Source organism: Ascaphus truei, chromosome 7 (genome assembly GCF_040206685.1).
Source record: "Ascaphus truei isolate aAscTru1 chromosome 7, aAscTru1.hap1, whole genome shotgun sequence".
Classification (NCBI taxonomy): Eukaryota; Metazoa; Chordata; class Amphibia; order Anura; family Ascaphidae; genus Ascaphus; species Ascaphus truei.
The window spans coordinates 98097005-98159504 of record NC_134489.1 but is presented as its reverse complement, the minus strand read 5'-3'; the positions used below and the strand labels follow the sequence as shown (position 1 = coordinate 98159504).

The 62500-nt window shown below is 47.6% G+C and overlaps 4 protein-coding genes across 11 annotated transcripts in view; 2 read left to right on the top strand and 2 right to left on the bottom strand.

Annotated features, from left to right (window-relative positions):
* LOC142499751 (tubulin alpha chain) overlaps nucleotides 1–5334 on the top strand; it is a 6842-nt gene extending 1508 nt beyond the window's left edge. The window contains exons 2-4 of the mRNA XM_075609590.1: nucleotides 2410–2632; nucleotides 3509–3657; nucleotides 4243–5334. Of these exons, the coding sequence (XP_075465705.1) occupies nucleotides 2410–2632; nucleotides 3509–3657; nucleotides 4243–5214 (1344 nt within the window). The 3' untranslated portion in view covers nucleotides 5215–5334. The remainder of the gene's footprint in view (nucleotides 1–2409; nucleotides 2633–3508; nucleotides 3658–4242) is intronic.
* A 13413-nt stretch (nucleotides 5335–18747) lies between these two features.
* Nucleotides 18748–30809, bottom strand: STK16 (serine/threonine kinase 16). Of its 3 annotated transcripts, none has more exons than XM_075609587.1 (8): nucleotides 30687–30809; nucleotides 25610–25719; nucleotides 24065–24284; nucleotides 23585–23718; nucleotides 21354–21474; nucleotides 19843–19938; nucleotides 19518–19639; nucleotides 18748–19406 (listed from the first exon to the last, which is right to left on the bottom strand). In XM_075609587.1, the coding sequence occupies exons 2-8, from the start codon at nucleotides 25693–25695 to the stop codon at nucleotides 19268–19270; spliced, it is 918 nt and encodes a 305-aa protein (XP_075465702.1). In that variant the 5' UTR covers nucleotides 25696–25719; nucleotides 30687–30809; the 3' UTR covers nucleotides 18748–19267. The 3 variants fall into 3 exon arrangements, with proteins under 3 accessions (XP_075465702.1, XP_075465704.1, XP_075465703.1); XM_075609589.1 differs by having other exon boundaries at nucleotides 21387–21474; XM_075609588.1 differs by lacking the exon at nucleotides 30687–30809 and adding an exon at nucleotides 29094–29112.
* Nucleotides 30810–34412: 3603 nt separating this feature from the next.
* GLB1L (galactosidase beta 1 like) lies at nucleotides 34413–55315 on the top strand. Of its 5 annotated transcripts, none has more exons than XM_075609584.1 (17): nucleotides 34413–34536; nucleotides 36760–36973; nucleotides 39064–39236; nucleotides 40004–40154; nucleotides 40486–40546; nucleotides 41272–41366; nucleotides 41757–41937; nucleotides 42889–42947; nucleotides 43238–43359; nucleotides 44367–44407; nucleotides 45607–45725; nucleotides 49693–49767; nucleotides 49859–49948; nucleotides 50034–50147; nucleotides 53001–53132; nucleotides 53492–53710; nucleotides 54336–55315. In XM_075609584.1, exons 2-17 carry the CDS (start codon nucleotides 36917–36919, stop codon nucleotides 54528–54530), a joined length of 1884 nt encoding a protein of 627 aa, XP_075465699.1. In that variant the 5' UTR covers nucleotides 34413–34536; nucleotides 36760–36916; the 3' UTR covers nucleotides 54531–55315. The 5 variants fall into 5 exon arrangements, with proteins under 5 accessions (XP_075465699.1, XP_075465698.1, XP_075465701.1 ...); XM_075609583.1 differs by lacking the exon at nucleotides 34413–34536 and adding an exon at nucleotides 36386–36521; XM_075609586.1 differs by lacking the exon at nucleotides 34413–34536 and having other exon boundaries at nucleotides 36581–36973; nucleotides 39064–39328.
* Nucleotides 55316–60806: 5491 nt separating this feature from the next.
* The window catches only part of ANKZF1 (ankyrin repeat and zinc finger peptidyl tRNA hydrolase 1), an 11970-nt gene continuing 10276 nt past the window's right edge, over nucleotides 60807–62500 (bottom strand). Inside the window, exon 15 of one of the 2 annotated variants that reach the window (XM_075609581.1) lies at nucleotides 60807–62420. In XM_075609581.1, coding sequence (XP_075465696.1) covers nucleotides 62247–62420 — 174 coding nt within the window. In that variant the 3' untranslated portion in view covers nucleotides 60807–62246. The remainder of the gene's footprint in view (nucleotides 62421–62500) is intronic. The other variant, XM_075609580.1, reaches the window with a different exon arrangement.

The following is a 62500-nucleotide window of genomic DNA, read 5'->3' as shown; positions in this document are numbered from 1 at the left end:
GGAAGATTCTTCATTCAGCCTGTTTATATTTGGCCTGTCAGGGGGAGATCTGCCAGCATCTGCCTGACACATGCACTATATTTGCACAGACACATCAGGGGGGGGGCATTCGCATGGTGAAATTAGAGGGAGTAACACGTACAGCTCTGCAACACTATGACTGTGCAGCAGTTTCAAATGACGGCAGAAGCTTTATGGTTAGCCGTATGTTCCCCTAATCTAGCCATACGTGTTTAAAACATACACCCACAATGTAAGAGGTTTGTTTGCAGGTGTGTTGGGCGCACAGCGAGATTATTATTGCAGTCATCTCCCTCTGTCACTGGCTATTAATAGCCTGTCAGATCAGCACCCCTCCCTACAGTGTTACATGTCATCCCTATAAACTACCGCTCCCTCTCTGCTGTGCTGTCCATATTTCTTACCCATTACCTTTCATGTAACACACTGGTGCAAGGGTTACTACATCCAGGGAAATGAGCCTTGAACACAGGACACATTTATGCTGCTTCTCTTCATTTCAGCCCCTAAAAGTAATTGGGGAAATTAGGCACGTACAGTAGGATTGCCTGTATCCTGCCAACCTGTCCCTGTAACGCCCTGCTAAGTAAAGCAATTCATCGCATGTTCCCCCTGGCAGTGACCGTATTGGACAATATAATTCTGCGCTCGCAAGTGACGTTCTAATGTTCAAAGTCTGGTTTTCTACAGACGTGGGACAAATTAAAAGTACCTTTTATTCCTGTCCTTGCTATGCCGTTAAGACCAATGGCGCTAGAAAGGCTTGATCTATTTTGACCTTCCTATGCAACAAAAAAATACTGTTGTATGACTTTTCTGGGGTTGCGCACACTTCTTTAAATGTATTTAAATTTTTTTAATTTTTTTTTAAATTGACTACACAATAGAATATAGTCTTTATAGAACACTTCATTTGGATCTAGTGATGACACTTCCTTGTTTGTCATGCGCACACTGCAATGGCCACTTTTGGACCCTGCCCTGCAGAGCTTACAATCTAACTTCCGTGTTGGATATGTAGAAATACACAGGTGTCGGGCTCTCAAACTTAAGTTTCCTTCTAAGAGTTTTAGGAGCACTCATTAATTTCTCCCCTATTATTGCAGTTTGTTTATATCCAGCAATAGGCGATATAAATCTGCACCCTTCTCTGCAGGGCCGGCCCCCCTGTCTGTCTGTCTGTATGACTGCATGTTGTTCTGGCCTTTTTGGGTGAGGCAGCGAGTGGCGGGTACAATTATCTCCTGCCCTGAGGGGAGGGTAGGCGTGGTGTGGGTGTGGGTGTGATCGCTCCGTGTCTGTTTGCACAAGACTTGCAGGAGAGAGGTGGGGGCTGTCTTGTGTCAATACCTGGGCGAAAGAAATCAGCAGACTGTGTAGATCACAAAATAGCCGGAATTCCTCCTCCTCAGTCTTATTGCACTTGTGTTGGGCCTGTAACTTTCCATTGACATTAAACATGGCTGTTGCCCATTATCGGGCCCAGTAATGCATCGTATGCCTCTATAAACTCAAACACTGACTTTGAAGGGTTCTTATTCGCCTACATTTTATAGTCTCACTGTAATGATACCCAACGTTCACAGCATTAGGCCGCACTTATAGTAGCGGCGACGGGCACAGCGCTGTCACAATTACTTGAAGTCCATCGCGGGGGCCCATAGTGGGTGCGGAAGCGCTGCGCAGCAACATGTCAAGTCAGTTGTTTGTGTGCGGCTGCCGCGTGACGTCAGCGTCGCGTGAAGCGGTTCAGCCAATAATGTGGAACCGCTCGCGTGATGTCACTGGCCACGCCCCCTGTCGCCCTCCCGTGGTCTCCTGCACCTCAGTGCAACAATCGCTATAGCAACGGTGACGTCAGCGGTCGCGAGCACGTCGCCGCTACTATAAGCGCGGTTTTAATGATCGTGTAATATTTCCCAGCTTTGTTCAACTGGGTGGTCCATGGATACCGTCTGTCTGGCTGTAGCTAGTGGGGTCTCTTCAGTCACTGTTGGACTTTGTTGGGACAGAGGTTCTCTGGATTACAGATTTCTGCCATTTTTACAGTCTGCCTCGTACAGTTCGATAGGCCCCCTCTGGGGAATCTGTAAAAACATTGCATCTTTCCTTGGCCTTTTTATAACCTTAAACATTAGTTTTTCTCTCCCCCTCCCCCCCACGCCCCCCCCTTTTTTTTTTTTTTGCAACTGAAGTGCTTGGGAGTCCCAGTGGGAGAAAAGGGGGTATATAAATGGTTATGTTTGTCATTGTATTACCTAGCTTAGGGATGGATTTCCCACAAGGACCATGAATCCCCTCTGCCTTTGCGTCATTGTGTTTATACAGTACACACGTGCATCTGTCTGACATTGCATCTGACCTGTCGGGGTTTTTTTTTTCTTGCAGAGGGAATGCATCTCCGTTCACGTGGGGCAGGCAGGAGTGCAGATGGGCAATGCATGCTGGGAGCTGTACTGCCTGGAGCATGGGATCCAGCCGGATGGGCAGATGCCCAGTGACAAAGTCATCGGTGGAGGGGACGATTCCTTCACAACATTTTTCAGTGAGACTGGGGCTGGGAAACACGTTCCCCGCGCTGTGTTTGTGGACCTGGAGCCCACTGTGATTGGTGAGTACTGTATGAGACCGTGGTAATGGAGTTGGCTCAGTGACTGAGGACAGGGACTGTCTGTACTATTCCTGCGCTGAATCCCATTGGTAGTAAAGCGCTATATGAAATAAAGTTATTAATTTCTATCACTCAACATATTTAATGTCAGAAGGGTCCGCAGGCATCTGAGCAGTTACGCTGCCACGTAAACAGGTGTTATTTAATGAACGGAGGACTCGTCTTTGTGATTTTACAGATGTCAAGTCTATAAATGTTCATAAAATTGACATGTTCAATTCAACATGGGAGCAAACTGAAGAAATATCGGGGATGTCGCAACTATTGGTTAATGTCTTCAGAAAATCAGAAAATGGGTTTTTAATAATACATTTTTGGGAGTTAATCCTGATGACAATTGTAAACATTGCCTGAAGTCGGGGGGGTGTGTTTTACTGCCCGTGTCTCTGCCTTATTAATGACCTTTTACGCGTCAAATGATCTTTTCAGTAGGGTGAACTGTGACGCAGAAAAGATTGTTTCCTCTACCAGTAATAGGATTGAAGTAACAACTAGCACGTTGTACTCTACATGGGTCAGACCATTAGACTTCTGTATCTTGCCAGAATCACGTCTGGTTTCTCTTGGTGTTTTTAAAAAAAAAAAAATAATTCCACAATTTAATAAGGGATAGTCTACACCACAACTTGTATGTTGACACTTCCCTCCCCCCCCCCCCCCCCCCACCTGCTATATGAACAAAGAAAATGTTATGGTTTATGGTATGTGTTTTCCAAGTATATATGATGATGATCCTTCAGTGAAGTTCTTTGAATTTTAGAGGGATTATTGCTCCAGATACTAATCTCGTCCCCTCTGTGCTGTAATATCTTGTAGACGAGGTGCGGTCAGGTATATACCGGCAGCTCTTCCACCCCGAGCAACTTATCAGTGGTAAAGAAGATGCCGCCAATAACTACGCCCGTGGGCATTACACCATTGGCAAAGAGATCATTGACCCGGTTATGGACAGGATGCGAAAGCTGGTATGTAGTCCCTTGCCGAGTCTGAAATCTTCTTTGTGAATCGCTGACATGAACCTAAATCATTGCCTAATCTGCCATCAGCTTCTTCACCGACGCCCAATCCTTTGTCGAGTGTCGCTCTCCCCTCATTCGTAGACTCCACTAGAAGTTGGCATTGCTCATACCGAAGTGCTGATACATATTTATCTTCCACTGCACTGTTTGAAATTGGCCTACAGTCTGGAAAGGGAATTTCTGTGCCTATACTGCAGCGCTGACTGACCACCTGCCAGTCACCACTACGACTGGGAACAGGATGGTTTGCACTGTTGCCGGTCGTGGTGGTGACTGCTAGCACTGTGCCACTTGGTATGGTGGTTTTTGGATGGGGGGGGGGGGAAGCAATGTGGAGAGCTCTGGGACTCTGCCCACCCCTGCTCTCAATTCTTGATGGGGATGTGCCTTGAAATCAATGTCTGATAAACTTGCTTATTCTAACTGCTGTGGACACTCCACTATGGAGTTATTTGCTGAACTGACCTTTACATCTGCAGTAATCTATTTGCATGGTGTAAAATAAGTCTAATTCTGTTATTTTCTGTTCAGGCTGATCAATGCACAGGACTACAGGGATTTTTGGTTTTTCACAGTTTTGGAGGTGGCACTGGCTCAGGCTTCACCTCCCTGCTAATGGAACGTCTCTCTGTTGACTACGGCAAGAAGTCCAAGCTGGAATTCGCCATCTACCCAGCTCCTCAGGTTTCCACGGCTGTGGTTGAACCATACAACTCCATCCTCACCACCCATACAACACTGGAGCACTCAGATTGCGCCTTTATGGTGGACAATGAAGCCATTTATGATATCTGCCGCAGGAACCTGGACATTGAGCGTCCAAGCTACACGAACCTCAATCGCTTGATAAGCCAGATTGTATCCTCCATCACAGCCTCCCTCAGATTCGATGGTGCTTTGAATGTGGACCTAACAGAGTTCCAGACCAACTTGGTGCCCTACCCCCGTATCCACTTCCCTCTGGCCACCTACGCCCCGGTTATCTCTGCAGAGAAAGCTTACCATGAGCAGCTCTCTGTGTCTGAAATAACCAACGCTTGCTTTGAGCCGGCTAACCAGATGGTGAAATGTGACCCCCGTCACGGTAAATACATGGCTTGCTGCCTGCTGTACCGTGGTGATGTGGTGCCCAAAGATGTCAATGCTGCAATTGCTGCCATCAAGACCAAGCGCACCATCCAGTTTGTTGACTGGTGCCCAACAGGTTTCAAGGTTGGCATCAACTACCAGCCACCAACAGCAGTTCCAGGTGGGGACCTGGCCAAGGTGCAGCGTGCTGTGTGCATGCTGAGCAACACCACCGCCATCGCAGAGGCCTGGGCTCGCCTGGACCACAAGTTTGACCTGATGTACGCCAAGCGCGCCTTTGTGCATTGGTACGTGGGAGAGGGGATGGAGGAAGGAGAATTCTCTGAGGCCCGTGAAGACATGGCTGCCCTGGAGAAGGACTATGAAGAAGTCGGCATAGACTCATATGAAGATGAAGATGAAGGAGAAGAATAATAAAATAAAAAAATCTCATGCCATTTTTTTTTTTTTTTTATTCCAGATGTTTGAGGATAGTACTCTGGTGTTTTTTTTAACACTAGCCTTTTCAACAATAAAAATCAAGTTGAAAATTTAGTTCCTGTGAGTTTTCACTTGCCTTGCATTTGCACATTAATTTCAGAAGGCTGCTTGTCACGGTTAACAATAAAAGTTAAGCATTTGAGTGCACACTATTTTTCTAAATGTAGGTTGAGGTGGGTGAGAAGGTTTCTGTATACTGGGGGGTTCTGATTCTGCAAACTTAACTTTTACTGTCTGACCTAATATTGTTTGGGAAGAACATTTTCATTTTCTTCTAATAAATGATTTTGACTTTAAGACACGTTTTAAGGCCATGTGTCTCACCCTTTTTCCTACAATGAGACGGTGTATATATGTGGGGCACTGACCCTCCAAATATTCTGTTACTTCAATATGGGAATAAAAAAGGCTGTGGAGCTCCTGACAGGCAAGAGGCCCTGAGCAGGGTTTTCTCCTAGGGAACTCCCTTGAGACATCTTCCCATTGGTATTTGTGTCCGGTGCCACACAGGTTTGCCCAACTCACATTGGTGGCAACAGAAGCTGCCATCTTCCTTTGCCCTTCAGGTTCCCTGTTCAACCATCTGCACAGGAATGCGGCACATACATTACAACTGGTTGAACTACTTTCAGAAACGTGACGTTTTAACCCACATCGGGCTCGGTTACTTGGAAAGTATTGCGTAGTCTTTTGAAAGTTGTCATTACCAGACATTAAAGTTATGGTGGGTTAAAAAAAAAAAGGACAAGCCCTACAATGTACAGTAAATACAAATATCACATGTGCTGCATTTGCATGTCTCAGACAGGTCTGCAAACCCGTCTTTCCCCATTATCTCTTGGCAAACAGTGCTTCCACTGCAGACAGGGATTCTGGGTAATGACATGCAAATGAGCACTGAAATTTATCAGAAGATTACGGTCTTGTACAAAATGTCACAAAACGTGGGACTCTGTTTAGTGGTGTGCACGTAAAGGCTCCGCAGTTGAGGGGTGAGTAGCAGTAAAGACCTGTCAATGTGTGGAGTAGAATAAGGTCTCGCACACTTCCGTGGGTCCGCTCTGTAATGGATCACCAATTCCATACGCCTAATACAAGGGTATGCCATTCACAAGGCAGACTGTGCATGTGTGAGCAAGGAACAGGCGAAGATTAGGGGATGTGGCGGGGGGGAGGAGGCGTTCCTGGTTACTACAATAACAGGATGTAGTGCAAGTTAGAACGTAGGTGCTGTGCGAAGCTCTGCTGAGGTCGCAGCGAGCTCTGATCCTCGTTGCAGAACTTGCAGCCCCTGTTATCTGAGACGTGTGATGTCTTTTTAGTTGTTTATATTTAGCTGTAGAACAGCTGCGCGCGTCTCTGGGAAGTGAAATTTACTGACACGAGGGAGGCGTTTGCTTTCTATTTCTAGTTGCAAGCGGTTTAAACCTCATTCTTGCTATGGAGAGGGTAGCAAAGTCTTACTGACACCTATGGGCAGAGATTAAAAAGCAGCAAGGAAACACAGAAACCCCAATTAGAGGTGTAATATTTAATCTGTACGTTCCCTCTATACCTGAAGTGTGAAATTAGTAAATATATTTTGACAGTATCACAAAATGCCATTTTAGAAATCTTATTTCTTATGCTGTAGCTGACTGTACATATTACTGCGCTCCTGCCTTTAGATGTTTGCTGCTGGTAAAAGGATTGTCTTTACATATAGGGAAAACAAAAAGAACAATTCCTGCGCTCCTACTAATTTGGGCTAAAATATGCCAGTGATCTCATGAGTAAGGGTCATTTAGTTAAACCCTTTGGCTCACCTGGTTTCTGCTTTGCAGAGCAGTTCCTTGGAGGTGTGTGGCGCCTCCCTTCAGGACAGAGCCCCTACCAATTCTCCAATTAACATAAAGGTATAATACACCTCATTGTCAGTCTGCACACACCCTGTACTGAAGAGCAGGTGAGTGTTTAATGCTGACAGAAAGATGTGTAGGTTTTAATAGGTCACACTAGGACATTTGTGCACCCACCTCTATAATAAGGGAACTATGATACTGCCTTTGGCCAGCTTTTAATTGCACTAAATCAGAAAAGCATATGCTTTATTTATTTAACCCCTGCATGGCCTTTTAACATTTCACTAGTCCATAGGACAATAAGAAATTGTGTAGGTACCTGCAAATTGGTGCTGCGGTGCCTGCAGGCTTCTAACGCTTTGGCCAAAGGGTTTAACTAAATGACCCTTACTCGTGAGAATACTAGTATATTTTAGCCCAAATTGGTAGAAGCGCAGGCATTTTTTTGTTTTACACTGTAGCTGCCTAAATAGTTTGCGGTCGATGTCTCCTTGAATAGATTTGTAAATATCTTGTGAGAATCTCACTGAAGTGTCACATACACAAATCAAAACCATTTTGCCTATATTTAACGTAAACTTTTTTTTAATTAATAATAGCATGTTCTTGTATAGCGCTGCTAGTTTTATGCAGCGCTTTACAGAGACATTTTGCAGGCACAGGTCCCTGCCCCGTGGAGCTTACAATCTATGTTTTGGTGGCACAGGGAGACAGAGTGACTGTGACAAGGAGCCGACACCGGGAATTGAACCAGGTTCCCCTGCTTCAAACTCTGCCAGTCAGTCTATGCCAGTCAGTGTCTTTACTCAGAGCCACTTCCTCTCCCTTTTATTCAAAGGCTGTTTCTTAAGGCTCTGACGTAATCAGTCTGTCACATATCCATGGCGTAGGCAGGTCTCAGAAATAATCATTGCTTTGGTGGAAAAGCTTGGCCATGCTATTATACCCACATAATTTAACTGAAGCCATCGGTACCCCTCTAAGGCCTCGGTCCCGCTGCGCTCGTTGGCGCGGGCGGCCATGTCGCGAGTTCCCCACCAGCAGGGGAATCCTCGCGAGCCGGTCCCCCCTGGCAGCACAGCTGATTACACGCTGTGGCGCGTCAGCCGCTAGGAGACACAAGAGAATGGTGTTTCCTAGCGTTGACGCGTCACGTGGTGTGGCTGTGAGCCAATGGGGAGGGGAGGCTTCGGGGAGCGGGGAGGAGTGTGGAGTGAAAGCAGGTGCGTGCCTGTCTGTGTGTGCCCGAGTGCGTGAGTGCCTGCCTCTGTCTGTGTGTGTGTGTGTGTGTGTGTGTATGAGTGCGTGAGTGCCTGCCTGCCTGTGTGTGCGCGTGTGTGTGTGTATGAGTGCGTGAGTGCCTGCCTGCCTGCGTGCGTGCGTGTGTTTAAAGTTACCCTCAGCAGCTCCAGCCCGAGTCCGTGGAGGGAGGGGGGGGGGGGGGGGAGAGTAGCGGGTCCCTCCGCTCAAGCCACGCCCCCCCTCCCTGTCAAGCCTCCCACTCCCGCCCACCTCCCGCTCCGGCTCCCGCTCCCTACAGACCGCATATCGCGGTCTGTGTATCTCAGCGCACCGCCTGTCTGCAGCGCGGGAGCGCTGACTCTGGGAGCGGGGCCTTACCCGCAGCTTTCTTTGTAGACCTTGATGATGCCTTGTATTTTGCAATCAAACGTTGGGCGAAAACCTCCATTAACCTTAGGCTGAGATCATACTGTGTGCTTGTGCGCGCGCCTGATGCTCAAGCGATCTCCGATTTATAGTGTTTCAGGCAATGGGCGTGGCTGACATCACAGAGCTGGCTCGCTGTGATTGGCTGAACCGCTCACATGACACGGCCGTAGCTTGAAAAAACTTTTTTTTTTTGTCTTTTTAAAACGCTTTCACTCTCGTGCGCGCACTTGGGGCGGCCTCTAAGGGATCCTGCAATTTGTGCTTTGTGCGTGCGCCATCGCACGCAGTATAAGCTCAGCCTTAAGCTAAGGACCGGCGGCGCGCGCGGCCGCGGTCCACCAGCCCCTTTCCTCCAGCCTGGAGGTCCCCGCTGGCTCCTTCCGACGTGGCTGACTGCGTGCTGTGATGCGTCAGCCGGCTGATGCTGCAAGCTTCTGGTGATCAGAAGCGCTGACACGTCACGTGGTGCAGCAGTCAGCCAATGAGATGGGGAGGAAGGAGCTACAGGAGGGAGGTGGCTTGGGAGGGAAGTCTGTGAGGCAGCCGTACATACCTAACAGTTGCAGTGCGCAGTTGGTGTCTCTCTCAGACACACACTCTCTCTCTGACACTCACACACTCACTCATTCTCTCACACTCTCACGCTCTCACAGACACACGCTCTCACAGACACACGCTCTCACAGACACGCTCTCACAGACACACGCTCTCACAGACACACGCTCTCACAGACACGCTCTCACAGGCACACGCTCTCAAAGGCACACGCTCTCACAGGCACACGCTCTCACAGGCACACGCTCTCACAGGCACACGCTCTCACAGGCACACGCTCTCACAGGCACACGCTCTCACAGGCACACGCTCTCACAGACACGCTCTCACAGACACACGCTCTCACAGACACGCTCTCACAGACACACGCTCTCACAGACACACGCTCTCACAGACACACGCTCTCACAGACACACGCTCTCACAGACACACGCTCTCACAGACACACGCTCTCACAGACACACGCTCTCACAGACACACGCTCTCACAGACACACGCTCTCACGACACACGCTCACTCTCACACACTCTCACTCTCACACACTCTCACTCTCTCACTCTCACACTCTCACTCTCACACACTCTCACACTCTCACACTCTCTCACTCTCTCACTCTCTCACTCTCACACTCTCTCACACTCTCTCACACTCTCTCACACTCTCTCACTCTCTCACACTCTCACACTCTCACTCTCTCACTCTCACTCTCACTCTCTCATTCACTCACTCACTCTCTCATTCACTCACTCTCACTCTCTCACAGACACTCTCTCTCACACAGACACAAAAATTACCCCCACACCCCCAATACATTTAAAAATGACCCTCTTTGGAGATGATGGTCAGGCCGATGGCTTGCGGGGGACGGCGGCATGCCGGTGATGCGGGGGGGGGGGCAGACAGCCCAATGCTGCATGGGACGGCGGCAGCGTGGGGTGGCTGAACGGCCCGGTCCCTGCACGAGGGGAGGGAGGGGGTCAGTGCTGCGGGGGCCTGTGCCACGTTGGGGGAGGGCCGGTGTGCTGCGGGGGGAGGGTGATGGTGCACCGGGGGGTGGCGGTTTTGGCCGGGGGGGTGGGGTGTTAGTGCTGCTGGGAGACATGTCTCCCGGTGTTGCTTCTCCAGCGCACGCAGGGAGAGCCGGCGCCGGGTTCAGCGTTTTTTTTTTTTTACTGCTTGTTTCCCGCTGCTGGCGGCCCTGATCGCGGCGCCCTCTAGCCAAGCCACGGCGCACCAGGGTGCTGCGGCGCACAGTTTGGGAACCACTGATGTAGAACATCTGTTGCAAGTTCAAATATATGTAGTACACGGTATAAACATGTATATAAAGGTTTGCAAACAACAAGGGGACCTGCTGGACCCTCAGTATGTATGTGTGTAATGTAACTCACACTGGAGGTCTTATTCCTAATACAGCATGTAATTCCCATCACATGCACTGAATAACAATAGGATTACACAGAAACAATGCGCGTTGGTTATGCGATGAGACTGGCCAAAAAAAGGCCCAATTCTCACAACTGCTGTAGTCTCAGCTCTCCTGTGCTCCAATTTTTAGTGTGCAAGGTGTGTAGATCCAACTCCATACCCCATGCCCACCCAGGTCCCTGATTGGACTATAGCAGTCGTGAGAATTGGGACATTTTTGGCCAGTCCCATCGTATAACCAACACGAATAGTTTGTGTAATCCGATTTTTTTTTTTTTAATATTCTGTACAGTACATGTGATGGGAATTAGGTGCTGTATTAGGAATTAGACCTTCAGCGTGATAGTTACATGTACACACAGTGGCAGATTTATCATTTTACCGCCTTTAGGCCAGTACGTTTTTTGTCTCGCACACACTCTACCCCTCTCACTGACACTCACACACAGACTGACACACCCTCACAGATACTGACACTCACAGACACACACTCAATGACACACACACTCACTGACTGATACACTGAAACACACTTACACTGACACACACAGATACTCACTGATACAGACGCTCACTCTCACTGACAGACCCTCTCACAGACACTCGCTGACAATGACACTCACACTATCACAGACACTGACACTCACAGACACTTTAAAATATATATTTTTATTAGAGTACTTACACTCTTGTACACGTTATACATTTCCATTTTTACATAGTGATGCATGCTTATTGACCATGCATTTTATTTTGTTACAATAGTTTCACATTTTGTAAGTTCCCTTTTGATTATTTTTATTAACAAAACAACACTTTTTTTGTAAAGCGGAAAAAAAAAAGAACTTTATTGTGTATTGTCAACCAATATGTAACTCAAACTTAAATATTCTGTTTCTGGTAAATCAGACAAACTCTCACTCACTCACTCACTCACTCTCACTGACAGACACTCTGAGGCCGCGTCCATGGTGGGGGAGACGGTGCGGAGGCGTGTGCGCAGCGCGATCACAATGCCTTAAGGGAATGATCGCAGCCATAGACCATGCACGAGGGGCGCGAGGAATCAGTTACATTTGATTCCACGGTGTGACGGCCAGGTCACGGCCAAACACCCCCATCGTGTCTACCCTGGCCTCAAATCGCTGGCGCTAAAAAGCAGGTGATGTCACGCGCATGGTCACCATGGCCGCAGCCTCACTGACACTCGCACACACCTCTCTCACTTTAAGTGAGCTGCCGGCGTGCGCTCTTGCCTGATTCTTCCTCTACCCCCTGTCAGCCGAACGTTGATACGATTTCCGGAGCCGACAGGGAGAGGAAGGATAGCAGATAGCTCTGTGGGGCGGCTGCGGAACCCCTGAGGGGGGCTCGTGGAACCCCGGTTGAAACTCACAGCAATATCTCATATACTTTGTAGTACTACACATTAGCGCCCCGTTTTTCTTCTTTTTTCAATACACATACTGTAATACCGCTCTCCCACCAATACACATCCCTCCCACCAATACACATCCCCCCCACCAATACACATCCCTCCCCCCTATTAATGACGAGGCCATTTGAGGCTGCGCTTCCTTCTACGCTGACTTGAGAAATCTGGGTAAGTAAAAAGTACCTTTTTGGTACTGCAACACACACACACCTTCCCCAGTACACATACCCCCTCTCCTCAACACACCAAATGCCCCTCCAACACAACCCTCGAGCAAACACACAAAATGGCACCCTCCCACACGCACACACTGACACCCACCAAACGAACCCCCCCCAAATGGAATCCCCCCCCTTCCCACAAAACAGAATCTCTCCCCCCCCAAAATGGAATCCCCCCCCAAACAGAATCTCTCTCCCCCACCCCCACAAAACAGAATCCCCCCAACAGAATCTCTCCCCCCCCAAACAGAATCTCCTGATATAGAAATCAAAGGATGCTTTAAAACTCATTCAAAATTTAATTGAGTTGATTTTTTTTTTTTAATACAGTATTTAAGTAATAATCCCTGAAGAACAGGGCATTATTGGCCAATATTGCCCTATTCTGAGGGGATTGTTACTATTATACACTAGGCTAAATGTAGGCTTTTAGAATTTTTTAAAACATTTTTCAGAAAGATACACTTTTGTAGTCTCATTGATTTTTATCAGCATGATTGTCTACATTAGTGGTTTTCAACCGGTGTTGCGCCTAGCACCCCTCAGGGGTTCTGCGGTCGCCGGGGGGGGGGAGAGCGGGACAAATCTCCCAGCTGTCCCAGGATTGGCGGTGCGGCGGCACCACCACGCAGGAGTGACCCGGCGGCTCCCGAGCTAAACAGCAGCAGCCGGCAGCTCACTGCTATCCTTCTCTCTGCTTTCACCGATCAGCGCGCGCTCCCGCAGGGAGGGAGGAACGTATAGGAGGTTGGGACACACACATTCCGTGTGTGTGTGGCGATTGGGGGGAGCAACGGGCTGGAGGGTTGGGATTCCCCAGAATTCTACGTACAAGAGAAATTAAGATTTAATTGACTATTGGGGTATGTTTCATTGAGCTGAATAGGCAGACCCCCTCCCTTAATTGTTATTCAATTGCATGTGAATAGAGTATTTAAGACAGACTTTCTTGGCTTTGAGTCCCATCTGAAGTGTCCCAGTTAAAGTGTGTGGCAGAGTGGAGGAAGATCGGGACTCTGCACAACACCTTTGCAACTGTGAGAACTTAACATTCGAAAAGTTGTGATTCTTTGTACTCTTTCTATCCTCCAATAACTTGGAATCTCTCCTCCTGCATCTCACTATGCCCTCTCTACTGCTTTTTCTGTTTACTGTTTCCTCACTCCTTGGTGAATGTCTCTGTTCTCACCAACTTCCCCACGCCCCACTGCACCATTATTTATTCACCTCTCTCCCAACAACTTCTTTACCCCCTCAATAAAAAACACCCCCGCAAATCCTCTATTCACACACACTATCTACTACTCCCTGCTGCTGGGGATCTCCCCTAAGCCTGAAGCCAGACATACACACCTGATTTCACCCATGCCTCCCTGCCATCTCTTCCCCTGTAAAGTGTGTTAACCCTTAAGTTATTTGACTAACCTTAAAACTTGCCCCGCAAATCAAGCATCCCACTAGTCTGCACTCATGGTTACTGTCCCACACTCAGTCACCCCTACCACCCATTGTGACCAAGCACTGCTATCTACAGCACTTATTCCCTCACCTGCTGTCTCTGTAAGTTCCCCATCAAACCTCTTAGATTGTAAGCTCTTTGTTGCAGGGATTTCCTTTCCTATTGTCTGATTTTGCTGCACTTTTTGTATTATTATAACTCCCTGTACTGTATTCTTTGTGAAGCGCTGAGTACACTTTTGGCGCTATATAAATAAAGACATACAATAGAAATCAAATTCTGGGGTTCCCCAACCAAAAAAAAGCCACAGGTCTACATTCTTATGCTTTTACTGCAAGTTTATTAAATGGAAATTGTACAAACACACACACAAACACACACACACACACACACACACTGCAGCCCTCCCCTCTATACACAGAAATACAGACTGCAGCCCTGTAAACCCACAAAACTGCACACACACACCACACACACCACACACACACACACACACACACACACACACACACACACACACACACACACTCTGCAGCCTCCTCTACCATCTACACCCACTGAGACACACAGCAGCCCCCCTCGACACCCACAAAACACACTGCAGACACACACACACCAATAAAACACTCTGCTGGCCCCTTTACACACACAAAACACACACAGACACACAAACCTTTCCCCTCACTCTCCTGTGCGGAGCTCTCTGCAGGCAGGGAGGGGGAGGAGTCAGTGCCTAGCTGCAGGGAGGGAGGGGGAGGAATCAGTGCCTGGCTGCAGGGAAGGAGGGGGAGGAATCAGTGCCTGGCTGCAGGGAAGGAGGGGGAGGAGTCAGTGCCTGGCTGCAGGGTGGGGGAAGAGTCAGTGCCTGGCTGCAGGCAGGGAGGGGGAGGAGTCCGTGCCTGGCTGCAGGGAGGGGGGAGTCAGTGCCTGGCTGCAGGGTGGGGGAGGAGTAAGTGCCTGGCTGCAGGGAGGGGGAGGAGTCAGTGCCTGGCTGCAGGGAGGGGGGAGTCAGTGCCTGGCTGCAGGGAGGTGGGAGTCAGTGCCTGGCTGCAGGGTGGGGGAGGAGTAAGTGCCTGGCTGCAGGGAGGGGGAGGAGTCCGTGCCTGGCTGCAGGGAGGGGGGAGTCAGTGCCTGGCTGCAGGGTGGGGGAAGAGTCAGTGCCTGGCTGCAGGGTGGGGGAGGAGTAAGTGCCTGGCTGCAGGGAGGGGGAGGAGTCAGTGCCTGGCTGCAGGCAGGGCTTGCAAAGTCAGATTGTTACAAGGTTAAATGGCTATAATTACATGTTGAAGAAGCGTCCTTAGTGACTTGAAACGTACGTCGGTCTAGTATGTGACGCCACCTGGTCACATGGAAGACAGAAGGAAATCTTGGCGTCTCCATTGGGGATTCTATTTTGTAAAATAGATTATTTATAAATAACATACCTCCCAACTGACTTTTCTCGAGCTGTTCGCGCATTTCACCAGCTTCGCCTCGGGCCTTCAACTCTTCCAGCCAGAGCATTATTGGCTAGTAATGCCCTGTTCTTCAGGAATTATTCCTTAAATATTACAGAACTGATTATTTTTTTTAAAACATACGATTTCACATGTTTTGCTGCTTTAATTCTCCTGCTAAGTGTATTTCATTGGAGTTAATAAAGCCCCCGGTGTTAAATGCTTCTAGAAATGTAGTATTGCAGTCTCAGTGGGCTTTCAATTCATCTCATTATGACATTTTTTTGTAATAGTAGCAGATTGTTACAAGGTTAAAATGTTGCAATTTCCACCTCGAGGTTTAAACAGTGCTCAAAAGAACTACAGTAGTGCTGGATTCTTGTAACACTGTTTCATTGTGTCCACTTCAGTTCTCAATGGTGCTGAGGCCGGATAAACCCTAGTCCAGGGGCGGCCAACCTGACTGGGAGTTGGAGCCAGCTTTTATCAGTGCTATTGTCAAGGGGCCACAATAAGAAAATTCTAATTAATACCTATGTACACGGACAGAGCATAACCTGAGCGTATCGGTGTGTAGTGCATCAGGTTATGCTGTGTCGGTGTATAGTGCGGAGAATAATCTGACGACACTATAAACTGACACAGTATGTAGCCTGCAGCATTATACACTGGCCCAGGGTATAACCTGACACAGAGTACAAGTTGGGGGGTGGGGGGGGGGGAGAGGCGGGTGACGAGGAAAGAGGGGGTGACATGGTGGGGGGGGGGAAGGGAGAAAGAGGGGGTGACACCAGGGAAGGGGGGGAAGAGCGGGTAACATGGCAGAGGGGGGAAGAAGAGGGGAGTAGTGGGAGAGGCGGGGGAGCAAGGGGATGACGAGGGGCAGAGGTGGAAAAAAGGGTGATAGTGGCAGTTAGGGGGACAATAGGGTGACAGGAGGGATAGGGAAGGCAGTGGGGGAAAAGTGGTGTGATTGCCCCAACCTTGCTCTCATGTCTCCAGCTAGGGTTGCCAGGTGGCTTCTCCAAAAATACTGGACACTGGTGAAATGCGCGAACAGCTCGAGAAAAGTCAGTTGGGAGGTATGTTATTTATAAATGATCAGACCGTTACGTAATTGTTTCTAAATTTCACTCCAAGTGTACACCAATTTGCACCATTTCATATTCTATTTTGAAAAATAAATCTGGGGATGGAGCACCCCCACCCCCCCTTTTTTTTACAAAATAGAATCCCCAACGGAGACGCCAAGATTTCCTTCTGGCTGCCATGTGACCAGGTGGCGTCAGAAACTAGACCGACGTACGTTTCAAGTCACTAAGGACGCTTCTTCAACGTGTAATTATAACCATTTAACCTTGTAACAATCTGACTGCAATACTACATTTCTAGAGGCATTTAACACTGGGGCCTTCATTGTATTGTATGTCTTTATTTATATAGCGCCATAAATGTACATAGCGCTTCACAGTAGTAATACAGATCATATAAATAACAAATATAAATAACAGATAATGGGAATAAGTGCTTCAGACATAAAAGTAACATTAAGGAAGAGGAGTCCCTGCTCCGAGGAGCTTACAATCTAATTGGTAGGTAGGGAGAACATAGAGACAGTAGGAGGGAATTCTAGTAAGTGCGTCTGCAGGGGGCCAAGCTTTATGTATCATGTGTCCATGATTATCCAGTGCTATTCATACGCTTCTTTAAGCAGATGTGTCTTAAGGTAAGTCTTAAAGGTGGATAGAGAGGGTGCTAGTCGGGTATTGAGGGGGAAGGGCATTCCAGAGGTGTGGGGCAGTCAGTGAGAAAGGTTTAAGGCGAGAAAGAGCTTTAGATACAAAGGGGGTAGAAAGAAGACATCCTTGAGAAGAACGCAAGAGTCGGGATGGTGCATAACGAGACATTAGGGCTGAGATGTAAAGCTTTAAAAGTGAGCAGGAGAATTGAGTGTGAGATACGGGATTTGATCGGAAGCCAGGAGAGGCTCTTTAACTCAAATTAAATACACTTACTGTAGAATTAATTTCAATGATATGGTTCCCTTGTTATTTATATGTACACAAGCTCTGTTATTAGAACCAATATATTAACATTGTTTCGATTTGGTGGCATTATCATTGAGTGACTATTAAGGTACCTTCTTCGCCCCCTGTTGACTCACTGTACACTGCCTATCGCAAGTACCAGGCTTTTAATTATTTCTTATTATTTGCACACTTATGGTTTTAATTAGAATTGTTAAAAATGTAGTTTTCATTTTGTGATTATTAAAGATTAATGTGACATCTGTTTATATCCACTGTGGGGCTTTGAGTGCAGATATAGCAGTGAGATTAGATAGATGTCTATCTATCCAGATATCTATCTACATACTTTTTATTTCTTTTTTTCTTATATAGAGATAGAGACATATCTTTATATACACACACACACACACACACACACACACACACACACACACACACACACACACACACACACACACACACACACACACACCAGTATATAAGAAAAAAAATTAATAGAAAGTGCCCACTCCTAGTGTAAAACCAATGGGGTGGTTTTATTTCCTGAACAAATAACAATGGCACACTCACAAACATCCGTTTAAAGCAGGCAGTTTATGAGTGAAACTCATGCTCCAAGGACGTGGCTCCGCCGTGTCTGATGTCCTGTGCAGCTCCTGGGGAACTCCGCTGGCTCTGCCTCCCTCCAAACCGAGTCCTCCGGCAATTCAAGCAGCTGAAAATTGGTTCCACCTCCAGGATACTCGTCCGGATCAGCTAACAGCCTCCTTGTCCAATGTGGTGAGCGGGTACAATGATTGTAAGCTAAAAGCAGCAACCCTACACGTTTCTTCAGCTGAACGCTGATTTCATCAGAGTTCCCCCGATTTCATATGCTCCCCCGATGAAATCAGTGTTCAGCTGAAGAAACTGGTTGGTTGTATCTGTGGATTAAGCAGCCAAGTCTCCAGAGGACAACCTGGGGTGGAATCATATGCTGATCAATTTTGGCAATTATGCTAGGGATATTATTATTAGGGATATCCCTGCTTCAGTACAGATGGCTCAGTCAACGACTGTCCTGTAATACCTGTCCCGTTGGTGGCCCTAGAGGACAGGAGCTGGCTGCCCCATGTATATGCTTGCCAGTTGTCGTCCAGACTCACCAGTTGCAAAGCTTCTAGTGCACGTGAACCCAAGAATGAACACTGCATTAATACTCTTTCATAAGCAGATTGCACAGGGGAAGAAAATTCCAGTAAGCAATCATATCACCAATCTAACCCATAATTATGATATATATTGTATTTGATTGGAGTACTATTGATGAAGTCTTATCAATAAGGCATTACAACAAAAATTTAATCATTTCCCAATCTTTGTTGCCACAAGGAATACGCTTTACAATGAAAACATGCACCTTGAAGTCTCTTTATTCACCAGGCAAGCGGCAAGTTCCCTTGACCTGTGATGGAAAGACCGACACGGATAAACAGAATCAATCCCACAGTGGGAATAGGGACAGAGTTCCAGAGGCCCGAGACAGGGGGTACTGGCCTGAGATAAATGGCCTCTGGGGATACAGGTGGGTCATGGCACGGGAAACAGAAGGCCACTGATACTGTCCAGCAGCTGTAACCCACATACAGAAGAGGAATGCACTTTCAATGGGTTTTAGCCCCCTTACATTATAACACATGAGAAAACATGTTAAAAGAATAAATACAAGAAATAAAAACTCTGTCTTAACCCCTAAAAAGTGACAGGAGATTACTCCAATAGCGGTCACCAAATAAATGTCTATTGAAGTCACACCTCCAGTCACCTCCTCATCAATGCCAATTTACTGCCAATTGTCCCAGTTTGGCATGTGACATCTGTCCTGTGGTTGAGGTGTGGTAAAGCGATCATGTGATGTTGCGTCCTATGACATCATATCCTGGTGGTGGCTTGTCCATCGACAATCGGCTGCAGGGTCTCCAGTTGGCTTAGTACAGTGGAGATGTGTGGCCGTTCCTGATGATTCACCACCATCATTGAAGAGAGTAGCGATTCCAGTCCTCGCGAGTACCTGGAACAAGGAGTCAAGGAGTCATCATTTGTAGCTCAACTCCACTCCGATGTCCCATCTCCCCACCGTGCCGAGATGTGGATTACGGAAACGGGAAAACTAATAGTTCACCTGGTATTTGAGGGGATGGAGAGGTTGTTCTGGACAGCCAGTGCGACGCTGTCACCCTTCTGGAAAATCATGTCATAAGGCCCCTCACCAAACATCATGCAGTAAACCACACAACCGAGAGACTGGGGAAGAGAGGTACAAATCAAGCGTGAAATTAGTTGCTGCAGAGAAAAAGAACAACAACAACTTTCCGCTATAGAAATTAGGAATCAAAATGAATAAACAGCAGGTGCTGGAAAAGAACACAAATCCCTAAAGATGACCAGTAATTACATTAGGAAGAGGGGGTACAGAGCATAGGAACAGGTCTCAGGAAATGACTTACCCAGATGTCTGTCCTCTCATCGATCACACAGTTACTGTCGACGTTAAAAAGCTCTGGCGCTCGGTAGGATATGGTGCAGCGTTGAGCGGCCCAGTCCTGAGGAGCAGAAAGTGAGACAGAGAGGCACTAAAGGGCTTATTCTCCGTGAGCCGAGGCGGACGGTTTTCAGCCAAAATTCCCCATTGGCTTTAATGGGGAACTTCGTCCGAAAACGTCCGACAAAGAATAAGCCCCCAAAGTGTCAAGGAATTCTTAAACTAAACTGGCGCAAGAAATTATTTTCTCCCGTAGGGCCTTATTTACTAAATCAGGGATACTCTGAGACAGGGGAGCAGCGCAAACTTTTTTGTTTGCTCACCCCCTGCCTGCTCTCCACCCCTGCTTGTGCGGCCCCCCACCCACCTTTTCTCTGGCATCATTTGATGACACAACGTCGTTATGTGACGTCATTGCCATGACTCCGCGTTGTCATGGTGACGCGTCACCAGAAGCCGCCGGAGAAAAGGTAAGACATATACAGAGGTATCGCGCGCTCCCCCTGCATTTTATTTAAATGTTACGGGGAAGAGCGCGGGGCCTCTGTTAGCACCGTGCCCCCCCAGGTTGCGCACCCCTAGATTAGAAGGTGGTTTATGGCTGAGCAACACTTACTAAATAGGTCCCTTATTGCCTACTGTTATTCTGAGTCACAACTCTGCCTGCTAACAAAACTTTTATTTTTGATGGAACGGTACAAAATGTGACCTTATTCAGTGAAGATACTATCCCCGGCCTCATATACATATGAGGTGTCTGTTCTGGTCTTTTCAGAGGTGAACAAAAGACAGAAAAGCCCAATGCTACATCCAATGTGACAAAATACATAGTATAAAGCGAAATACTTCAATAATAATATTCTCATGAGTACGAGTCATTTAGTAACCAGAGCGTTATAGGCCTGCAAGCCGTGTCAAGGCATAACTAAACACAAACACTAACCTGTCAAACTTCTCTTTTACCTCTGTTGGAGGGAGAATGAGCGCAGTGGGTCTGTCCATACATCAAAATGGAAAAAACCTACTACTTTAAAAAGTGGGGAGGGGTGAGCTTGGAGGTTAGTGGCCACTCCTCCCAGGGTTTAAGCTCACCCCTCCTCACTTTTTAAAGTAGTAGGTTTTTTCCATTTTGCTGTATGGACAGACCCACTGTGGTCATTCTCCCTCCAACAGAGGTTAAGAGAGAAGTTTCACAGTTTACGGTTAGGACCTGCAAATGTGGTTATGCATTGACGTGGCTTGCAGGCTTATAACGCGTTGGCCAAAGGGTTGAACTAAATAACCCTTACTCATGAGAATATTATTATTGAAGAATTTAACTATATACTATGTATTTTGACACATTGGATGTAGCTTGTCAGAGGTGAGACAGATCTCTTACATATAAAGCAGCCCGACCCATCCCTTTATCTCCTTTGGGTACATGAGGAAATTAGCATGTCGCAATGGTGATTCAGCCTCAACGACATGCCGTACCTGCACGGTCATTGCTTGCCGGGATCCAGTCACCTCAATGCGTGCGTGGTTCATGGAGCCCAGGTCCATCAGCAGCGGTCGGTCATCATCTTCTAGCAGCACATTGGTGGGTTTCAGGTCCCTGAAAAGAAGGACACAGCGGCAATCAGCTCACAGACATAAGCTAGTCATGTCCCAATGTCGACAAAGAGACCGGGAAACAGAACTGTCTCCATATCTATTTTGATAGTGCCAACCAGGTATGCAGAGCTTCACAATTTATATAAACATTACAATACCACACAACACAAGAAAGCCCCTTTGCTGCATCCAGTTTGGCAAGTTATTTAGCTCATTACCATCTGATTTTTATGTGTGATCTTCTCATGAGTAAGAGTAATTTAGTTGAATCCTTTGGCCAAAACATTTCAAACCTGCAACCACGCCAAGGTGACACCCCTCAGCAGGTCTTACACTACCAATACTACACTGTCTTATGTATTTCTTCCACTGCCTAGAGAAAAGGAAGCAAAAACACTGCAGCCAACAGCATGGGATGAGCGACATGTATGCAGTGCCTATAGGGTTAACAATTTAAGAAGCACTATACTGTATGTGCTATGTATGTATGAGCTATAAAACCGGTTAGAAGCCAGAAATGCTCTAATAATTAGTGAGAAAAATCTAAAAATATGGTGCAAGAAAAAAACACAACACATACATATAAACACACACGTATGTATATATGTATGTCTGTGTGTGTTCTGGAAAATAGGTCTCACAACATGTAAAAAGAGGGAAGTAAAGATACAAGAGGAGAGGGAAGAGTTGAAGAAGTGAGTGGGCACAGGGATCAGAGTGGGAGTAAAAGTTTGGAGGAGATGAAAAGGCATGGGATCAAGCTGGCACTAGTACACAGGAGGAGAAGAGATACTCCAGATAAGATACTTTAGATATTTCCTCCTCTGTTACAGGGAAGGAAGCATCTAAAATAGATTAAGGGGGATTCAAGAAAATAGGTGTAGTGGAAGTCACAGAGGGGTCTCTAATCTGGTAAGAGTCCACCTTGTCTTTGAATAAGTCAGCAAAAGTATGAGGAGAGATAGAAGCTTTAAAGGAGAGAGAGTTAAACACAGAAAAAAGGCTGCAGGGTTGTCTGAACTACCTCTACAGATGATCAGAAGAATGCAGGAGCGTAGAAAGCGTGTCGGAGTATTGAGCCAGGCTTGAGGGTTAAAGTGGCGAGAAGGGATGGAGTTGGTGACAAGATTGTTCAGGTCAGAGCAGGGTAGGAAAGGGAGTTTAGAATCCAGAGAGGAGTCTGGAGCATGGTTTGCAAGTTTCAGGAATAGTGAAGGGAAGTGTAGTGGAAGATGAGTCAGATGAACCAAAAGCGGAAAAGGGGAGATAGAGAAGTGAGAAAGCAAACGGCTTTTAGTAAAGACAAGGTCTAAATCAGGGGTGGCCAACTCCAGTTCTCAAGGGCCATCAACAGGCCGGGTATTATGGATATCCCAGCTTCAGCACAGGTGGTTCAATAATTTGATGGAGCCACCTGTGCTGAAGCAGGGATATCCTTAAAACCTGACCTGCGGTTGGTCCTTGAGGACTGGAGTTGGCCACCCCTGGTCTAAATAGTAGCCATAATTATGGGTGCTGGGTCAGTCCATTGGTGAAGGCCATAGAAGAAAGAAAGGGAGAGAAAACGGGAAGCCCAGCAGAAAAAGGAGTCATCAATATGACAATGACAGTCTCCTAGGAGGAGGGTTGGAGAGTCAGATGAGAGAAAGGACAGTCGGGATTATAAAATCAGAGATAAAAAAGGTAGCAGAGAACGGGGATTTAGGCTACGGCTCAGCGAGCGTGCACGCGAGCGAGCAATGGAGCGCCTGGCGGCGCTCGTGCCCTTCACCCGAGCGATCTGAGGACTTCAGATCACTCGCCACGGGGAGGCGTGGTGGGGGAACGGCCATGACGTCACGCGGCTGCTTCGCCAATTGGCCAAAAGTCAAATTTCTTGACTTTTCAAAATGTGGTTGCGCCATCGCGCTTTGTGCATGCGCGTGCACTGACTGGAGCTGGCCCCATAGAGGGCCTTCTCTTGTACGTGCTGCGGCCGCGGTCACTGGGCACCAGGCCTTACTTTGGAAGGGACAGACATGATGGTGCCACACATCTTTGGTCTCAGGATCATTGTCACCTGATGAGTTTCTACTAGAAGTCGCCAATAGTTTTTCTTTTGAGTGTGTTACCTGTGAGCATATCCCTGGTCATGAATGGTCTTTAGTCCCAGACATATTCCATTCAGAATGTGCAGAATTCTCTCCTCAGACAGGAACGCATTTTTGTCTCTTAGAGCTTCTACCGCGCTCCACAAAGTTCCCCCCTGAAAGTGAAACACATAGTTAACATTGCAGGGACTGGTCTGAGCACGACAGATTTTCCATCTCATAATTGCAGCTCAGGAATTAAGACTTGACTGGACAGCAAATTACAGGACACTTTACTCCTTCATATGATTGTTGAATTCACAGCCCAAAGAGCTTGCGGATCTACACGGAGACCTCATATATAAATCGGGGCAGGGGGAGTCACGAACTTAAGACCATGCAGAAGATTAGTGGAGAAAGCAGAAGTGGAGTCAACAATCATGTTCTTTCCGGTGTCATAATCAAACGAGCAGACCATGCACCCCTCCTGGTCAGCCGAGAGGTCAGTGCTAGGCTCATTACCTTAACAAAAGGAAGCAGCAGCCAGGCCTCCCACTTGGATCCCTTCTCACTCATGCAGTACGCCTCCAGGCGCAGGATATTAGGGTGGTTAAAAAGCCGGTGCATTTCCATCTCTTGCATTGCCTCCTTCCGGCCATCCCGGTCATGGCATAATATACGTTTCAGGGCGTAGAAGCGGCCATCGTGTACACCCTCCACCAGATCCACATAACTGAATCCACTATTGGGTTTGTGCATTTCAGAGGGAGGAAATGAGTAACATTTAGTACACTGCGGCATGTGCCATATGGGAAAAAAAAAGATACTATTCTTTATTAACATGCCACCTACAGATACTACGCAGAAAACACAACACCGTGTGACACAGAGAATCGGCGCAAAGGATAACCGGCACAATAGGAGGTTACATGAATTTAAATAAGGGAATTTCAATCTTTCTCAAACCCAGGAAACGAAAGACTCCCATAAGATGCACTCAGACTTTCCTCCTAATTTAATAACGTTGAATTCATTGTTAATAAAACTGATAAGGCAAATAAAAATTAATTCTTATAGCTGCGACCTCTATATTTATATTGGGGCGTGAGGCGGCAAATATAATATCAAATATACTTTTTGGTGAATGGAATAATACTCTGAGCAATGATCCTGCCAAGTAGTGTTAAATGTTGACTGGCTTAATATTCCAAGAGTAAATACATATATACAATTGACTAACAGTAAAGGAAGAAATAAAGAAAATAAAAATTGTCTGAATCATCCAGTGTCAGTTTTTGTAATTAAGTGAAACAGCAGTATTTTTGCACTTTGCACCCTTACTATTATTAATGAGCCAATTGCAAAACAAATATTAACAACATATAAAAGCAAAGACAAAATAAAAGACAATACATCCAACAAAAACAAGCAACACAATAAAATGCAGAGTTAGGAGGATGGAAACAGTGTTTAACAGTCTTAGGAGAAATAACAATATTTTTTTCCCGGAGGGAAAAGCAACAATTGTTTGATTTTTTAAAAGGTGCAAAAATTTCAAGCGCACCTTGATTTATCTGTTTTTATGTCATTTAATATGAGACTAGGTACATTTGCCTACTCATAATCTAATTATGGTCATAGGGTGTTTTCTCCGCATGAAGAGCCAACACAGGGGCTTTGTGAAAGGAATGGCCACGTTAGTGACAAAAAGGACGAACAAGAAGCCGACTTGGGAATTTGTATGAAAAATTGCACGTCCAGTCTTGTCTTCCAATTAATAGCAATCTCCATTCTTGACATTAACATTATGATTATAAATTGCAGCAGCGCCACATGCAAAATCTCTTTGGGAAAAGCGACAGTATAAGTGAACACTTGAAGCAGAGTGATCCAACCCTGGCACTTAACAAGGGACAAAACGACTATAACCATATTCACTGACATGCAGACTACAGGCACCCAACCTCACACCTTACTCTTTTGTGGTAAGAATGCCAAGTATTTTTCCATACCAGAAACGATTCCACAAGTGGAATACCTTTTATGTCTCAATCCTATTACACTTACCCCTCACCCAGCTTCTGGACGAAGAGGTAACGCTTGTTATCGATGGTTATGAGCCCTCGAGAGCAGATACAGAAAGTAGCACCCATTGTCCTTCATACATGCTTTGGTCCCTAGGAGATGAGACAGGGGAGTTAGGGGGAACTTCACACAGCACAACCTACCAAAGAAAAATAGACTACATGTGGGTGCCCCTGGAAAGTAAGGGCATTCTGGCACCAGTCAGGAAGATTCCATTAACATATCCGTTAAGAACCAAAATCAGTGAGATTTGGGGATTTTGATACAAAATAAAAGCATACGTCTTCTCACCCTCACGGGACGAGCGCCCCTCATTTTCATGACACCCACCCTTTTAAGCATACCATACACGTTACAGCAGGGGTGGACAAAAATATATAAAACGTAGGATCCAGTCAGAATTTTTAGGAGTCAGAAGTTTGTTGAGTGGAGGCTAATTGGCGGGGTGTGGGAGCGGGAGGTTGTTAAATATGGAGCACGTTTAAAGGATTTGTTGAGCAGGGGTTTGTATGTTGATTGAGTGGGCTTGTATTGTGGGGGAGGAGGAGAGAGGGTGCTAGGGGGATTTGTTGATCGAGGGGGAAAGGTGTTGTGGGGGAAGAGTATGTTCAAGGGGTTTGTTGAGAAGGTGGAGGGAGTTTCTCTGTGGCAAGTCTGTCACTGTGTCACCGTGTATCTCCCTTACAGTGAGAAAGTGACACACACTCTTCCCACCCCATTACCAAGGTGCAGCTCTAATGATCAGCATTGGCAGGAAGGATGGAGTGAGCGGTGTGCAGATCCCACAGAGCGTATTTCTCCCACTTCCTGTACGCCCGGTTTGTCGAGTGAGCAGCACAGTGCTATGCCGGCATATACAGCGTAGCCCGGGGTTTTCCATGCCTGTTTAACGGGATGCTTTTTTGTTTTGTTTTTTAAAGAACCAGGACCTCCTCTTAATAATACAGATACCCCTATTATCCAGATCATTGCCAACCTAACTCCATGTCATCAGGAGATTTTAATTCACTTCAGGGCTTTCTATGTCTAGCCCTCATTCTAGTCCATTAAAGTCTTAGGCCCCGGGTGATGCTGAGCGGACACTCGCCGCGATGAAACACAATGTTGCAATGTGTGGCGAGCGTGAGCGAGCGCCTGCATGATGCTTGCCGATGCAAGCAAATTTGATTGTGTCGCTCGCTGGTGCATCACGAGAGCTGTTCGCCCAATGAGGGTGAACCAGCTCCTTGACGTCATGGCTGCGCCCCCACCCGACACGCACGCCTGCGCGTGCAACTAGCTGGCCAGGAAAAGCACAGCCAAGCAGAGTACGTGACGCGCTCGCTCCCTACCTGGCCGCAGCCAGGGCTAAGTCCCTGCTGCCGCAGACTGCACGGAGCGCAATCAGATTGCCTTAAGGCATTGGTCCCGCCCATAGACCGCACGAGCGGCAGCAGGAGGGTGCGCGCGCTGCGCAAGAAATCTGTTGAAACTGATTTCTCTGCGCGACTGGCAGGTCACATGGGCGAACCAGCTCCGTGACGCCCTTAGGCTCGCCCCCCACAGCGTGAATACGAACCCGCCTCACACGGGTGACAGCTGTATCGCCTTAGCCTTACACTGTATCCTAATTGACATAGTGCCAACCATGTATAAAGAGCTTTATAGAGATATTGTACAAGACATAACACAGGGAAGACAAATACATAGAAGGATAAGTGCAAAATACATACGAGTAGACATTTACTGGGGGAAGAGCAAACATTGCAAACTTTATACGTTTTTTCTGTATCTCACTTCAGCAGTCTAATAAAAACCAGCGCTCTTCAATTCCCCAATCCCTACATTTTACTGATCTCTGGAATAAGGGTTCCTGCCCCAAATTGCTTTGGAATATGTAGATGTGTTGGTTGTGATAACTTTTAGAAGAGTAACATCAGTTCTTTTTAGATTAAATTATAGTGCACAGAGTTTTTCAAACCTCATAGGTTTCTTCTTTAAGTATACTAACTAAGGCTGCGCCCCCCTTGCCGCGCTCATGCTTGCGAGTGGCGACGTCACCAACTCTCCAAGCATGAGCTCTTTGATAAAGTCCCATGCCGGGATGAAACGCGTCAGAGTTTCTCTCTCTGTGATGTGCAGCACTTCATTCCAATAAAGCTGATTTTATTTTAAGTTTGGCTGAATCCCATCTTGCAGTGACCGCCTATCACCTTATTTCTACAAGCATGAGCATTGGACTGTCCTGCAACTTTTCCGGTAAACGCAAGCAGGGGGCGTGGCCTAAAAAGTGACCGATGCTGATTGGCTGAGGAGGTCATGGGACTGCTCAGCGCGCATCAAAGTCAATTTAATCTGTCTCGGCAAGCGCCCAGCGCCCGCGAGCGTACGTGTACACTCACGGGCGTGCCGGATGAGCATGGCCGGACAGATTCAAATTGATTGTGCTGACCGCGCCATGCACGGTCAGCAGCAGCGTGGACGCAGCCTTGAGGCTGTGATACCTAAAAGGTAAAGGAGTGAAGTGGTGGGGCTCTGCCTGTGCAATCTCTTTATGAAAACAATTGATATCAATCAAAAGCGACCAGCCAGATGATTTCAAACCACGCACCAGTCAGACAAACCTTATTAAATGAATTAAAAATACTTAAACGTGTAAGATTTCAGTAAAAAAAAATAATAAGAATTTGTAGATCACCATTATTTAACCTTGTATACATATAGGATATAAATAAAGAGGCACAGTTGTAGGGTATGAGGGTTATACCCTGCAACTCTACCTATTTAGTAGTACCTAATCCCGTATCACACACTCAATTCTCCTCCTCACTTTTAAAGCCTTAGGCCTCTGCCATGTTTACCGCTTGCTGGCGGAAGCGTGCTGAGGCGTGCTCCCGCTCAGCACTGAGCCCCTACAGCTGCAATTAGAGCGGCTTTAGTAGGGGCTCACCTGCGCTTCGCGCGCTTGCGGAAGCGCAGGTCTTAGGGGAATTTTAAATTCCCCCGCTTGCCGGCGCGACAGGCCGGTCACGTGAGCGGTTCGCCCAATGAGGGCGAACCAGCTCGGTGACGTCACTGGCCCGCCCCCGGCCAGTGACGCGCCCGCCCCCTGACAGCGCGTGCGGTAAGCAACCGCAAGGCCAGGGAAAGCATCCGCTTTCCCTGCGCCTCAGCACGCCAGCAGGGAGCATGGATGAGGCCTTACACTCTTCTGCCCCTCCTTACATCTCAGCCCTAATTTATCGTTATGCACATCCCGACTCTTGCGTTCTGCTCAAGGATGTCTTCTCTCTACCCCTTTTATATCTAAAGCCCTCTCCCGCCATAAACCTTTCTCACTGACTGCCCCACACATCTGAAATGCCCTTCCCCTCGATACCAGACTAGCACCCCCACTATCCACTTTTAAGAACCAACTCAAAACACACCTGCTTAAGGAAGCATAGGAGTAGCTCCATGGCTGATGATTAACACCTTATACATAAACCTGGGCCCCCTGCAGACGCATTTACCAGAACGCCCTCCTACTGTCTCTGTACGATCTTCCTACCAACAAATTAGATTGTAAGCTCTTCGGAGCAGGGACTCCTTTCCCCAAATTTTAAATGTCTGAAGCACTTCTCCCCTTTATGTGTTATTTACCGTATTGGCCCGAATATAGTACAGCCTCGCACATAATATGACCCTAAAGTTTTGAAGGTGTTCTACATGAAAAATAAAAAGGTGTTAGGCTGCGCATATAATACGAATACAGTTTTGGGAAGGATATTTTTAGGAAAAAAACATAGCACTATATTTGGGCCAATATGGTATATTGTTATTTATATGATTGTTACGTGTATTACTGCTGTGAAGCGCTATGTACATTAATGGCACTATATAAATAAATACATACATACACTATGTCCTGGACCTATTAAACCCAGATGTACCTAGCTCTGAACCTCCAGCTAATACGAATAATGACTGATCAGCCAATTAGGGGGAATGTAACACCACTTCTATTATTCGTGTATACAAGTTATTACAAAAAAAATGCATTTATTGGTTATATGATCTTTACATATAGTAAATGTAAGTGTCTACTTACCCGGTAGCCAGCTAATGTTAATGTCTATAACCTCCCTCTCCCTTATTTTGCCGACAATTATTTTCTCACAGAATTAGGATTTAGAGTGTTGGCTAAGGTAAAATGTAGGTCGGCATATTGGGGTTAGGCTGGCATATTAGGATTAAGGTAAATGTTAGGCTGGCATAGTAGGGCTACACTGGCTTATTAGGGTACAGGTTAGGCTGGCATGTTTGGGTAAGGCTGGCATATTAGGATTAAGGTAAATGTTAGGCTGACATAGTAGGGCTACACTGGCATATTAGGGTACAGGTAAGGCTGGCATATTAGAGTTAAAGGGTTAGGCTGGCATATTAGGGTTAAGGTAGGGGTTAAGGTAAGGGTTAGGTTGGCATGTTTGGGTTAAGGTAAGGGTCAGGCTGGCATATTAGGGTACAGGTTAGGCTGGCATATTAGGGTTAAGGTAAGGGTTAGGCTGGCATATTAGGGTTAAGGTAAGGGTTAGGCTGGCATGTTAGGGTTAAGGTATGGGTTAGGCTGGCATATTAGGGTTAAGGTAAGGGTTAGGCTGGCATGTTAGGGGTACGGGTTTGGCTGGCAGGTTAAGGTAAGGGGTTGACTGGCATGTTTGGGCAAGGGTTAGGCTAGCATGTTAAGGTAAGGCTGGCATATTAGGGTTATTCTTTTATACAAACTGCTGTCGATTAAATAAGGCTTATCAAATTACTTATTTATCCAGCTCACCGGACAAGTAGCCTCTACCATAACGAAAGCTCGTCTATCCTGCACTGACCAAAGGGGGGGGGGGTGTAGGGGGGGCGGTGTGTGTGTGGGGGGGGTGGCGGAGTGGGGGGGGGTGGCGGAATGGGGGGGGGTGGCGGAGTGGGGGGGGTGGCGGAGTGGGCTATTACATGCTCTGTCTGAGAGTGACCGGGCACCGCTGCATTGAACCCTACATAAAAAAAATCACGAGAATATAATTTTAATGACTGCTATCCCCCATATCCTTACCGCTCCCGCACCGGATTCCCCGGTGATGCCAGCGCAGCAACTCCCTCCCTCACACCGGAACCATAACTAGCGCCGCGTGATGACATCAATGCATCGCGACGCCGTGCTGGCCGGGCCGCCTCGCGTTGCCTAGTAACGCAGGCTTTGGATGGGGGGAAGCAGCCAGTAGGCCCACAAGTGTCATGTGCAAGGGATACACCGGGCTGCAGACACTGTGCATGTGGGTGACAGTGACACACACCAGTTTATACTGTCCTGCAGGACACGTGTCTCTCTCTGCTTATTAAACCCTGCAGTGCAGCCGTGACCTGCCCATGGTGACCTTCTTACAAAAGCACCAACTTCCCCATGTGCCTAGAGATATTTCATGTTAATACTTCTGGAACATTATAAATTGTTGAAGCTCACTAAAATGTTTTTAATTTGCTTATTAACCTCTAATGCAACAGTAAACTGCACATCCAATGCTCTAGGTCCCTCTTGCAGTTAAAGGGTTAATAAGAATGCAGCAGTTTTCCCATTCGCCTTTAGATGTTTCATATGAATAAATTTACCTTACATTGCGTTATTTATTCAATATTTGGTTTCCACAGCAAATAAAGAACAGCATCAGCAACGAGAAGCATCAAAATAGAGGCATCATTGGGAAGATCTATATGACATTCATCTTGTTGACAGTATAATTAGTGTATTGAGTCAGTGAGAATTCCCTACTATGAGTCAGTGAGACTCATTCCCAGTGAGAGCTCAAATGTCTAAATGTGAGAGGTATTACTGGGGTTCTGTTGAGTATTGACATTTTATTATGATGGAAGAATAAAGAGGATCGACACTGAACTCAGCATTTCACGGCATTTATAAGCCACAGACCTGTTAACCTATTAGGTTGATGTATAAGTAGTGTGACCAGATGTCCTGGGTTAGGTGGGGATAGTCCAGTTTTTTTATTGTCTGTTCCAGTGGCGGGAAATGATAGTAAATGTCACAGTTTTGTAAATCGCCGCTCACGCATGCACGAACGTCCCGGTTTGACCCCGGAAAAATATGGTCACCCTATGTATAAGTTAAATTAGATATTGATCCATGGGTTTCAGGCTCTATGTTTTGTAGTACATCTGTATTATTTTGCATGTATACAACAAAAGACAAAAATACCCAATGCTACATCCATTGTGACAAAATATACAGTTACAGTAAATACCTCAATGTCAGTATTCTCATGAGTAAGGGTCATTTAGTTAAACCCTTTGGCCAAAGCGTTATAAGCCTTCAAAACAACGCAAAGGCACGACTAGTAAGCAGGTCCTAACACTACCTATGCAAATTCTCATTTACTTCTGCTGGAGGGAGAATGACCTCAGGGGGTCTGTCCACACAGGAACATGAAAAAAAAACCCTACTACTTAAAAAGTGGGGTAGGGTGAGCTTAAACCCAGGGAGGAGGAGTCACCAACCTCCAAACAACTGATGCCAGTTGAAAACTAAAATGAATAAACACACAATCTCAGCAAGCTCTAACCCCAGAACTCACCACATCATAAATACCTCAATGTCAGGTTCTAACTAAATGACCCTTACTCATGAGAATATACATACATTGCGGTATTTAACAGTATATTTTGTCACATTGGATGTATGTAGCATTGGGTATCTTTGTCTTTCGTTTTATACATTTGGCTACAATCAGTAGCACTCCCTTTGAGATGTATATATATTGATTACCACGTGTATTACTACTGTGAAGCGCTATGTACATTAATGGCGCTATATAAATAAAGACATACAATACAATATATGATGTGGTGGGTTCTGGGGTTAGAGCTGGCTGGGATTGTGTGTTTATTATTTTGCATGTAGTTACATTTCAAATGGCCATCATTACAATTCTTTATAGATGTAGTTTGCACTCACATATTCTTCATTTTTAGTGTTCCAAATTAAGTTACATAGATTTGACTAAATATTTGGTTATTTTTAGCCCTGAAGAATTATGGTTGTGAAAAAATGCAGGCGTTATACATTACTAAATGAAGTGTATTCGCCTTAATAAAAGTAAGTGAGAATGTTGATCTAATTCTCCATTCTTACGGTGCAGAACTTATCACGTGTGCAGTCCCACTTTCCACAATGAGATATGAGGGAAGATGTATTAATGTAAAGAAAGTGCAAATAAAAGAGTGTTTTGACGCATTGCACCACTTTCTGCTCGCATTTGCGTCAAATGTACAACAGTGTTCATTACAGGCATACCCCGGTGTAACGCTGTGCTGCCCGCAGACCAGACCAGTCCCCAGTACTGAGGTTGAAGGGATTATACCACACACCCACAGCAGTGAGGGCGTGCCTGGAGTGTGGTAGGGTGCGTTGCCGGGTCTGGTGAGAGAAGGGTGGTTAGGTACTTGCCGAGTCCGGGGCGCCAGAGGTCCGAGGAGTGAGTCCGTAAGCCATGGGTCGAGGGAAGGAGAGAACAGCGAAGTCGTAATCCGTAGCCGAGTCCAGGGGTCAGAGAGGTACACGTAGTCAGGAGGGAGCCGGGGTCCAGAGTCAGGAAGGGTAGGCAGACGAGCCGAATCAGAATCACGAACTGGAACAGAGAAGAGAGCCAGGCACAGAACTCCAAACAGCACAAGGCTACTAGAAGCTATGCAGAGCGAGGAAGGAGAGGGAGAACTGGGGTATTAAAGGACGGCAGACCAATGGAGGGCAGAGGAGGGGCGGAGGTGTGTCTGGGTAGTTCCAGGGATAGGTTCAGGTGCAGAGGGGAGGAGGAAGCCAGGTGTGTGGCAGGAATGAGAGGCGGAGAGTTCCGCGATGGGCGGTGGGCGGAGCCATCCGTGCAAGGCCGAGGGAAAGGAGGCTGGGTGCGCGCGCCCTGTAAGGCCTGTGCGCGTGACCCAGAAGTGTGGCAACGTGCGCAGACGAAGGCAGAGCAGGCAGTGGCGCACGGCCTGTACGTTTGATGCAAATTGCTGGAAAGAACAGTTTGCGCCACCTCAGAGCTGGCAGATTGTTTTGACCCAAAAGTGATGCAAAGTTGGCTCCATCTTACTACAATCTGTGCATCATGTACAGTAACTCATCCCTAAATCCTCCTATTGTTACTCCCCAAATCTCAAGGTTATGCACACGGTGCAAAACTTGGACCAAAAACCTTGATACATTGAAGCAAGGTGACGCAAGATGAAAATTGCGCAACTTGCATACATTTTGCTCCAAATTTGCTCTGATACACCTCCCCCATAGTCTTAAGAACTGGACACATAAGCCTATATTAAGTTTTGCTAAAGTCCTGTACAGTGATACCATTGCTTTTTAGTGTTACCTCCAACAGTTTCAACCCTACACCACCACTTTAGTCCTTGACCCGTTGCTACACTGTTTGGTCTTCATTATGTCACAAAACACTTCCCATGTGCCATCAATGATACTACGGCTCCCATCTGATACTCTGCCTCTGGGTTATCTTCCTCCTCACGTGAAGTCAATTGCTCTTGTTACTTGTTGACTTCCCAAGGCCCTGCTACATTTTTAACGTTGTCTGTTTATATAGCAAGTGGCACATCAATGTAAGTATAGCTGTTTATAAATGAACACACATGATAATTATATGGTAGCTCTGAGACCTATGTGATTCCAGAACTCACGTTACCATAGTAACAGAATGGCATGCACTCCAGTCATAATACCTCTTTCCAGTCGATTGAGCAGGAGTACGGGACATGTGCACAGCTCACATATCCCCCGAAGAGGAATGTATGCTAAAGGCCAAAGTACATGAGAGAAGAGCAGCAGACTGATAGGTTTAGCTGTCTGTTAGCAAACAGATGCCCACGACTCAAAATGATCTGAGGTAAGGAGAACAAACATGTTCATAATACAACTAGATCATTCCTTCACTGACCACCTGTCTGTGCTACATGATCAAATTAGAAGGACATATTTATGGCCCTCACATCCATCAAATAGCCACGAGTCCTTAACTCAACGCTAAAACGCTACATCTCCATTTTTACAGTACCTTCATCAGTCCCATGCAGAGTAACAGTATTAAGATGTCACAGTGTGCCCAGGTTGAATCGACCACATGTTGGTATCTTTCCTACACATGATCTTAGGGTTTCTAACAGGGTTAAACAAGAGCCGGTCCTCCTCTTATGCGTTGGTCCTAAAAACAGAAGCATGTCCCCAATGTGCATGTCCCCCATGTGCATGTCCCCCATGTGCATGTCCCCAATGTGCATGTCCCCAATGTGCATGTCCCCAATGTGCATGTCCCCCATGTGCATGTCCCCAATGTGCATGTACCCAATGTGCATGTCCCCCATGTGCATGTCCCCAATGTGCATGTCCCCAATGTGCATGTCCCCAATGTGCATGTCCCCAATGTGCATGTCCCCAATGTGCATGTCCCCCATGTGCTTGTCCCCCATGTGCATGTCCCCCATGTGCATGTCCCCCATGTGCATGTCCCCCATGTGCATGTCCCCAATGTGCATGTCCCCAATGTGCATGTCCCCAATGTGCATGTCCCCTTGAAATTCACCTCTGTCATTTGTTATAGGTTTGGATGACGTTGTGCAGATTTCCCTATCATTAAATACTCTCATATTAAGTAGCAATGGTATGTGATTGTTGGTTCAGCCGAAGGAGAAATAATCCAGGCTCACGGTCTTTTCTTGAAGTCGTTTAATCAGCAATGAATTAGTCGTTTCATTGCTGATTAAACGACTTCAAGAAAAGACCGTGTGCCTGGATTATTTCTCCTTCTATGTGATTCATTTGGGATATTTCAGGACAATCCCTCCTATCCGTGAGCACTGGCAGTTGATACCTCTTAGGCTGCGGCCCCGTTGCCTGCGCTGCACGCGCGCTTGAGAGGCAGGCGGCGCGTGCAGCCGAGTCCACCGGTCTGCAGAGAACTGGAGCGGTAAAGACAGGGGGGGAGTGACGGGGGCGCGGCCGTGATGTCACCCGGCAGGTTCGCCTTCATTGGCTGAACCGCCAGGGGGGGACATGGCCTAGCGCTCCGTTGCGACTCCTGCTCTCAATTTTCTTGAGAGCAGGAGTTTCTGTCGGCGCAGCGCGGCGGCCTCCCTCGCAGCGGGCCCGGCCCCATTGTGGGGTGGATCTTGTCCCTGCAGTGTCCGCCACAGCGGGCGCTGCAGTAGCCAGTGGGGACCTGGCCTTATGCTATAGACGATATCTGTGCCAGACAGCTATACTATTATTGGTTCAGCACCCACAAATGTACGTATTATTATCTATTTATCTATTTATAAATGCCAATATATTCTACAAACCAATACTGCGGGCTCGTGAAAGACAATAACACATAGAGGAAGTTTTACATAGATATCATCTAAAACCAGTTCATACAATGGTACAATGGACATGGCGGGTTCTGCTCCAATGAGCTTACAATCTAATAGGAAGGGGAGAGTGAAAACACAAGGTGTAGGGGGAGAGAGGTCGTGAGGTCCTACCAGCTACTCAATGCTCATTTTTTTGTGGTGACAGGAATAGAAAGAATATGACCCGTTTAATTAACCGTAATGCATTTAATTTTCCGTAATGCACTGTTCATCCAGTAGCAAAGAAAACGAGCTAGAAGAAATGATGTGGGTGTAATGTTATTTTTTTGGAGTGCGGCCCTCCCAAACCCTGCAGTTCCTGTTCTGTGCTGCCGACACCTCTTCGATGTGTATGAGGAGTCGCTTCCTTAAAGGGAATTAAAAAAAAAAAATTGGCCTCTTAGATTTGAATCGCTGACGGCCTCCCAGCCTGAGAAACGTTGTCATGCATCGCCAGCCCTTGTGGCAGCCAAGGGTTAAGTAGGTAATGTCATGTGAGCTCACAGACTGCCAACAAATATGTGCTACCTTACTGTAAGGGAATCCACGAGCTCAGCGGTTTGCTGACTGTGCGCCTGTGTTTGCTCTGGTGGTCTCCCACTGGTTACAGGCCCCTTCAGTCATCTGTTTAGCATCTGCGAGCTGGGAGTGAGTCAGGATTTCAGACCTCTAGTCTGAGCAGTCAGGTTAATAATCACATGATTATTTTCTGTCCTGGGCAGGGCTCTTGGTACAAGAATAAGCGAGTGGAAAGAGAGACACACAATTAGGATGTGACAACCGATTCAAGCGAGCACCCCATGCGACCGAGCACTCCTTATCCAGAACCCAGCACCCCATGCCCAGGAACTAGGGCCCAGGGGTTAAAGTGTTGCACCCATGGGGACCGTCCTCCAAGCTGTCCCCATACTGCTCCTGGGCTTTCTGTGTCAGCAGGTAAGTGCCACCCAATAATAATATCTAGCTAATAATATATATTTGTTTCACATATACAGTAGCACTGACAGTGTGTATACAGAATGTTGCAGGTACAAATATCTTACAGTGTAATTATTGGGGGGCAGGGGTTCTCACAGAAAATGGGGAGCGCAGGTGTCCGACTCAGGTGTGTTGCATGAAAGAGAAAAATGTGCTTATAGTGCCACACGGATTCACTGTCAGAATATTTTGAGAGAAGCATCAATCATTCCACTCACATGGCCCAATCAGATTAAAAGCATATCTGAAGATATATTGTTGCAAATGGCTCATCTTCAAACTGAATGGCGCTTCAGAGGTTCCTCCGTTTGACTCTGTCTAGTATGATGTGTGTGTTTAGGATGTCCCAGCTTCAGCACAGGTGACTCAATCAGGGGCTCAGTCAAAGACTGATCCTCCTGTGCTGAAGCAGGGATGAATTGAGCCACCTGCGCTGAATCAGGGATATCCTGAAATCTTGACCTGTAGGGGGGCTTGAGGACAGGAGTTGATCACCCCTCCTTTAGACCAATATGTTCACAAATAGAGAGGGAAGGGATCCATAGACATGGGCATGAAAGAGATGTAGACAGGTGAAGTGATTGCACCAGAAGAGAGAAGAAAAAGATGCTAGACAGCCATCAATGTTACAGTGAAGGGGTCACAGAGACTTTGTAAAAAAGGAAAACATTGTATACACAGCTGAAACAGTAACAGCCGCCCCCTGCTTCAGCGCTATTAAAATTGCCCAGCACTTAGTCAAAGCGCTAATAAAAATAATGGTAACAGTGTAATGATTGAAAAGAGACTAATTCTATTGCAGTTATGTGTTCATATCCTTGGGCTATATAGCCAGTGGCTCACGTTGGAGCACCATACAGCTTTTTGTGACTAATACTATTGCAGAAAACGGGGAGAATCACCTCTGGGGCCTCATTTTCAGAATATTATTATTGTACAAAAAAAAGAACACAATTTTTATATAAAATAAACAAATAAATAAAGTGGTTCTTTCTCCAGGACCCGTCCCCGTCCCCGTTGATCACCGCTGTCAGTGATTTTGTGTAGTGAGGCAATGATCATGTTCAGAGCTCAGTGAGTAAAGACACAGACTGGCACTGAGTTTGCCGCTAGGGGAACCTGGTTCAATTCCTGGTGTCGGCTCCTTCTGACCTTGTGCAAGTCACTTTATCTCCCTGTGCCTCAGGCACCAACAACATAGATTGTAAGCTCCACGGGGCAGGGACCTCAGCCTGCAAAATGTCTCTGTAAAGCACTACGTAAAACTAGCAGCGCTATACAAGTACATGCTATTATTATTATTGTTAAAAAGGGGCCTGAACCTACTATCACGTAGACCAGGGGTGGGCAACTCCCGTTCTCAAGGGCCACCAACAGGTCAGGTTTTAAGTATATCCCTGCTTCAGCACAGGTGGCTCAATCAGACAGAGGTTGGGCCACCTCTGCTGATGCAGGGATACCCTAAAAACCTGACCTGTTGTTGGCCCTTGAGAACTGGAGTATCCCACACGTGTAGAATTCTACCTGTACCCTCTAACACATTATTACAGTGCAGGAGAGGCCAAGAACACACTGAGAAAGGGTTAACTGCAGTTGTACTATACAGGGGGGGGGAATGTTTCATACCTTTCCCCTGAAGTTATATAACGTGATGTTTTAGGGACGTGTCCTGCTCTTGCATTTGTAATCCCCTATTGCTATTGTTGATGAAAGCAGTCACAGCGTGGCACTGTAATGTGGCAATGTGTTTGCAACTGTGGTCCAACAGGAAAACTCACACTAATGTCAGTACCCCATAAGACAGGGGTCCTACACTCCAGTCTTCAAGACCTCCCAACAGGTCAGCTTTTAAGGGTATCCCAGCTTCAGCTCAGGTAGCTCCATCAGTCCCTGCTTCAGCACAGGTGGCTCGGATTGAGCCACCTGCGCCGAAGATGGGATATCCTTGAAACCTGACCTGTTGGAGGGGGTCCTGAGGACTGGAGTTGAGAACTCCAGCCACAAGGGCTATTTTTGTTGTCGTTGACCCCTTCTTTTTCACTCCGCAGGCCGGGGCGGGGGGGCGATCTTTCGCAATCGACCTTGACCAAAACTGTTTTCAGAAGGACGGGGAATGTTTCCGCTACATTTCGGGGAGCATCCACTACTTCCGCATCCAACCAGCCTACTGGAAGGACCGGCTCATGAAGATGTATATGACTGGGTTAAATGCTGTTCAGGTGTAAGAGGCCCATCTGTTAACCTTCCCATCCCCTGGAGATCCACTTCTCGTCCCTGTCATTCCTTGCTGACACCAGTGGGTGAAGTGTTATGGTACTGGAGAGTGTTGGGTACCACTATTTTCTTTTGCCGCTCCCAGATTACCACTATTTCTTTATGTCCACATTTACAATCTGGCGTTTGTTTTAAATAAAAAAAAAGTTAATTCTTTTTGAAAGCCTCATCATGTTCTATTTTAACAATGGAATCTTTTTAAAATACAATCGAAAGAGCGTTGGCTTAAAATTTAAACAATCTCGATCTTTTTTAAATCAGACACAGTACGACCACTTTTTTAATGGCACTTCGAACACTGGCTGATTCACCTCTTGGGCTCAGAACATCTCAGAACATCTCTCATCCCGCTCATTCCTCATCTACCACAAGGGTGGCAAACTCCAGTCCTCAAATGCCAACAACAGGTCAGGTTTTAAGGATATCCCAGCTTCAGCACAGGTGGCTCAATCAGTGGCTCAGTCAATGACTGAACCACCTGTGCTGAAGCATGGATATCCTTAAACCCTGACCTGTTGGTGGCCCTTGATGACTGGAGTTGGCCACTTCTGATCTACCATAACACATCAACCACTGTCTGAACCCTCTGCTGTACCCAAATATTGCCGGCACCCCCTGGTTCCTCCTATTACACCCAGTGTTAGCCCTCTCTCCCATTATTTCCAGTAATGAATGGTGACCTAGTGACTAAAAGTTTAACCATTTTTCCTCCAGGTACATTCCCTGGAACTTCCACGAGCCGCTGCCCGGTGTGTATAATTTCAAGGGTGACCGTGATCTCGATCAGTTTCTGGACCTGACAAAAGCAATTGGGCTTCTGGTCATCCTGAGACCTGGGCCCTACATCTGTGCAGAATGGGACATGGTGAGAGACTGTCACTCAATGCACGTGTCGATTGCTGTGTGTTTCACATAATATACCTGTCAACCATCAACCTCCTTTATAAGGACAACATATGTGCAGTAGGAGCAACTCCCATTCTTATGATTCATTTAAATTCAAACCCTGTCTCAAAACACTGCATCAGAAAGAAAGTTAGTGGAACCCTATATTAAGTTTACCTTTAATAGTAAGAGCACAGTATGTCAACACTTCTCTTGTGTGCGATGACCTTTATGAACGTCTAACTAAAGTTTTGATTGACAAGTCTTCAGTTGTTGGCTGGTTCTCCCCTCATGTTGTTATCTGCTGTCAGGGGGGACTCCCGGCCTGGCTGCTGAACAAGAAGGATATATCTCTGCGCACGTCAGACCCAGGTACAGAAGGACCTCTATTGATGCTCTTCAACTTCCAGATTGAGGGGAGCTGAGTCAGACGCAGTTATCGCTGTGTGTGACTAGAGATTTCTTCGAGAGGTCTTTTCTCGATGTACAGGTAGTCCTCGCTATCCAAGGTTTCACTTTACAACGAATGGCATATCTGACGTTGCGTTATCCAACGCTCACCGCCACTGATTAACACGGGACTCACTTTACAACGGTTTCACCATCCAACGCTACTTCCAGAACGGATTCCGTTGGATAACCGAGGACTGCCTGTAATATGTAATCACTGTGTATGGTTAGAGGTGACACTAGTAACGTATTCATATGGTCACAACTATTTACATAGGTCTCTATGTAATGTCAGTCTGCACTATCATTAGTATCAGTATCAATATGCAGTATCATTAGTATCAGTATCAGTATGCAGTATCATTAGTATCAGTATCAGTATGCAGTATCAGTATCAGTATGCAGTATCATTAGTATCAGTATCAGTATGCAGTATCATTAGTATCAGTATCAGTATGCAGTATCATTGCAGTTTAATGAAGCAATCTCCAGGTATTGTTCCACTGTAGCCGTCTCCTTTTAGATGTGGTTAGAAGTTACCTGACAATATCTACATAGTATCGAAGTAATCACTAACTCATGTTTCTAAAGTGGGATCTATAGATATGGTAACCAGTTACCTGACTAATCACTCCGCACACTTTCAGATTACCTGAATGCTGTTGATTCCTGGCTCTCTGTTCTGCTTCCCAAAATGCGTCCACGTTTGTATAGCAACGGAGGAAACATAATTAGCGTCCAGGTGATCTCTGACTCCACCGCTTTAAATCTGTCCCACATGTCTCGTTTTTATCTAACTTGCTATTTCATCACCTCTTCCCCTTAACCCAATGGTGCTCAACTCCAGTCCTCAAGCCCCCCAACAAGTCAGGTTTTCAGGATATCCCTGCTTCAGCACAGGTGGCTCGGAGACTGAGTCAATCGAAGACTGAGCCTCTTATTGAGCCACCTGTGCTGAAGCAGGGAGTGATTGAGCCACCTGTGCTAAAGCTGGGTTATCCTGAAAACCTGACCTGTTGGTGGAGCTTGAGGACTGGAGTTGAGCCCCCCCCCCTGCCTTAACCCCTTTATCGCTGATCACTTCCTTGGTTTCCTTTTTTCTGACTCCCCCCTCGCTTGTCGCCTCCTGCAGGTGGAGAACGAGTATGGCAGTCACCTGGCCTGTGACCACAGATACATGCGCCATCTTCACATCAAGTTCCGCCTCTACCTAGGGGTGGAGGTCGTACTTTTCACCACCGATGGCAATTCGGACAAGGAACTCCAGTGCGGAAGCCTGGAGGGAATATACCCCACTGTGGACTTTGGACCAGGTGAGAAGAGGGGTGCGTGGGAAGCCTGGGAATCTGGCCTGCAAAGCTAATTACTGAGGTTACCATGACAGCTGCTTGAGTACGAAGTCACTGAGTATCCTCTGAGTATCCTCTCAGTATCCTTGGAAAGGATTCTGCATTTAATAAATGAAACTACATTTTTGGCGGTTATGGTACCTTCATCACAAGCCATGAAAAAACAAGTGTACCGTGAAAATAAAGGTTTACACGGCCAAGCACCTTCATTTTGAAATTGATAGTTTGAGCCGAGTTTTACTGGTATGTTTCTTCTTATCTATGAAATGGGCAACATAGATTTCAAAGATCAGGACCTGTTTGCCCTGTAGAATTAGGGTTGCCATGTGGCTTCTCCAAAAATGCTGGACACAATGGTGAAAGGTGCGACGTGCTTGACACACACACACACACCTCTCTCACCGCTCCATGCTGTTTCCTTCTCTCGTCGGCCCCACCCCCCCAGGCTCCTTCTGATTGGCCGCATTACCCAGCAGCAGCAAATCTGGATGGAGGAAGCTGCCCAGCTTCCTAGCAACAGCCCTGCTCTGGGAAATCCCGCGGAGCCCCAAGCCGGTCAGGTCACTATGTCCAGAGAGGTAATACTGGACACATACATGTCCAGTATTACCTCTCATTTTTTACTGGATAGTGTCCACAGACAGGACAGTTCGGTTCAGTACTGGACACCCATGTGCTTCCCTTTTCTGTGGCAGACCTGCAGTGTACGTCCTTACCTCTGTTCATTGTAATGGAAGCCTGGAAAACACTGTTCTGTTATTCCAGTTGTGCAGAGGTTGGTTTAATATTACAGGTGAGTGGGTGTTGGAGGGTGTGTGTGTATTTAAAGGGCGGCGGGTATATCCTGCAGTGTGAGGGGCAGGACGATCCGTGCTGCAGGAAAATATCTGACACTTTTTTTCTACTTCATTCCAGTGCCCAATGTGACAAAAGCGTTTGAACCTCTGCGCAGAATACAACCCAATGGACCTCTGGTACTGTGAATATCCCTGCACATTCCCCCTCCCCCCACTGTTGTTCTATCATAGGGGTTGGCAAACTCCAGTCCGCAAGACCCCCCAACAGGTCAAAGACTGAGTCACTGATTGAGACACCTGTGCTGAAGCAGGGATATCATGAAAACCTGACCTGTTGTGGGGTCTTGAGGACTGAAGTTAACTGTACTGTTCTGTTGCTCAATTATGGCCTTTTCCCCTTTACCCCACAACAGTCCCTGGGGCCACTGCTTTCTCCCACCTCCTACTTGTCGTCCCCCCTCTTACAGGTAAACTCGGAGTATTACACAGGCTGGCTGGATTACTGGGGGGACAAACACTCCACAAGCAGCTCTGAGGCAGTGAGCCAGAGCCTGCTGGACATTCTGAAGACTGGAGCCAATGTCAATATGTGAGCAGCCCTGATATCCAAGTAGGATGTGGTGGTTTCAGATGTCAACAGGAAGTGGGGGGGAGGAGGAAAGACAGCAATGGGGTAAAGGTATAGAGGCGAGACAATAGCAAATAAAGTTGTAGGTGAAGGTTAGGGTTACTAGGTGGTTTCTCCAAAAATACTGGACACAATGATGGTAGGTGTGAGGCACTCGCGACACACACCTCTCACCTCTCCATGCTGTTTCCTCCTTTCCTTGGCCCCACCCCTAGGCTCCTGACACCTCCTCCTGATTGGCTGCATTACCCAGCAGCAGCCAATCGGGATGGAGGAAGCTGCCCAGCCCCCTATCAGTAGCCCTGCTCTCTCCCTGCTCGGGGAAATCCCGCGGCCCCCCAAGCCGGTCAGGTCACTATGTCCTGAGAGGTAATACTGGTATACACATACATGTCCAGTATTATCCCTCATTTTTTACTGGGTTGTGTGTCCAAATACAGGACAGTTCGGTTCAATACCGGACACCTGGCAACCCTAAGGTAGGTGAGTACAAAGGTACATATATTGCCGGCAGTAGAGATTAGTAGAAGGAATTAGTAAATGCATAGGGGCTGTTAGATGTAGATAGTGACAGATGTAGATCAGGGGCGGCTCAAGGGCCACTAAAAGGCCAGGTATTAGGGATATCCCTGCTTCAGCACAGGTGGCTCATTCTGACTGAGCCACCTGTGCCGAAGCAGGGATATCCTTCAAACCTAACCTGTTAGTGGCCCTTTAGGACTCCAGTTGGCCACACCCTTAGCTAGAGGTTATTGGTAAATTGAGGCTAGATGCAGGCGGGTCAGGGCGAGGGGTAAACATATCAGCAGCAGGGGAAGAGATTAGTGGTCAGTTGAGTGTCAGAGGCAGGTGGGTTGATATTAGAGTATAGGTATCACCTACATATACGGCAGATAAATGTGGGGGGCCGGCAGCTGTGGGACGTCAGGCGTCGGGGTCTTTCACATTTCTCTCTTGCTGTCTTTCAGGTACATGTTGGAAGGAGGCACCAATTTTGGGTACTGGAACGGTAAGAGAGGACGGCGGGAGCGGGAGGGAAACGGTATGAGTAGGGTGGGGTGGGTGAGAAGGAGAGCGCAAAGCGTGCGAGAGAGGAGGGGGACAGTATAAAGCAAAGAGAGACAAGTGAAAGAGGAGGGCCCTGTGGGCAGAGATGTTTGAGTGTCACAGCGTCCAGCCTGGTGTTACAATGTCCCTGTAACTTCCACACGTCCCAGGAACTAGTTCCCAAATGACACATCGTGGTGAACTGCAGCTTAAGGCTACGGCCGCGGTCACTGGGTGCACGCCGGAGCGTCTGGCGGCGCGTGCACCGGTTTAAGCCGCGATCTGCGGTTCTAGGGGTAGCGATGGGACGCGCGTCTCGAGTAGAGCAGGGGGAGGCGTGGCGGGGGAGCGAGCATGACGTCACGCGGCTTGTTCGCCCTTATTGGCTAAACCGCCGCTGTGACGTGGCCAACGCTCGGGCGCCGAGCGCAAAAGGTAAAAATCTTGTCTTTTTGGCAAAGGCGGTCGCGCATCACACTTTGTGCGCGCGTGCACACACGGCGACTGGGGCCTGCCCCACAGAGGGCCGTACTTTGTGCGCAGCGGGCACACCGTCGCGCACGCAGCCGCGGCCACTGGGGACAAAGCGTAAGAGGCTCAGGAGGGCTGGAAATGACTGAGATCCATCTTCTCAACATAATAATAAATATCAGCAGTAACCTGGAGAACTGACTCTCTTAGCATCATATGAAATATATCGGCGAGCAAATTATTGTTAAACAATATCACTAACAAAACAAGTGTAAGGCGCTTAATGGTGCTACTTGTATACAGCAGGAGTGGCCAACCCCGGTCCTCAAAGGCCACCAACAAGTTAGGTTTCAAGAATATCCCTGCTTCAGCACAGGTGGCTCAGTCAGACTGAGCTACCGATTGAGCCACCTGTGCTGAAGCAGGGAATTATTGAGCCACTTGTGCTGAAGCAAGGACTGATTGAGCCATCTGTGCTGAAGCTGGGAATGATTAAGCCACCTGTGCTGAAGCAGGGATATCCTTAAAACCTGACCTTTTGGTGGCCCTTGTTGACTGGAGTTGGCCACTCCTGCCCTACAGTATATTCAATATGTGGTATGCCTCACTGGTGCTGGGGGGGGGGGGGGGGAGAGAGAGAGAGGCTGCTGGAAAAGGGAGACAGGATGTAACTTGTTCATGTCCCCCCAGGGGCTGACTTCAAGAAAATGTACAAACCGGTTACAACGAGCTACGACTATGACGCCCCCCTGACGGAGGCCGGGGACCCCACGGAAAAATTGCTAGCGCTGCGCACTGTGATCAGCAAGGTGACCCCTGCCACGCTCCCCCCTGTCACGCTCCCGCACTACACTCCCACATACAGACCCCACAGAGAAACAGCTCACCAGAAGGGGTTGTAAGGAATCTTAGCAAATACTTAAGTCACAGAGCGGTCTTTGTCTGAATATACAAAGCTATATTTGCTTATCATGAAAAGCTAGTGTAAATCAATAGAAGCTAGGATCTAAAGTCATATCTTTACCCCGATAGGTTTCATGCCCTCGAATCAATGTAACGGAAAAGTGGTCAGTGAGATCATTTTTGTATTTCTGATTAGGGACTCGAACAGTGTTTTTCAACCTTTTTTTGGTTAAGGAACCGTATAATTATATTGTGAAATGCTGCAGAACCCCAATCCTCTCTAATAGCGCGTCTGATATCAGATACATTGTAAGGAACCCCAACCCTCTCTAATAGCGCGTCTGAGATCAGATGCATTGTAAGGCACCCCAACCCTCTCTAATAATGTGTCTGATATCAGATACATTGTAAGGAACCCCAACCCTCTCTAATAGCGCGTCTGAGATCAGATGCATTGTAAGGAACCCCAACCCTCTCTAATAGCGTATTTGAGATCAGATGCATTGTCCATTCTTCTGTTTTTGGTACAATTTCCAAATGACCTTAAAATTGTAGGGAACTTTTTAGGGATGCCCGTGAACTCCCCGCCTTATCTCCCCCCCAAACCCCCCTACCCCCACTAAGATCATGTAGCTTTTCCGGATAAGCCTTAGGTTGTAGATCAGGGCTGCGCAAATTCCTGCGCTGCTCTCCCCCTGCCTGCACCTCCCTAAAATACACACCCACTGCCTCTCGCCCCATACACTGAATCCCCGACGTCAAGGTATGATAGCATGGCACACAGTTCTGTGATGAGCAAAGTGACAGCACAGTGTGCTGCAGTCCCATAGGTAATTCCCCCCACAAACAAACACACAGCCTGGCCCCCACACTAAAACCCTACACTTGGTCAACTTGGTGCTTCAAGCCAGTCTCTTCCCAGTCACAATCAGCCTCTTCCCAGTCACAATCAGCCTCTTCCCAGTCACAATCAGCCTCTTCCCAGACACAATCAGCCTCTTCCCGGTCACAATCAGCCTCTTCCCAGTCACAATCAGCCTCTTCCCAGACACAATCAGCCTCTTCCCGGTCACAATCAGCCTCTTCCCAGTCACAATCAGCCTCTTCCCAGACACAATCAGCCTCTTCCCGGTCACAATCAGCCTCTTCCCAGACACAATCAGCCTCTTCCCAGTCACAATCAGCCTCTTCCCAGTCACAATCAGCCTCTTCCCACACACATACAGCCTCTTCCCAGACACTTGCAGCCTCTTCCCAGACACTTGCAGCCTCTTCCCTGTCACAATCAGCCTCTTCCCAGGCACATGCAGCCTCTTCCCAGACACAATCAGCCTCTTCCCAGTCACAATCAGCCTCTTCCCAGACACAATCAGCCTCTTCCCGGTCACAATCAGCCTCTTCCCGGTCACAATCAGCCTCTTCCCAGACACAATCAGCCTCTTCCCGGTCACAATCAGCCTCTTCCCGGTCACAATCAGCCTCTTCCCAGTCACAATCAGCCTCTTCCCAGTCACAATCAGCCTCTTCCCAGACACATACAGCCTCTTCCCAGACACTTGCAGCCTCTTCCCAGACACTTGCAGCCTCTTCCCAGTCACAATCAGCCTCTTCCCAGGCACATGCAGCCTCTTCCCAGACACAATCAGCCTCTTCCCAGTCACAATCAGCCTCTTCCCAGACACAATCAGCCTCTTCCCGGTCACAATCAGCCTCTTCCCGGTCACAATCAGCCTCTTCCCAGACACAATCAGCCTCTTCCCGGTCACAATCAGCCTCTTCCCGGTCACAATCAGCCTCTTCCCAGTCACAATCAGCCTCTTCCCAGTCACAATCAGCCTCTTCCCAGACACATACAGCCTCTTCCCAGACACTTGCAGCCTCTTCCCAGACACTTGCAGCCTCTTCCCAGACACTTGCAGCCTCTTCCCAGTCACAATCAGCCTCTTCCCAGGCACATGCAGCCTCTTCCCAGACACATACAGCCTCTTCCCAGTCACAATCAGCCTCTTCCCAGACACATGCAGCCTCTTCACAGACACATGCAGCCTCTTCACAGACACAATCAGTCTCTTCCCAGTCACATGCAGCCTCTTCCCAGTCACATGCAGCCTCTTCCCAGTCACATGCAGCCTCTTCCCAGACACAATCAGCCTCTTCCCAGACACAATCAGCCTCTTCCCGGTCACAATCAGCCTCTTCCCAGACACATGCAGCCTCTTCCCAGTCACATGCAGCCTCTTCCCGGTCACAATCAGCCTCTTCCCAGACACAATCAGCCTCTTCCCAGTCACATGCAGCCTCTTCCCAGGCACATGCAGCCTCTTCCCGGTCACAATCAGCCTCTTCCCAGACACAATCAGCCTCTTCCCAGTCACATGCAGCCTCTTCCCAGACACATGCAGCCTCTTCCCAGTCACATGCAGCCTCTTCCCAGACACAATCAGCCTCTTCCCAGTCACAATCAGCCTCTTCCCAGACACATGCAGCCTCTTCCCAGGCACATGCAGCCTCTTCCCGGTCACAATCAGCCTCTTCCCAGACACAATCAGCCTCTTCCCGGTCACAATCAGCCTCTTCCCAGACACAATCAGCCTCTTCCTGGTCACAATCAGCCTCTTCCCAGACACAATCAGCCTCTTCCCAGTCACATGCAGCCTCTTCCCAGACACAATCAGCCTCTTCCCAGTCACAATCAGCCTCTTCCCAGACACATGCAGCCTCTTCCCAGACACAATCAGCCTCTTCCCAGACACATGCAGCCTCTTCCCAGTCACAATCAGCCTCTTCCCAGACACAATCAGCCTCTTCCCAGTCACATGCAGCCTCTTCCCGGTCACAATCAGCCTCTTCCCAGACACAATCAGCCTCTTCCTGGTCACAATCAGCCTCTTCCCAGTCACAATCAGCCTCTTCCCAGACACTTGCAGCCTCTTCCCAGACACTTGCAGCCTCTTCCCAGTCACAATCAGCCTCTTCCCAGTCACATGCAGCCTCTTCCCAGACACATGCAGCCTTTTCCCAGACACATGCAGCCTCTTCCCAGTCACATGCAGCCTCTTCCCAGTCACATGCAGCCTCTTCCCAGACACAATCAGCCTCTTCCCGGTCACAATCAGCCTCTTCCCAGACACATGCAGCCTCTTCCCAGTCACATGCAGCCTCTTCCCGGTCACAATCAGCCTCTTCCCAGACACAATCAGCCTCTTCCTGGTCACAATCAGCCTCTTCCCAGACACAATCAGCCTCTTCCTGTTCACAATCAGCCTCTTCCCGGTCACAATCAGCCTCTTCCCAGACACAATCAGCCTCTTCCCAGTCACATGCAGCCTCTTCCCAGACACAATCAGCCTCTTCCCAGTCACAATCAGCCTCTTCCCAGACACATGCAGCCTCTTCCCAGTCACAATCAGCCTCTTCCCAGACACATGCAGCCTCTTCCCAGACACATGCAGCCTCTTCCCAGACACATGCAGCCTCTTCCCAGGCACATGCAGCCTCTTCCCAGACACATGCAGCCTCTTCCCAGTCACATGCAGCCTCTTCCCATTTAAAACAGAGAAGCAATATATTCTGCAATCACATAGCTGACTACTCACAAGCACAACCTCATACCTCACTGAGATCCACACATGGGTTAGCAAGATACCTTTTCCCTTTCATCTACCTCTGCCCACACACATTGAAAACTGGTTAAACTGTGCACCGCATCCACATAGGTAAATCCCTTCCACCCAATAACGCTCTGCCTTCTCCTCCATCCTGTGACCAATGGAGAGACAGCACTGCATACTGACATCACCCCCGACCCCTGAACCAGTGGTCACACACCATCCAAAATGACATTTCCCCATACTCCTGTGTTTTTTTCTGTAGTTTCAGCCGGTGCCGCTGGGGCCAATCCCTCCCCCCACTCCGAAATATTACTACGGATTTGTCACCTTGGAGAGGGTGAGGTCTGTGTGTGTATCCTGTGACAATACCTGAGTACCATTGCCACCAGTATCAGCACTAACCTCTCTTGCTCTGATTCGTCCTTCAGGTGGGGGATCTTTTGGATCTCCTTGATGTTTTCTCTCCAGGATCCCCCATTGTGACCCAGTACCCCCTCACGTTCGAGGAAGTAGAACAGGTGACCTCTTCGCAGGTGTTTTCCCGTATCTTGGCTGATTTGATGCGCCTCCATTATATATGACTCTGGTCTTTGTCTCCCTCAGTATTTTGGATTTGTGCTGTACCGGACCCGCCTGCCGTGGGACATTCCCATCGCCACGCCTCTTCTGTCCCCCCTCAATGGTGTCCATGACCGAGCGTATGTTATGGTTGGTGGGGTAAGGAAGAGTCACGCTCTTCAGAATTGACCACACAATATTTCTGTTTTTTACCCCCTCCCCTATTTTTAGATGTAACTTCTCTCTTTCTGCTTTGACTACAGCCACCTACAATTTAGATTTTCACAACCTATTTGATTACATGATAGAATAGTGTTGAGTGGGAGTGAACTGGGTATTGAATTGTCTACAAAGGTGTTTTGTCTTGACATGGGGGCTCAATTTCAGTCCTCAAGCCCCCTCCCCCAACAGATCAGGTTTTCAGAATATCCCAGCTTCAGCACAGGTGGCTCAATCAAAGGCTCAGTTGAAGATTGAGCCTCTGATTCAGCCACCTGTGCTGAAGCAGGGGCTGATTGAGCCACCTGTTCTGATGCAGGGATATCCTGAAAACCAGGCTTGTTGGGGGGGGCCTTAATGAGTAGAATTGAGCACCTCTGGATTAACACCTTTAAGTAAACATGGCCCTGAGTAAGTTGAAAATGAGAGAGAAAGAGAGAAAGGCTCCCGCTTAGTACAGTATATCCTAGTGCTGGAGAACAGTCCGAGTCAAAGAGAGAATTCCTTTTCTTCTGCGGAACCGCAGAATGTACCAGCGGCTGCAGAACCTGAACCATTGGGTGCAGAGGGAGAAAGGGGGTGGCCCGGGATTAAAGGGGTTACACCCCATTTGACCATCCCCTGACCTCACCCAGGAGTCAAAGGGTTAACTGGGCTAAGACCCAGAACGGTGATTTAACCCCTGTAATGACATGTACATGTGTATTCCCCTGTTTTCCCTGTTTTATTGTAACATCTGGTCTGCAGCACACACACACTGGGATCCATCCGGGAGCACAAGGGTTAATAGTTGTATAGTGATTATAGCCCTTTGTGTAACTTTCCCGCCTTTTCAGGCACCATTTTGCAGGCTCCCATAGGCCGCCATTGGGACTCCATGTCTTTCAATGGCGAATCTTGCTGTTTTGGCCCTGTTTCCGGAGAAGACCAGCAGATGGCGTCCGAGAGGGAGAGCGGCGGTTTCCCATTGAAAGTCAATGGGCTCATTGACTTCAATGGAGAAATCCTCGAGAGAGCTTTCCAGGAACGAGTTGGCTGCCGTCCAAACCGCTTAACCGCAAAGCGGATACATTTTCAATAGGAGAGCTTTGATCACTTACAAGTCAAGTTCAACGACAAGTGGCGTGGGAATAAACAGTTCTAGGGCCCCTAGGAATAAAATTCTTTCTGTCCCTAGTTCCTAGACCTCCCCCCACTCGACCACAACCGGGTCCCCGTATCCTGGACCCCCGATAAGGGTCGAACCAAGAAGAGCGGGCCGCGCAATAGGTTCCAATGGCGGCGGCAGAAACAGCTCAGGAAAACGGCTAAGTGTCAAATGCTGAATTTTGGTATTCCATAGCTCCGGTTCCGGAGGGCCCAGAGAGTCAGGGTTTGGGGTATCTGTAGCCACTGCTCCGGCATCGCTGCAGAACCATCCTTGACCCTCTTGGACCAACCCGACAGAGTATGGACCCCCTTGAAAGTTCGGGATTTCTCCCATAGACATTAATGGCGGCCAAACCCCATTGACCGGCTACGGCGGAAAACTCCCATTGACTTCAACGGCGGCATCGCCCCGTTGAAAGTCTATGGCGGGGATTCCCATAGCCGCCAATGGCGGCGGTTTGCCATTGAAAGTCTATGGTGGCGGAACCCGTTGTTTTCAATGGGGATTTAGTGAAAAACCGTGATTTAATTTACAGCGGAGATTTGTGTATTAAAATGTAAAACGGCTTTAAGTGTATTTGTGTATCTCCAGTTTCCCAGGTCGTAGCAGGTCGCAAATTGGACCATAGGGTGTCCCAGTTCCGGCATTGAGAACTGGGAAGTTTGGACCTGCTGGACCCAAAGGAACCGGATATTTTAATATGTTCATGTTTTATCCAACATACTGTATTCCGAGATATGGGTAAAACTCAGAGGAAATTCCTTTGCATACCAGGGTAGCATATGGCCAGAAAAGCGACCCAATGTCTAGGGCCTGAGTATGTTTCAAAGGATTTTGTCACCTCCACTGTTTGCATGGGGGTGGAGACTACTCAAACCAGAGCAGTCTTCAAGTGTTCCATTCCACACCTCACAACAAAGGATTTCCTGCCAGGTACTCCATTTGGTAGACTAGCTGGCATTCCTGATATAGAGGAGGGGTTACAGAAATGGGACCCCCGAGCTCTACTACGCATGTACCAACTAGCCGGGGGGCATGGGTCGAAAAGTGTTCCCACGTTAACTACTGGCTAGAGTTAATTGAAAACCAATCCACGGTACTCAATGTTAAGGATAGGGCACAAAAGGTTTATAAACCGATGTCCACCCTGTATCCTTTGTCTTCAATTTATCATCTGAATGCTACCTGATTGCGAGAGAATTGCTATGCTATATACTTCTCATGCCCCAACCCCAAAGTAAGTGTACTTCTTGTTTGTTACTGTATTATTCGTGTGTACACCTATCCTAAGGAATAAAATCACTTTATTATATCTAAGACTCGTCCCAGTTCAGACCCAGTGATAAATATATATCATCTGTTATATATATTTATGTGTAACCTGTAATACCTGTGACAGGCTATCGTCACATTGGGTTCACTACATATTTTGCTGCCTTCTATGTTCTGTGTTGTCCAGATGAAGGGACCAACAAGTTAACTTTAGCATATAATAAAACTAAAGCACTTTATTTGACTGGGAACTGGTTTAGTGAATCCTTATCCGTGATGCTATATAACACCGGTTGCCTGCCCAGCATGCAGGTTATTTAACCTGGATACTCTCGCTTCAGAGTCATTGTGCCCACGTGTCTCTGATACAGGACTTTTACGGTGTGCTGGAGAGAGACCGTGTGGCAGAGATCAAGGTGACCGGGAGTGCCGGAGACTGTCTGGACATCGTGGTGGAGAACATGGGGAGAATTAACTTTGGGGCCAACTTCAGTGATTTCAAGGTGAAGGCTGAAAATGGGAACCACAAGAGGGGGTGGGTAGCAGTGGGAGAGACTCCTAACCCCTTGGCTGCCGGGGTGGCCAATTCTAATCCTCAAGGGCCACCAACAGGTATTCAGAATATCCCTGCTTATGCAAAGGTGGCTCAATCAGTGGCTCGATCACAAGTGATCGCTTGTGTAGTGACCACATGACCGCAATCTTTGGCTGATGTCAGAAACCGGTCCAATCGGATAATCTCTTCACAACCCCATGCGGGGGTGAGCGATAAGCCTGAGTGTGCATCTATGTGGATGTGATGCTGCTTCCAATCCATGTAATACTACACTATACCAGACTTTCTTTTGCTTCCTCCCATCAGGGATTGGTGTTCAACTTGACCCTTGGGACAGACATCCTGAGAGACTGGCTGATTTATCCCTTGAACTTGGACACTCCGATTGCGGAGGGCTGGCCCCAGGAACAAAACAGCATAGAGATTCCAGCGAAGAAGAGCAACAGGGGACCTGCCTTCTACAGTGGCACATTCAGGCCACATGCCCAGGGAGACACATATATCAAACTGCCGCAGTGGACAAAGGTAATAAGCCAAATCACCCCCAGCCTGGCCTTGCAGAGGTTATTATGATGAGAAATAATGCAGTATAAGAAGGGAGGACGAGTGGCTCAGTGAGTATAAACACTGACTGTAAATATTGACACTGTTTCAAGGGAACCTGGATCAATTCCCACGGTCAGCTCCTTGTGACCTTGGGCAAGTCATTTTATCTCCCTGTGCACCAAAATTATAGATTGTAAGCTCATCTGGGCATGGACAGCGTAAACCTGCGTATGGCGCACTATGCTGTATTTGTGAGGCGCTTTGAGTCCCTTTGGGGAAAAAGTATATATTTGTAACCCCTTTGCTGCCAGAAAGGGCGTGTGATGCACAGCTACCGTCACAATATGTGTTAGATAACGCCTATCACTCCATAAAGCCACAACCCATATTGCTACTAGCTGCAGTAAAGCAAAAAGCAGAGCAAAGTTCGCTGATACCCTGGGGGCACGTTCATTAGTGTGTGATAGCTGTGATTGCACGCTAACTGCTACTCAAGTCAATGTTTGTGCAAAGGTGCATGTTGAAAATGACTTTCTCTGTGTCCAGTTAATGTGGACAGCCGCCCTTGTGGAGCATTACATTGATCCTTCTGTTTCTTCTTCAGGGTCAGGTATGGATAAACGGCTTTAACTTAGGCCGGTACTGGCCAGCCCGAGGGCCACAGGTCACGCTCTACGTCCCGGGCAGCATCCTTAACGCCTTTGAATCCAACAACATCACTGTGCTGGAACTGGAAGAGGCTCCGGTTCAGTCTTTAGTGCTGCTTATGGACCAGCCCATCATAAATGGGACCACATAGGGGTATGACGAAGACCACCCTCAGTGCACGTAGGAAGGGTGGTGGAGGCTTGATACAGCTATATAACAACTAAAGAAAGGGACCTCTAGGTCCACATTCACTGACCAAACCGTGGTAAATGTTACAGATGAACAGCTTCCGTTTCTTGATTAATCAGTAGTATGCTTTCGCTCCCCAAGAACAGGCGCTCTGAGGTCTAAAGGCTGCGTCCATACAGCCTTCGCCATGTGAAGCGGGTGCAGTTTCAGGCCATGCTAGACGCGCCGTCGGGGGGCGTGTCTGTGACGTCACGGAGCTGGTTCGCCCTCACTGAGCGAACCGCTCACGTGACCTGCCCGTCGCGCCAAGAAATCAGTTTCAACTGATTCCTCGCGCAAAGCGCGCCCCCTCCTGCTGCCGCCCGCGGTCTTCGGCAGCATGGACGAACCCTAATGCACGCCCACCGCGGCAAGCCAAGCCCTCCAATAAGTTAGGGGTTTGTAATGCAAGAAGTGCTACATCTTCTGTAGCCCTGCACTCACATCTGGAGCATCCACTGAGACTGCACAAAGAGTCTGTAAACGCCCTGGGCCAAAACACGGGTTCAACAACAATTTAACCCCTTCAGAATCAGAGCGGGCTGTGAGCGAGACGTTGCAGGCCTCTCCAACACTGAATCGGTTAAAGATTACATCAATCCTAGATTGAGCCATTCAGACGGGTTCTGATTTTGTGACACAGGAATCTCTGCTCCCGCATGTTCTGTAAGTGGCCATTCTGAATAAATCCATAGAGAAAAAAAAACATTTTAGCCGTATTGGTCCATTTTTTATATGGGGAAAAAAGGGTAAAAAAAATTGGCAGTATGATACCTTTTTATTAGACCAACAATGGCTTGGAGCAGAGGAGCGCAAACTTTCCCCGCTGTGCCCCCTGCCTGCGCCCCTCCTCCTTACCTTGTCTTCTGCGTCAAATGATGCCGCGGGGTCACGTGACGCTATGTTGCCATGGCAATGCGCGTCACGTGACCCCGCGGCGTTGCCGAAGGGAAGGGACATTGCAGAGGCCTTACGCGATCCCCCGGTGTTTAATTTAAATGTCTTCGGGAAGAGCTCGGGGCCTCTGCAACCGCCCCACCCCCCCCTGAAAAATCTTGCGCCCCCCAGTTTGCGCACCAATGGCTTAGCGTGTACAGGCTTCCAAACCTGACAGGATTCCGCTTCAGTTAAACATAGATCTATACACACACAGCGGCGGATTTCAAGGTCCGCCGCCCCCCCACGGCACTTACAGAGGCGGACGCCACCCTCCTCCTCCTTCCGAATCACAGCGTCAAATGACGCCGCCGATGTCACACGGCGTTGTGTTCCCATGGTAACGCGATGTCATAACATCATTTGACGGCGCCACGTAATGTTGGTGATGTCCACGGCATCATTTGACGCGGTGATTCGGAAGAAGGTGGGCGGCAGCAATGAAGCGGCCGCCACATGCAAGTGCCTTCCCATCAGGCCCTGGAGCGCGGCAAATGTATATGGGGGCGGACATTTTTTGTCGCCCTAGGCCCGGGCCTATCAGGCCTAGTGGGAAATCCATCACTGTACTTACATATATACAGTATGAGTATTAACAAACAGAATCACGCACACGCATAATTCTATACATGCACACATTCCAGTATCCTTCATTCCTGGGGGGGGGGGGGGGTGTCCGTTTTGTGAATGCTTTTCTCTCTATCTCTGACAGTTGTATCACAGCACTCTTGTATTGAAGGGTCTGACTGTATATAAGACAGATTTTTGGGGGGTTGCTAGATCTGTGGAGGTATCTGCAGGCTTCTCGTCTTAGTGCCCCACATTTCAGAGACACTTGTGTCTAGAAACATTATGCTGCTGCCTGAGTGTTGGAGGCAGAATTTGCATGAGATGGGTGTCGGTTGTTTGATGTGGAATTCTTTAAAATCATTAATGCCTTCTGTCCAGAGTATGGAAATGCTGCCAATCTATCACTGGGACAGAACAGTGGCTGAGCAATGCAGTGATCCAGAAATACCTCTTCTACGTTTACATGAAGAGGTTGGTATACGAGGTGCCGTTCTAGTACCCATGGTTTGAACATAATGTTTACCATTAACAGTAAAATTGCTTTGGGTTAGACATGGGGTGCTCAACTCCGGTCCTCTACCCCCCCCCCCCCAACAGGTCTGGTTTTCAGGATATTCCAGCTTCAGCACAGGTGGCTCAATAAGAGACTCAGTCTCTGACTGAGCCTCCGAGCCACCTGGGCGGAAGCAGGGACTAATTGAGCTACCTGTGCTGAAGCTGGGATATCCTGAAAACCTGACCTGTTGGGGGGGAGGGGGTGACACACTTAAGGACTGGAGTTGAGCACCTGTAGTCTAGGTGCTAGCGTCAAAGTTGGTGAAACCCCCAATACCCCAAAACAATTAGAGTGAACTAGCATGCACCCTGTCTACTATAATTCAGATGGAGGTGCTAGGGTCCTGCATCTATCTATACCATTGGGTGCATACAACAATGAAGAATTCATACTGGATCAGCACTCCGACCTTTGTGGTTTCACAATTTCTACTTTAATGTATGAAAAGAAATCTGCAATACAGACAATCACAGAACACAGAAGGGAAGGAAACGTTAGCAGACACACTGTTACATGTGTGTGTAGCCCTTGTGGTTTGGGCTATAGGTCTGCCCTCCTCCTGGCAGTAAAACCTAGTACGGGTAGGTTTGCCAGGAGCAATCATGGGTTTCCCCCACTTCATGCAGTGCAGTGAGTCAGTGAAAGTAGTGTCATCAGGCCTTGTGTCCAATTAGAGACACAGGGGTGGTGCCTACTGGAGCTTACTTAATGCACTGTACTTCCTATTTTGTCAGTTGGTCTCTACCTTTGACAGACAGGTTACCCGTACCAAGCTGCCAGGGCTCTGGTAGGCTTTAGGCCCTCCCTCCGGGGAGTGTGGGTAGACCCATACCAACCAATCCCACAAGGGGATAGGGGAAGAGCTACAACCGATCCTCGGTGCCCTTGGCTGGGAGTAGGTTCAGGGACATCCTGAGGGGGCAGACCTTCTGATAACTGCTGCTGAATAAGGAAGACCAAATAAAGATCCTGCTGTGTTTTACCTATACCTTCCTGGCCTGAGACTGAAGTATATTGGGAGGAAGGGGACGAGTTTTTTTGCAGAGACTTCACCCCATATAGCTGGGGGCTGCACAAGATGGAGGCGCTGCACCTGTGAGTAGAATTCGGGCAAAACCCCAGAAGCCTGTCCTGTTATTCCCCTCTACCATCAGGCCGAAGACTCAGGGCCCCGTTACCAGCAGGTATGCACTACCCAGACCGATGTAACCGTAGTGCTATTTCCCTGGAGAAACCCAAGATGAGATTGGGTGGGGGAAACATGTGCAAAGTACAGCAAGGTCCCCGGGTTTGGGATTCGAGATGAGATTCTATACATTTCCTTGCCTATTTTTAGGGGGATGATTTGATAGTATCCAGTAGCACAGCGGAGCGCAAAGTGGGGGGATATTTCTGGGGGGGGGGGGCATGGCGTTGCAGGGGTCCCCCGCTCTTCCCCCCCAGGCATCGGGGGATCGCGTGAGGCCCCTGCAACTCTACTTTGTCTCTGCCGGCGTCAGGACTCTTGTCCATGGCAACGCGGCGGCAAATGACGCGACATAACCGTGCGGCGCGACGTTAGGTGGAGGGCGCACCACCGGAGCAGAAGAGGCAGAGGGTGCGCAGCAAAAATAGTTTGCACGCCCCTGCAGCAGCACTTGATAGTATATTATGTGAGATTAGAGCATTACTACAAAGTACAGCGTGTGCATTACTACAAGTACAGCGTGTGCATTACTACAAAGTACAGCGTGTGCATTACTACAAAGTACAGCGTGTGCATTACTACAAAGTACAGCGTGTGCATTACTACAAAGTACAGCGTGTGCATTACTACAAAGTACAGCGTGTGCATTACTACAAAGTACAGCGTGTGCATTACTACAAAGTACAGCGTGTGCATTACTACAAAGTACAGCGTGTGCAGCCTGTTCATAGTGTTTGCTTCCGGGTGTAATCCTGGTGATTAATGACAACGGATGCACCTTTGCCTGCCTGTTTGATAACTATTCTGTGCCATGGTTATTTCTTTGTGCTTGTATTGCTATTCCCAGCAGTTACAGGTAGTTCTTGTTTTAGTTTTTTGCTAGAATTTGAACGTTTACCCTGAAAGTTTTCGGTGTAAGCATCTGGTTTGTAGTTAAGGCCCCTGGGAGGCATAACGTGACATGTGTTGGGTGGTGACATGGGGGTTTTAGTGTCCAGAAGAAAAGACAAAAATACTCAATGTTACATCCAATGTGACAAAATACATAGTTAAATACTTCAATGTTAGTATTCTCATGACTAATGTCATTTAGTTAAATCCTTTAGCCAAAGCGTTATTAGCCTGCAGCCACTTCACAGCACAACCGGTAAGCAGGTCCAAACACTACCTGTGAAAATTCTCATTTACCTCTGCAGTGGAGGGGGAATGGTGGGCCTGCCCTGCACAGGTACATGGGAAAACACGCTACTTCTAAAGTCATGAGAATACCAACATTGAAGTGCTTCACTATGTATTTTGTCACATTGGATGTAGCATTGGGTATTTGTATTGTCCAGTATGTTATGTTTGTTTTGTTAGTGTGAGGAACTCCTTCAGACTAAGTCCACGGAGTAAATCTCTGTGATAACCTGATTGACGTGTTGGAGCAATTTTTTGGACTTGTTTATGAGGACCTGACAATAATACGCACATACAATGTAACACTTAATTTGTGTTATTAATAAAATGAGTTTAATAAATGAGTGCTCTCTGTGCGTCTTGAAATGTTCAACAATGGTTTTGATGGGAAAGGCTTAATGCCTCCCCCCACGCACACATAATATCCAGCGGTGGCTTATGGTTATATCAAATATGTTGACTTTGCCCATTCTATGCCGCTTCCTACACCACGTCCCATTCTCAAAATGAAAGTAAGATTTATTTGCCAACATCAATCTGTACTGAAACCCAAGAGCGCCCCCTGCAGCACGACATAAATATGTTTAGTGGAAAAGTCATACTGTGCTCCTACAATATAACGTTAGCTTAAAGATGGAATCCAACACAAACAGCGCCAATTATTCGTGCTGTGTATAAAAGGTTACATTTGAGGGACCTTTTGTGAGTGGAACAAACCAGACAAAGGGTTTTTAAATAATTTTGCAAATTCTAAACTACTTTTTCATTTACAACAGGCCTCCGGCAGGAGAGGGGAATTGTCTTTCTTGTTCAGCCCCCTCCATTGAGAAAGTTAGCAGATGTATTGGTGCCCACAGTCTGAGCAACAGTTTAACACAGGCAGACCTGGAGTTTGTGTCCAGTTTATCACGGGCAGAACTCTGTCTTTTATTGATTTGATGAGGTCTGTATCAGTGGGTCAGTTACAGTAACACTAGCGTCTTGCTTAGAACACCGTAACTGCATTGCAGAGATAAGAGCTGCAGGAAATGTACAGACGGATCTAACCCTGGCGCTGAATGATTATTAGTAAACACTTTTTTCTCTTGCCTATAAGCGGACGCATCGTAATCTAGTTTCAATAAAACCGTAGCTGTTATTTGGTTACGTTGCACCTCTCTCTTATGATCCTGGTTAAAGTCTGGGTGCTGTTTTCTAGTTGCACCGGCCCCCGTCCGTTGTGCTGTGAAGCCGGCTTAAGTGAATGGAGTTAAAATGTTCCTGAGCAAAGAGAAATAGGCTACACAGCATATCCAACAGGGTCCTCTGATTAAGAAAGTCCAACATGAAAAGCAGCAAAACTACTGTGCCCTTTTTTCTTATTTGTATACAGTATGTAAAGCCTGTGACAATGTATAATTATACATTCTTACCTAAACTGGCAATTGTTTGGTGCTTCTGTTATAAAGCTGTAAAATCCGAAGTTGTGTGCCTAATATAATTGCTGCCCTTCAGTTTCAATAAATCCTTCCGTGTAGCTCAGCAGCTACAATGTATGCTTATATTACTAAGATACCATTATCTATCGTTACAGTTTACCATTATCTATCGTTACAGTTTACTGTTCAAACTGCTGGGAATATTGGAAACAAATGATCCCAAACAGGAAAGTATTGCAAAGATCTTGCACTGCTGGGGAGGTGGGCTAAAATCTGCAATAGAAATCAAAGGATGCTTTAAAACTCATTAAAAATGGCATTAAACGTATAAAATATAACCCAGTCACTGCCAGCTAATAGGACAGAATTCATTTATTTAAAATACAAATTAACCCCCCCCCATAAAATCTGGCACGTTTTGCTGCTTTAAAGTGAAATTAAGTCCTTTTTTGCTTCCCATAAACGATGCATCGCGGATGTTTGACCAGCTGACGTAGTACCAAAGTTCTCACGTCGTATTGTTTCTGGCAGAATGTATATCCGATGTAGGTTGTTACACATTCAAGAAGGACCGAAATGAGGGCTCTGCGTAGACAATATTAGTATACAGGCATACCCCGCATTAACGTACGCAATGGGACCGGAGCATGTATGTAAAGTGAAAATGTACTTAAAGTGAAGCACTACCTTTTTCCCACTTTTGATGCACGTACTGTACTGCAATTGTCACATACGTGCAGAACTGATATAAATAATAATGTGTAACAGGCTCTATAGTCTCCCCGCTTGCGCACAGCTTCGGTACAGGTAGGGAGCCGGTACTGCTGTTCAGGACGTGATGACAGGCGCATGCGTGAGCTGCTGTTTGCCTATTGAGCGAAATGTCCTTACTCGCGAGTGTACTTAAAGTGAGTGTCCTTAAAGCCGGGTATGCCTGTACAGAGTTTCAAAACCTCACAGGTTTCTTCTTCACGTGTGCACACCTTTGCCAAGCTTAGTGTTATATTAAGGAAGCCCGTAATGAAGAAGGAAGCCTCAATTAAAAGAGAAGAGACCTCAAAATCGTCAAGATCCTCAGCTAGAAGAGCAACGTATCCCAAACCCCACGTGCACGAATAGTGCCACTTGCCGCCTCTAGCTCCCATCAGAGTTCCCGTGTGGATTTACATTCTTGCAGCCCTCTCAGAGTTCCCCTGTGGATTAAATAAAGGGGTCTCTGCAGAATGTTGTAATTTGGCTTTCCAGGCAGTGGGTGTAGTTCTTGCATTTGGAGGCCGTTGGGCACATAGGTTTAGAACGATGGATGGAACGATGGATGGATGGATGACGCACGTCAGAGTTCAGACACCTGCTTACCATTGGATACGCCTTGATGTGGGCTGCTCTCTTTGTACGTCAGTTCCTGCAGTTGGCCACGGGCCCTTATTGCAAGTTGTTGGCGGCGGCGGCGGATGCTTGTACACTTGTTCCCTGTGGATGCCCTGCTGCCGCTGGATGGTTCCGGGGCTAGGTTATGGCTTCGGATGCCAGTTCTGGTAACTAGGCCAGGGGCGGGCAACTCCACCCCTCAAGGGCCACCAACAGATCAGGTTTTCTGGATATCCCTGCTTCAGCACAGGTGGCTCAATCAGTGGCTCAGTCAAAGACTGAGCCACCTGTGCTGAAGAAAGGAGTGATTGAGCCACCTGTAAAGAAGCAGATATATCCTGAACCTGACCTGTTGGTGGCCCTTGGACTGGAAATGCCCACCCCTGTGGTTGTACAGTAGCTTGAGCAGCCGTTTTCATTGTTTGTTTAAGATTTGGCCGTCCGGTTTCTGCGGTGCTCCTGTAAGCAGCGGGTGGAGCAGAAGGAATATTCAAGATATTGAAATGGCACTTTTCCGAGCAGAGACTCCCCACACTGCCAGCAACGCCTGCAGAGAAAGAGGATACAAGGTATCACAGAGACAGCCAATCCCAAACAGCGCTGTGAAAATCTCAAGTTACATGAATGAACAGACACCCACCTATGGGGAGGGGGCAGTTATTAACTTTCTTCTAACTCAG

Bases quoted from the DNA above. Each gene is read 5' to 3' on its own strand.
- STK16 (XM_075609587.1), bottom strand. From the start codon at position 25,695: ATGGGTGCTACTTTCTGTATCTGCTCTCGAGGGCTCATAACCATCGAT. The intron at 24,285-25,609 runs GTAAGTGTAATA...CAAACCCAATAG, and splicing joins GTCCAGAAGCTGGGTGAGGG to TGGATTCAGTTATGTGGATC. The intron at 19,640-19,842 runs GTAAGTCATTTC...TCTCTTCCCCAG, and splicing joins ATGAGAGGACAGACATCTGG to TCTCTCGGTTGTGTGGTTTA.
- GLB1L (XM_075609584.1), top strand. From the start codon at position 36,917: ATGGGGACCGTCCTCCAAGCTGTCCCCATACTGCTCCTGGGCTTTCTG. The intron at 40,155-40,485 runs GTGAGAGACTGT...ATCTGCTGTCAG, and splicing joins TCTGTGCAGAATGGGACATG to GGGGGACTCCCGGCCTGGCT. The intron at 42,948-43,237 runs GTACTGTGAATA...CCCCTCTTACAG, and splicing joins TACAACCCAATGGACCTCTG to GTAAACTCGGAGTATTACAC.